Genomic DNA, 51637 nt, shown 5'->3' with positions numbered 1-51637 from the left:
TAACTCGAGCTTCTTTATATATTAAAGAATCTCGGATTCTTCTAAATCGTTTAATTATCGAGAGTTAAATATTATATTATATTAAGCGTAAATCCCATTAAATCGTTAATTAAGTATTATTTATAGAACGTTAAAGGTCTTCGTAATTAACTTAATACTTTAATTTAAGGCTTATTTAAAAGCCTAGATTATACTATAAATACGCTCTTTAATAGAAAGCGATTCTATATTAGTAGGTAGAGTTATTATATCTTAAATATATCGATACGTTAAGTCGCTATAGGGTAGTCTACTCGCCCGGGTGGTCTACTCGCCTGGGAAGTACGTTACTCTTCTTAATAATCCTTATTATCTTAGCCTTTTCTATATTTATTATAATATATATATATATACTAGTATTATTTATTACCTTAAAATTATAACTTTAAGGTCTATCAGTTATAATACTAACCCTCTAATATTTACTACTTAGAAGCTAGTTACTTAAGTAATAGTAGCTGCTTAATATTTATATTAGTAATTTCATACCTCTAAGACTGAAATATAGTACCTTTTGAAAATGAACTAGATTTTAAAACTATAGCGAGTTTACATACTGCTAACCCTATGCACTTAAAACTTCGCAATAAGAATTGCATTATTTCATCAAGCTATGAACACAGTAAAACTCCAGTTCCCCCTAGATCTCGGAATGAAAAAACCCTTAGTCGGTGGTCGACTGACCCAAAGCCATCGTCTTCCAGTGATCACGTTCCGCCTCCAACTTGCGAATCTTCTCCTCCAGATCCTCGAACCGCTGCATTTTACGCTCCCTAGACTTACGGGCTGCCAGAGTGTTGCGAGCGCGCTTCATCGCTACAACGTCATCCGGATTATCAACAACGATGGGTGGCAGAGGCTTGTCTCGCTTTCTCGCGTTGACGCCAGCCACCGACGAGTGCCGCCCAGTAGCAGGCGAGCCACTCGACTTACGGCGGGGGGACTCGCTTGCCAAGCTGTCCTGAGCCTTGTGCTCAAGCTGCTGTTCGGCCCCCTGTGTCTCGACGCTCGCGTTCTGGTCGGGGAAAAGGGAGAACCACTGGCTGCTAGCCACATCAAATTCTCCTGAGCCCCCAAAGTTTGGCGACACTTCGTAGCCATCAATATATTCTGGCGATTCGAATGGCGAAGGCGACGTCAAGGCGGTGAATGCCGTTGAATTCGGCGCAGACATGTATGGATCCTGAATTAAGAGGTCCTGCGGTGAAACAGTACCAATGTTGTGGGATCCACTTGGCATGTCGAAGACTGAAGGGGCGCTGGGCGACGAGTAGGCCGTGGATGCCCCACCCTCGAACCCTGTAAATTCCTCGAAGTCTACAGGCGTTTGTGAGCTGATGTATGACTGGATCAATCCGCCTTTTGGGCACTCACCCGCGATGTTCATGTTCGCAGAATCAGGTTGCGTAATACCGGAAGTGCTCTCTGCAAATAGCGGGACTGGTGGGCGAACTGGTCGCGATGTGTGACGTGAGCTTCCAGATGTATTTTGATTCGGCCCACGTGTTGATCTGGTTATGTTGACAGAGGAGGGACGATTGGAGGGATTCAAGTTTAAGTATCCGTTTCCAGCAGCAGATGATTGCGATTTCGATTGAATTGATATGTTGGTGAATTCTGACTGGAGGTATTGATGAGACGAGTGGCGGCGATTTGATAAGCGTAAACCTGGCAGGTTGTGCAATGCACGTTTAGGCAGGTTGTTGGGATGTGTAGGCTGGTCGAACAAGACAAAGTCCTGTTGCAGAGAGTGACAGGGTGTTTGATGCGCGGATAATGCCGGCAGGCTGGGGGAACTGGAGGGAAGCCATGGTGTTGGTGAGTCCGTGGTGACTGGAATATCCAGTGTAGAAGTGTTGACGGAGAAGAGAGAACTCTTAGAGCGTGAAGTTGCTGTAAAGTTCAGATCAACCTGTGAAGGTAGAGCTGAAGGGTTTGAAGTTGGAAAGGAGGGCTGTGGAAGACCTGCTGGTGGTGGTGGTTTACCGCATGGTGATGGTGTTTATCCTGATATCTTTTTCTGTGAGTGATGTGATGTGATTGTGCTGAGGCAGGAGAATCATTTTTGGATGGCCGAGTGGGCTGCGGCAGTTTTTGTAATTTTCCCCAGGCAGCAGAGAGACTGTGACAGTGGAGAGGGCGGGCAGGCCTCGTCCGAAGGGCGCAGACTTAAGTGGGTCTTGACTACCCACCCATCGACCAGGGCTGTTAAAGTTTACATTTCCGAGTTGTCGAACAAGTACCTTTGCGCCTTAGATGTTCGGACGAGTACTGTGCTTTTCGATCAAATCTGTATTGCTTGACAGACCCACCCTTCTCCGCAGTATGTGTACGCCAGCCCAAAGCTGTCCAATCTCAGCAGTGCTAGGTGTGACTCACAGTTGCTAGCGCGAAACCAGTCCCCTGTGTACGAAAGTGGATTGGGTATGCTCAAACACTCGACAGAAAGAATGGCTCACCAAAGGCTCTACAGTAGGCTTACTGCCTGGTAGCGAGGCTTGGGACTGGTAAACCAGGGTGCTCCCTCAATCGGTAGGCCTTTTTCCTTCTTTCTTTTGGTCGACCACCTTGGTGCGCTGCACTGCTGGAACTAAGGTCTAAGATTGTGAAGTTAGTCAGCACCACTGTAGTGTCCAAATTTCACCTCAGCACTTCGTATGATCGATAGCCGAAAATACATATCGCTTATTGAATTCAGTGATATAGCGAACTATACATCTGGACACACATATACATGTTACCTATGTTTCGCAGACGTGCCCGCCCTCTATCATGTACTGAGCTGGTAACAGCTTAGATGTATATCAGAGCATTAAGGCAGGCCGTGGTTCTCTTATGAGGCCATATTTGGAGGAATTAGCTATGGTAACGCAACGCTGCGACTATCCGTCTCCGCTGCCTTCTTTCTCGGTTTTTTTTGGCCACGAATACAAACGTTGCGTTTGGCACGGCACTCCTGGCGAGAGGATCTAGGCTGGCAATGCCGCCAAGCTAAGGGAAAGGGCTCTTGACTGGTTTGAAACGTAGCTCCAAGATTTTATGCGACAGATGGCAAAGACTGGCAGAAACTAAAGACTAAGTAGCATGTCAAGTACAAGAGTCTCCGGGGGACAAGTGATCGTCCACGCAACAGATTGGAACGTTTACGGGCCTAATTATGGTCATGGACCGGGATTCATTTCTATGTATTTGCCTGCCGGATCTCATTATCGATGATGTCCTTTTGTCCATCGCGGAAGTCCTTCATTAGTAGTAAAAACTGCGATTGCTTCCACTTGTCACCTTGTTCATGTTGGACAGTCTGTAGTAGCTGCCGTGCTGCTTCCGAGACATCCGACATGATTGGTAAAGCATCGGGTGTTTCAGCAGCCCGGTCGTGGTGGCTGACTTCTTCCATCGAATTCATATTCTGCGTGTCATCCGCTAAATGGAGGCTGGCAACGTCAAGTTCGGGGCCCAAACTGCCAAGGACGGCATTGTTTACCAGTGCATCGCGGTGTGATATTCCGACAAGCAAATCATCCTGACCATTTGCTGATCGCGCCTGATGTGACTGCCTTTGACCTTCTGCACATTCGATATCTTCCAGCTCACGCGCGAGCTTGTCCATCACTGCGTCGACTTGTTCCTCAACCCCAGCACCAAGGTCACCATTCGAAGTGACCCAGTGTCGCATTGCCGTGTCGAACTCGGTATCTCGACCTTTTTCCAAAGGTGTATGTTGGTTGCGATAAACACTCAAGGGCATCATCCCAGACATCGAAACTGGTGTCTGTCGAGCGATAACCGCTTGGTTTGATAGCACAGGAGAGAAGTTTTGCCCATGTTGATGATGTTGAATATGTTGAATCGAAGGAGGTGTTGTCATGCTACTTTGAGAAGGAACAACCATTTCCCGCCTGAAATTGTCAAAGTCCTGCGCCCAATTGGTTGTTTGAGGAGGCTGGGACGAGTGAACAGTTTCTTGAGGTCGAGCTCCGAAAGCATTAGGACGCACTGTAACATGATGTCCGCTATATTCTGCTGTATGCGGCGCTGGAAGTTGTTGATTGGGGTTGCCGAGGTATGTGCTATACGACTGACTTGGGTCCCGCGACATGCCTAGCTGGTTGGATCGGAAGTTCTGTCCCAAACTTGTTAGTTGTGTATGACGAAGCGCACCCAAAGAAGTGACCTACGGAGGGGCTAGGAACAGCGCGACGCGCGCGATCTTGTTGCAGGCTTCGATCACGAGCACCTTGCTCCGCAAGCGCCTTGAGCGGGGTCGACCCGCCGCAGACATTGTCTGCCATCGGATTTGAAAAGAAACGTGAAGTTTGATGATGTAGCCTTTTCAACAAGGTCGTGAATGATACCAATGTCAGGTTGCAAGTCTTGTGTCAACAAGCCTGTGTGACGAATGACGGTGGAATTGCTGAATTTCTGCACGTCGAAAACAAGTCAGCCGTGCATGTGTTGTTTAGGCGACGGCTCGTACAAATGCGTGGTTATTTCTGGTCTATGTTGGGGCCTTGTAAATCGACTATCCTACAGTTGCCGTGACGTCTATCTCGTGATGAGCGTCTGCCTCGGCAAATGGTGACGCCGCTTCGGTGGCTCGGCTTAGGTCCAACTTCAAGAGACACGAAATGTGGGGTCTCTATTTTGGCAGGGGTAGTCCCCGTTGATAAGACTGGAGTAAGACAATTCAATGAATAGAATAGCTGTGTGGCGCTTCCCTTACACCGTAGTGCACAGGCGTTGAAAACAGACGGTAAGGTAGGCTGTAAGGCCTCCCTTGCTGCCAATTTCCTTCGAACATGCTGGCTGCTTTGGATAGCTGTCTATTCGTCAACCAAGTGTTCAAGCTTTCGCATTCCACACCCACCAGTCTTCAACCCGAGGGCTTCTACCATATCAACGTTGTAACTCATATCGGCAGTGTATCAATAACTCCGAGCCCCTAAGTGGCACGCACACGGGACGCCAAGTTCGCGCCTTCCTTAATCATGGTGAATTAGAACTTGAAATAGACCTGTTACCAGCATAAGCAGCAGCTGACAGGGGAGGTCCAGGCTACCAGTCATACCATCGCAAACTCGGGTCACGACGACATGATTGTAAGTTGACGTTGCGGTCTCATACCTGTGAGAGGTTTGGAGGGTTGTTGCACGGCCTAGTTTGCTTGAACTAATCCGGGCTTTGACTTCAAGCATGATGCTGTTCTCGACTACTACGGGCGCCGGCTCGCAACCTGTTCCAGCGATCGTACAATCAAGATCTTTGAGCTCGAGGGCGAAACTCAACGTCTCGTTGAAACGCTTAAGGGGTGTGTTAACATCCCACTTCCACCCATGGCCTAGACAACAGTCGGGAGCTACGTATCTCGTGCTAACAATGGATGCCGCAGACACGAGGGAGCAGTATGGTGCGTCGCATGGGCGCATCCCAAGTACGGCAACATTCTAGCATCGGCAGGATATGATGGCAAGGTGCTCGTATGGAGGGAACAGGCGGGTTGGCAGAAGATATTCGATTTTGCCTTGCACAAGGCGTCGGTGAACATTGTATCCTGGTCACCACACGAGTCGGGCTGCCTGCTGGCATGCGCCTCGTCCGATGGCAATGTCAGTGTTCTCGAGTTCAGAGACAACAATTACGACCATATCACCTTTCAGGCACATGGGCTTGGCGTCAACTCTGTCTCGTGGGCCCCAGCTACGGCACCGGGGAGCATTGTGGGCAGTTCTCCCGGACCCGGGTCGACGGGCGCTCGACGATTTGCCACTGGAGGTTGCGACAACCTCGTCAAGATTTGGTCCTTCGACTCGACATCCCAGGCATACAAGCCGGAGGGCGATGCTCTGCAGGGCCACACGGACTGGGTGCGCGACGTTGCCTGGTCTCCGACTGTGCTCCAAAAGTCATACATTGCATCAGCTTCGCAGGATAAAACAGTCCGTATCTGGACGTCCGACTCCTCTGCCCAAGGCCAGTGGGCCTGTAAAGTTCTCAGCTTCGACTCAGCTGTGTGGCGAGTGAGCTGGTCGCTGAGTGGAAATGTCTTGGCAGTGAGCGGAGGCGATAACAAGGTGACCCTTTGGAAGGAGAATCTGAGGGGCGAGTGGGAATGCGTGAAGAGCATTGAAGAGTAGCTTATGAAACACACAGAAATAGAGCAAGGTATAGCTACACGCTCGATTTGACCTGCATCACTTCGCCAAGGCAGATCGTATTGCGGTGACGAAAGTAATAGGGTTTATTGTATGCCAGTACGTGATCCAGACCTGTGTGGTTCCGGATGACAGCCGCCTTTTCTGCGAACCTGGGGAAGGGGGCGTTTAGGTGGCATGAGAGGCCAGGTCATCTCGCCCTGTTTCTTCATGTATTTCGTAGAGTCATCAAAAATACCCCTACCAACAGGAATGACCAGTCAACGGCCGGTATTACTGCCAACGATGGGCGTGCAGTATGACTGGGGACATCCTCTGTTGTCGATCCCACGGTTCGTTCGAGCACAAATATTTCGCCTGTTGAGTCAGATGTCATGAATAATCTGTCCATTCTGTCCCAGGCCAGACCGACGGGTCGAAAACACTGGCTGGGGCAGTCGTCAAGGTCTGCATTGTACATGACATTATAGACGGCATCCGTGTTATTCGCTAGCTCTTTGGGAGAGCCTTCGTCGAAAGCAATACTAGAAACAGCGTAGCCGACCGCTTTTTCGCGGTTCCCTAATAGGTAGGTTAGCAGGCCATTCAATCATGCCATTTTCTTAGGCCATACAGCTGCCGTGAAACGTGACAAAAGCCTCCGATCCATCTGGCGTGAACACGATGTCGAGAGGTGCCGAGTGTGCCTGGAAGGTCAGTCTTGGTGCCGTGTACTGAGTACTGCAACCTGATGTATCATTTGCGCGGTCGTTGGAGACTTCAAATTGGTCTCCGGTGCTCATGTTACCAAGCCTTGGGAAGCCATCCGTCGACCAGAGGGCTAGACATCTGGGGTAACCGTAGTTGGCCTCTTGTCCATAAGTCGAGCTACTGAGGAAGCCATGAAAATTTAGCTCCTCTCCAGGGTTGTTGGAGTGTATATCAACACCATCACGCTCCAGGTTGTCCACGGAGTTCTCCACCGACCAAATTCCCCCATCGTTAGGATGCTCGACTACGCCAACTGAGTTGCGAAGTCCCCATCCTAATATTTTTCCGTCGCGGGAGAAACTGAAAGCTTCCCCGTCAGCAGCAATGCTAGTGACATTGAAAACACGAAGCTGCGAGTGACCAGATGCCCGACCGAGGGCCATGGAATCCACATTGCCTTCAGATCCCCGCGACACGACGAGCAAGCCTGGGGCCTTGTCGGACATGAGAAGTGTTCGAGAGGTATGTCCAGCATTGTACATGTCCTTAACAACAGTCTTGTTGTTTACGCTAACTTTGCCATTAGCGGCATCGTAGATCCATGCAAATACCTTGTCTGGTGTCGAGGCATATAGTGTTCGTCCATCATTGGACAATGCGATGCCGTGGTTGAGCTGGACAACGGCGGCCACGCGCATGTCAATCGAGCATAGTGCCACAAGGGTTGACTTGACTGACCTCAGGAGACTCCACGATTACGCTCCCGTTCTTTACATATATGCATGTGCCACCCTCGTCCTCGAGTAGTAGCCGTTTGATACCAACGCCAGAGTCAACGACGAGAAGTGCGCCGTTGCTATCGAACAAGATGCTTCGCGGCCTGGACAGCTCGCTGGCCACGAGACCAAAGGACCAGCCATCCGCAACGACGGGCCGACTCCGCGCGGTTGCAAGACCATTGCTGCAGCTCCAGGCGTACACTGCCTGTGACACAAAAGTTTCGACAGCAAGGTAAACAGGCAGCAAAGCGAATCTCATTCTAGCAGAGCGAAATCCTGTGAGCTTATCGGGGGTCAACAAATGTTAAATGTGTGACACTGAAGGACCCAGAGGTGTAAACGGAAAATATAGGGACAATTACTATGTACCTGAGTAATACTTGAAGCGGGTGACTGTAATCGTCATCACAAGATATTGCTCTACCTCGAGGATGCTCTACCAGCCACCAGACCCTAGTCCGAATGCAGAACCCACCTTTGCTGCTTGGTCTTGCCTCATACCAACTCGAGCCTTGGTTCACCAACCATTCGCACACACACCAAGAAAGCACATGGCGGCATGGTCGGTCTCCTATGTGCATGCCAATTACCCTACAGCCGACACTGTGTGCTTAGCCATAGGCCTGTCACGCCGAGAAACATGCCAATTATCAGGACGTGATGATTCAAGAATAGCAATCATGGTGCTCGTAGACGCCGCTTGCGCCTTACCCACACGGCATTGTAGTGCAGCAGGTGCAATACAGCCACGGACATTTGTAGATACATTATCGACGATCGTCTTTCCTCGTCCATACCGAAACCTCCCACCGCCCTCTCTCACCTGTCCAACTGAAAGCTTATCGCTAGCAACAAAAAAACAACTGAGACGGACCACGATTGGCAGCCCCTGTCTATCGTGGTTCAACGAAGGCCAATAACACTCATTTCGAGGGTCCAGACACGCCTGATCCACACCTTGAGCTTTCCCTCGACACCCTCAACATCCTCAAGCTCAACACCTTCCCACCAGCACCTCCTAGCAGGTTTCCGCCAGAAGAGGAGGAGTTTCTGAGCCATACCAACCGCGTTGCTGCCCATCTCACTACCTCTGATATCACTACGCAGGCGTGCCAGAGCAAGGCTGCACACCACCGCCTTGTTGGGCTCTCCCGCCCGGTGACCCCATGAATCATCATGGTTAAACCCGCTGCTCTCCTGTCAGCAAGAACCATGCAACAAGCCGTCGCGTGGTGAACGTACCCAGCTGTCAGCATCTCAATAAGGTGTGCCTCGGTCGTACCCGGCTCATCACTCCGCTTCAGCCCAGAGAAGATACCCCCTTGACTCAGTAACGCCTTGGCAGCGGCTCTTTTGATCTCGATCATCTCAAGTTGCCCGACATCCGGACGAGGAGGAATGACATAGAAGTCGAGGTCTTCTCGCAAGACTATGATTCCAGCCCGCCGAGAAGCGTCGTCTCGGGATCCCAATGGCTCAAGAGGCACGGCGTCGCCATCTTGCGAAGCATTGGGCGACGATTCCATGGGAATTGATTGGGCCACGTTGCGAAAGAAGTCCAGCATGTACTGCAGCGATACAGGATCATACTAAGCCATCATGTCAGCTCTTTACACTCGTGCATACTCAAGTGGCAAGCTTAGACAGGTCGTGCCCCAGTCGGGTAGGCTACACGTACATCAACCTGGACAGCATCTCCATCTGCAAACCCACCCATTTGCCCTTCTGGGAACAGTCCGTTGGGGAACAAGGATAGTAGAACAAACTCTGGCAAAGTCAGAAGCTCATCTCGCGATAATACGAATCTTGTGCCTCTAATTGATTGATCAGTCACGGGTCGATGGCGCGCAACGGGAGAAAAGAAAGCGTACCGGAGATCCATCGTGATAGTCTCGTCCGCACCAACATCTTGAATGGATTAGTAATATTATAGACGGTTACGGCTTATCTGTTCAAAGCTCACCTCCGATAGCGTTGACGGGCGGCCCGCCCTGCTGCACCTGCGTAATAATACTCGATGCACCCCCGGCAGTCGCCATCACGAATGTGAAAGACGAGAGGGGACTGGGTCCCTCCGAGTAAGCGGGTGGCGGTTCGTTTTCGTCGTACTTCGAGCAGACGTCCCGTGGTGTATCAGGTAGATGAAGCGCTCGCTTGGTTGTCTCTGCAGGTGCTTCGTGGGAGAGCCGGTCGATTTGATGGTCTGTCGAATGCAACCCTGTAGACACGTAGGCCGGAGCTGTCGAGAAAACTTCAGCGAGAGATGTTTCTGTAGGATGACTCGAGAAGTCTACAGTGTCCGTCCGTAAGTTGTCGGTTTCACGACAGGCGTAAATGGGCGAAAAAAAGGGCGGCCTGGAGGAGGAGGAAGACGCCACAGGCACCAGATACTGGGGAGGCGGGGAGCTTGTCCGGTTGACTGGTTGCGACTTGAAAGAATCCAGATCTTCGATGGGCTCGATTATGATGCTTGGATGGAGAGGGAGGGGCCGTCCACTCTGTATATCTGGGGCTTCGAGAAACGTTGTCAGGAGGGCTATTAGCAGCCAGATAAACGTTGACTATGTGTAGCGGGATTGCAGAACGACTTCAGCTTGAACGGATGGGAGCACTTCTTGTGTCGAGAGCCGACGACTCCTTTGCGCCGAATCAGCTGCCATAGAGTTAGCTGGTGGTCAAGTTGCGTGTCATTCAGATTTAGGGGTGTGGGTGGTCGCACATATTAGAACGATGTCGACGATCATACAGTTCTGGGGCGTCGAGCCAGCGTTTATGTGTTTCCGACAGGAAAGCCGAGTGGTTGATGGGCGAGGATGGAAGGCGGATTCTCGACGATAGCGGATGGGAGGACACGAGAGAGAGCAGGCGTACTTCGGCACAGTTAGCGTCTTTGTTGCAGGCACTCAGGTGGATGGGCAACAACCGTAATAGACTAGGCGTCCACAAGTGGCCGACATTCACCGCCCAACCCCGGCCGGCGGCTAAATAATACCGCCTAACGTGCCTCCTCATTTAACCCCCCTGTCTACCCCACCAGTCCCTAACTTCTGATGTCCCACCCAGTTTGCTACGAAGACAGACAAACAAAGATGTCAAAGACTAATAAGCTGTCGCAGTGCCGTGAAGCTATTCCAGACACAGAATTGCGACCTCAAGCGTCACGGAGGCGGGAATCGTATCACTCGTAAATTCACATAGACGTATGTAATTTTCTAATATTGCCAAATATTCAAGTCCTGTTTAGTCACGATCACTGTCGTCGCCAAATATGGCTTTGAAAACGTCTTCGTCCGGTTTCTTCTGCGTCGTACCATCGCTGTTCAGGCCTGCCGCTGCCGCGGTCTTGGGTTCCTGAAGTAAAGACCCATAGTTGCCGATAGCTTCAGAAGGTCTCGTTGATAAGAGTCTGTCAATGTCCTCATTGCTCAGTGGTTCCTCTTTGCGATCATCTAGAAAATGCCCTGTGTTTAGAGATGACAGGGTGACAGTAGGTCGAGCCTGGAACGGTTCGAGACTGACAAGACTGGGGTCTCGAAATGGCACGTTGAACCTTTTGCAAAGAAGTCTGGTAGGGAAGAAATCCTGCCCCGATCTTGTCAACTGCCCATAGAGCCCCAACCGAGCTGCTTGTTCTGCACCATCCAGCGGTTGAGATTCGTTGGGTAACGGTGACCGTCTGCTAGATTCGACCGTATTCTTGGGATCGGACGACACATGGTTCAGAGTAGATGTTGTAAATCGTGTTGCCATGATGCCTGTCATGGGTCTGAATAATTGGGCACATCCGTAGAACTCCTGTTGCTCTTGGGCGAACTCTCTCCAGCCCAGCGAGTTAGGCTTCGCTGGATGATCAGAGATCAAGCCCGCAGAATGTGCTAGGTAAGCTCTGTATCGTGACTGTTTTTCTTCGTCATCCGCATATGGGCCCCGAGCACCTTTGCCCCTTTCGATGGCGATGACGGCCGTCTCCTTATCTAACACTGGAAGCCTCTGACGCGTGTTAGAGTCTTCGTGACAGTCCTTGCTGCTTTGAGCCAGTACGGCTTCGCCACCAGCGGGTGGTAGATTTGTCCGACCCGAGGCTGCCACAAGGCGCTCGCGGGCTGCGGTAGACAGGAAATCGAATATCGACTTCCCTGGTAACGGAACCTCCCCTAGAGCAAGCGCACGAGACCGGGGGTCTTGGACAGTTGAGCTCCCTGCACTTGAAAGTACGTTAAGCATGCCAGCTGGAGCCTCACCTGCCTCACTTGACTGGTGCTTAGATGATCTCCATCCTTGGGGAACATTTGGGGGATCAGAGACTGTACCGGAAGAACCAAAGGATTCGGAAGAAACTGTTATGTTACCCAGCACAAACCCTGGGAGTGGTGATGAACCATCTCGGCAAAGTCGGCCATCCCTTTGCTTGAGTATTATCGATTGTGACTTGAATGCTGGCTTAGAGCCAAGGGCCGGGTTTGCCAAGACTGTACCTGACGGCAACTTCTTCTTCTTCCTCTTCTTCGAGCCCGTCAGAGTCCTAATTCGAGAAATCCTAGGTGCCATCTGGTACCCATCGTCATCGTCAGAACCGGTATCGTTGAGGATGCCGAACCCCATGCCACCACCATGGCCTTTTGTGTCCTTAGACCTGCCACCCATCAGGGAGCGGCTTGACTCCTTCATCCCAGAACCGTGGGTGTTGAGCACATCTGCCTCACTTGTTCGGCGAGTAAAGCCAGCGGGCTCTTGCGTGTAGTGAGCGCACATGGCTGAATATCCGAGGCCGTGGTGGTCGATCTTACGGATCACACTCAAGACGGCAACGTCATCAGGCGCAAACAGGTGCGATTCTGGCACGTGCGTACTGATGGCTTCGGTATCGTGCAGTCGTGCTGGGCGACGCACCTTAGGTCCGATGCCTTGGCCTTCCCTCCACCCCATCTTCATCAGCAAGCCGAGGCCTAATGAAGCGTCCCCATGAGATATTAGATCCGACAGTCCTCTGCCAAAAGCTCTTGTATTTTCCCCCACTGCGCCGGCAGTGAACGCTTCGGACAATTGTATTTTCTCGTCTTCTAGGGCTGCTTCACGGTCCTCATCGTCCATGTAGTCCTCCGGTCGTTGTGGCTGGGCTCCAGCAGTATCTTTGTGGCGAGCATTTCGACTCGAGACAAATGTTCCAGGGGTCCACCCTTCCTTAGATCCGACTGTATTGTAGTATCCTGCACTCCAGCCTCCGGTGAATGCGCCGTGCAGTCGCCGTCGGCCTTGCTCATCTCTCACCTCCTGTTTATGAAGAGGAGTATACGAGCCATTGTCGGGTGAATAGTCGTTAGGTGGAGGTAGACGCGTGCCAATTAGAACGAAGAGAGAACCCTCGGCAGGAAGGTCTGCTTCGTATGTCGTGCGAGATCTTTTGTGTGACATGGAGAAAACGGAAGCCCGCTGTGTGTTGGATTCGTTGCAAACGATGAAAATGCCGGGAGTACACAGCTCGGAGACCGATGTGCCTAGTGTTGCGATCGATACGAATCAATGAGGTTGAAGGCTTGGAGGTAACTAGTTTATCGATAAGCATACGGTTGGGGGCTGCTTGATGGTGGTGGATGGGGCTACCTTGAATGGGTCTAGTCAGCACCTCTCTAATGTACATGTACATGTAGGCCTTTAGACCTAGGCACAGGGAAGGCACTCAATGGATACCTGAACTCCGTCAGCAGTACCCGCTGCCTGGGCATGTAACCATCCCGTGACTGTAGTACCCAAGGTGTAAATGTGGTACAGGATCATGGAAAAAGAGATGCTACACCAGCCGTATGACATTTTGGCATCCTTATTACTCTGGACTGGAGTTTCTGGTTCTTGCCAAGCAGGCCAGGGGGTTGGCCCCCATATTACATAAGCCACATATTCGGCATCGCAATTTCCCAACCTGTCTGCCCCCTTTCCCCTCTCTCCCTCTGAAGCCCAGTCTCGAGTGTTGAGCGAGGGAAGTTGTGTTCTTTGTAAATTGCCAGCGTCTGAACGCGGCGCAGTTTCTAAAGACACAACAGGAGCCGGCGAAATCCCTGGAAAAAAAACCACCGCGGCTTCCCTCTCCAATCGAGGTGTTTAATGATATCTTTGGTGTGTCGTTTTAGCGTACAGCAGGCTCCTAGCTGTGCAGCAACCAAGGTGAATGGGTAGGCCTGGCTTATAGATGACATCTTCCAGGTTCATTATTCGAATTTGATCCGACGAGAATCTTAGTTCTGTTTATGCTCCCGTCGTCCTTGTCATAAATCCGCTGCGGAGTAAGTAGCAATAGTATGGACCTGTGCCTTTCCAATCTAAACCTGATGGAAAGACCCCGCTAGATCCATCCACAAAGGGTGGCAGGATGTGGAGGTGTCTTTTTCTTTAGAGGTATTGTATTAGTACCTTGGTGGGGCGCGCTATCTTTGCCAGCCCGTACCCCCAGCCACACGCGCGAGTAAAGCAGGCAGTGGCAGGTAGTGTGTTACGACAACCTGTCTACCCCTTCTCCATTCTGCCTCTGTTGCCCTCTTTCACTGCATGTCTGGTGTCTCCCTCGAGATCTGATTGATATCGCGCTCTCTTGCATTGCCGACGCAATCTCTCCGCCATGACATTTGAATCATCCCACACGACCAACGCGGAACACTTTGCACAGCTGCCCCCTCAAAAGAGTCAACACCAGGCATCGCGCTCGTACTCCACTCGCTCCCGCCAGCCTCCTGTCGTCCCTACTACAAGCGGGCAGCCTTTGCAACGAGCTGCTTCGACTTCGACTTCGATAACCAGCCGCCACCAGCGTCATCCCAGCTCACAATCTCATTCTCGACAACCTTCAGCAACGCGCCCAATTCAAGACGTCCTTGCTCACCATGAGTATGATCGGGAAACAACAAACGTAGCCACATATTCCAAGCGGAGCTCAGCCAGAGACAAGGAAAGAGACAGAGACAGCGAACAGACGCCTTCTGCCCCTCGAGTAGACCACACCCGCCCTCAGCGCCGAAGTAGCACCAAATCCATAACCAACAATCGACGTCAGATTCAGCACGACATGGCTGCCAATAGCACTATCGCTAACTCGGGTGGCCCCACGCCTGTCTCTGACTCCAGAGGGCCTAGTTCCTCAACTACAAAGCAAGGAAGAGGTCGAACGACCATCCCGACATCATCAGGCAAATGGATCCTAGGTAAAACCATCGGGGCCGGTAGCATGGGCAAAGTCAAGTTGGCTCGCAAGGAAGATGGTCCTGAACAGGTGCGTCCGCCGCAACACACTCCGCTATCCCTTCTGTTCACGAGGATCAGACAGATACTAATCATGATGAATATGCAGGTAGCTTGCAAGATCATTCCTCGTGGATCAACGGAAGACGGCCACCACAGCCGTGCAGACAAAGAACGCGCAGACCAATCGAAAGAGATCCGTACAGCCAGAGAAGCGGCCATTGTCACACTACTGAACCACCCACATGTCTGTGGCATGCGTGACGTAGTTCGAACCAACTACCACTGGTACATGCTGTTCGAGTACGTCAACGGTGGCCAGATGCTCGACTATATCATATCCCATGGCAAGCTCAAAGAAAAGCAAGCACGCAAGTTCAGTCGGCAGATCGCCAGTGCCCTCGATTATTGCCATCGGAACAGCATCGTCCACCGTGACCTCAAAATCGAGAACATTTTGATAAGCAAGAATGGTGACATCAAGATTATCGACTTCGGCCTGAGCAACTTATTTGCCCCCAGGGGCCACCTCAAGACATTTTGTGGCAGCCTGTACTTCGCCGCCCCAGAGCTACTCCAGGCTCGGGCCTACACCGGTCCCGAGGTGGATGTCTGGAGTTTCGGTATCGTCCTTTACGTCCTGGTTTGTGGTAAAGTCCCCTTCGACGACCAGAGTATGCCTGCGCTCCATGCAAAGATCAAGAAAGGACTTGTAGATTACCCAAACTGGTTATCTAGCGGTGAGCCTGCGCAATTGCCCTAACTATAACCACACAAGGTTGTGCTGATCCAGACCTTCCCATGCAGATTGTAAGCACCTTTTGTCACGTATGCTTGTGACCGACCCAAAACAGCGTGCGGCTATGCCTGAAGTCATGAGCCATCCCTGGATGCTTAAAGGTTATGGAAGTCCGCCGGATAACTACCTACCTTTGCGGGAACCTCTGACGCTACCTCTAGAGCCTGAGGTCATCACTGCAATGACGGGTTTCAATTTTGGGTCGCCCGACAACATCAAGGCTCAGCTCACCCGGACCATTGAGTCTGAGGAATATCAGCGAGCAGTACGGACATACCAGCGAGAGAAGGATCTTCCCCAGCCTACAAGGGACGTAGAGAAGAGGCGGGGGTTCGGTTTCGATTTCTACAAAAGGCGCAACTCAGGCACGAGTCGGGACACGCTCACTGCCCCAAGCTCTGAGGGCCTTCAGCTAGGCAGTGACCCCCTCAATGCATTTAGCCCACTGATATCGATCTACTACCTGGTACGAGAAAAACAAGAGCGCGATCGTATCGAGCTCCACCCTGGGCAGGTCAGCCAGCCAGCGCAAACACCCCTCCAACAGAAGGAGGGTAAGGACAAAGAATCTGCAAAAGACCCCAGCCCGCCGCAAATAACACCGCCCCAAGCAGCCCACACCAATACGGCTGCATACGAAATGCCTGGTGAGAGAGCGACTGGTGGACGGTCCCGCCCTCGCGCACGAACTCACGGGGAAGACGACGCACCGGAAGCCTTGGCACGCTCGCAACTGTCGCCAGCCATTGCTCAGCCTAGCGAGCATTACTCTGATGGACCGCCCAAGAAGGAGAGCACCGCGGCAGGCATTTTGAGACGGTTCAGCACTCGAAGACGTCGGGAACCAGAGCGGCTGGACAAAGACCGGTCGCATCCTCCTGTTGTTCAAGTCCGCTCGCCTTCAGAGGCGCCATCAGCCCCTCGCAAGAGCTTCAGCATACGAAGGAGTCGGAGGGATCATGATGATCCCAGCGACTCTGGTCTCCGCTCTGATGACAGCCAGCCACAGCACAAAGACCTCCTCAGTCCTCCACCTTCCGCCGGAGGGCATTTCGGCTCCCGACGCAAAGGCTTGGGTAGATCTACTAGCGTCAACTCGGCTGATCTCCGACGCCGTGACTCAAGCCGCGGCTCAAAGGAACCGCCACCTACTAGCGGATCAGACAGATCTGCTACCGACGACAAACCGCGGTCGGAGCAGAGATTTGTCGGGCAATCGCGATCCATATCTCTGAGGGCAAAATCGTTGGGCCATGCTAGGCGCGAGAGCATCCAACAACGGCGTCTTCGAAGGGAAGAGGCCCGTGAAGCAAATGTTCCGGAGGAGACGGATCAGGAGGCTGGGGACCACAGCGGTGTGTCCACTGAGAGGCTGGACAGCTCTGACCTTGCCAAGCCAGTGTTTCTCAAAGGTCTTTTCAGCGTGTCGACAACATCGGGCAAGTCTGTTCCTGAGATCCGTACCGACATCAGAAGGGTCCTGAGGGGACTTGGTGTGGACTATACTGAGATTAAGGGCGGCTTTGCCTGTCGACACACTCCAAGCATTGATCTTAAGAAGGTGCAGGACCCCCCAGGTAGTCCTGCCGCACAGACACCAGGTCATCGAAGGCGATTCAGTTTCGGCGGCATGATCGCGAATGCCGATCGAGAGCGCGATGATTCTCGAGATGCGCCGGCAACACCCAGGACTGCTGGCAGAGCCGGCGATCACAGTTATTCAAACTCTGACGTTTCTGAAGACAGCGTGTCAAGAGAGCTTCCTAGCTCATCTAGACGGGCTCCAGGCGAGACAAGCACACAAGTACAGAGTGATCTCGGAGGTGACATGGTCCTTGAGTTCGAGATCTTCATCGTCAAAGTCCCCCTTCTGTCGCTCCACGGCATACAATTTAAGCGTCTGGTCGGCAATACCTGGCAATACAAGAACATGGCAGACCAGATACTGAGAGAGCTCCGTCTCTAGCCTGTCTCGGGCTTGCTGGCAGGACACGGCTGGTGATGGGGGGAGGGGGCGGGGCGAAGTGGGCGGAAAGGTTAGATGTAGTTTTCGTATGGGACTTGTGAGGACTGGTCAATTCGTTCCCTCGTTTTCTTCCGTGTTATTATCGTCCACCATAGCGCGCGTTTTTGTACCGATGTTGATAGCAGCATAGCAGCATACATAATAAGTCTGGATATTTGAGGTCCCCGACATGACTGCTAGTCTATCGATCATGGAAGGTCTATCCGGATCAACTGGATTTTCGTGCCACCCCTTTTTTTCTCCCGTCCCCCTCTTGTGTGGATTATCGAAGTCGAAACACAAGTATGTAAGTGTGTATAAAACACGTGAATGTATCGAATAGTTAACAATTATGACCCTGGCATTTGGCGGCCGTTTTGCCGTCAGTACGTAAAAGAGCGGAAATTAAGCACAGTAAATATTGAGAAAGAAAAAAAACCCCGGGATGAAATTGTGTTGAGCCCGCAATATACAAGATCTCATACACCGTACTCTTTGTTATTCCTGATCATGATAGCTTTGGGGCGTTCAAGATATTCGCACCTGACTCATCTTCATAGGAAGCAAACATTCTTCGGCCAAAGTCCACCATAATAAGGGTCACTCAAGAGTGGCGCCTGGCGGGCGGCGCCTCCGTCACCCGTAGCGTCTACGTGCGACTCGCCTGATTAGTAAGGTAACGACTGACATTACGCCTGGGCCTGGGAGATTGACGATGGACTTGCAGCCCAACGGGGCTATGCAGTAGTCGATGAGCCTCTACGCCGAATTCTAGCTGATGACCACTATTATTAGATATTCGGTTAATACAATAACAACTGAACCCCCATACTTCAGGCCCTTGATGTTTTCTGGGCCGACCTTGGGGTAGATCACTTTCAGCCAATCAAAGGGTCACGTAAGAGTCAGAGACAATTGCCTAGGCTCTTCGCCTTAGGTTTCCGCCCGCCAACTGCCATCACCGCTCGAACCTCAACCACCAGCCAGCAGCCTCGCCAACGATTCAACCTTGTCTGCCTGCGACGAATGTCGATAGCTCTCGCTGCGACCCGAAGATTACACCAGAGTCCATACTTCTCCCAGAGAACGATAATATCGCCTGAAGCCGCCGACAGCACCCAACGTGACTATTCGAGGTCGCGGCTGCCCACATTCCCGTCAACCAGATTAAGGGTGCTGCTATCATCACATCCCTCGCCAACGACACGTGAGACGCGTAACGCGACATCAGCAACGAGATTCTGACTTATGGTCCAGTGATCTTTCTTCGAGTGCAGGATCAACCAAATTATATACGCGGGTCAACATTACAGCCATCAGCTATCTACGCAAAGCCTTCTAAAAGATTGCCGACATCAGTCTTTGGCCACCCATCACCAGTTAGCAAGACTTACTGTGACAAAAATGATGCCCACGCCCCACGTTTACGGTCACCACCAATTTAACCCACAGGCTGACGCTTCTTGGATGCACCAGCCCCCGGGCCATCACCAACATGCCCAGCAGACCGCTGCCGCCGCAGCGTCAGCAGCGCAACAGCAACACTACAACCGCCTTGCTGGTGCTCACAACAATGTAGCCTCGCTTGCTAGTACACATGGTCAGGATACGGGGCACGAAAACATATCCGAAGACAACCGACGCACAATGGCCTACATTGCTGATCTATTGAATGAAAACACGCGTGAGGCGGCTCTGCTCGAGCTGAGCAAGAAGAGGGAGCAGGTTCCGGAACTGGCCTTGATACTATGGCACTCGTTCGGTAAGTCTTGGAGGTCTTGTCGCCTCGATACATTGAGCAAGCGTCCTGACCTTTACTCGTCACAGGTGTCATGACATCGTTGCTTCAAGAGATCATCTCCGTCTACACCCTCTTGAATCCGTCTCAACTCACTGCAGCCGCATCGAACCGCGTTTGCAATGCTTTGGCTCTCCTCCAATGTGTTGCCTCCCACAATGATACTCGTAATCTTTTCTTGAGCGGTGAGCAATTCTTATCTCGGCAATACCTAGGTGTGAGTATGGCATATACTGATGGATAGACGTACAGCACACATTCCTCTTTTTCTCTATCCTTTCCTTAACACTACATCTAAGTCCAGGCCTTTTGAGTACCTCCGCCTGACCTCGCTCGGTGTAATCGGGGCTCTCGTCAAGAACGATTCCTCCGAGGTCATCAACTTCCTCCTGACGACCGAGATAATCCCTCTCTGTCTTCGTATCATGGAGACAGGCTCGGAGCTAAGCAAAACAGTGGCCATCTTCATTGTTCAGAAGATCCTGTTAGACGACAGTGGGCTAAATTACATTTGCGCTACGTACGAACGCTTCTACGCAGTCGGTACCGTTCTCAGCAACATGGTCGCTCAGCTAGTTGAGCAGCAGACAGCTCGTTTGCTGAAACACGTCGTTAGATGCTTCCTTCGGTACGTTGAATCAAGTTCAAGGCACCTGCCGTTAGAGTGTCTCGCTGACCCAGCGTCGCTAGATTGAGCGACAATGCCCGGGCGCGCGAGGCTTTGCGGCAGTGTCTTCCCGAGCCGCTCCGTGATGCCACATTCTCCAACGTTCTTCGTGACGACGCAGCTACGAAGAGATGTCTAGCCCAGCTACTTATCAATCTCTCCGACAACGTTGTCGAGTCGAACACAGCGAGTCATGTAGGGCTATGATGCAGTCGACTTACTTTAGAATCCATGTACAGTATATAAGGCGTACGGTGGGCACTGTCCACTTCTGCTGAGGGCACTCTAGCTCTACGGTTTACCAACATAGATGTAACTCACCCTCTCAAACGTTGTCAAGCAGGACAAGTTTGCTGGTGAGGGAGAGGATTGAGGCTTAGAAGCGTACTTCTACAACCATTCAGCTTGTTGTTGCCGTATCTTGTTTTGCCTTGGCGAGGAGTATGGCGTGGTAAAAGCATTATACCCACGGTTTTGGCGTTGAGGTGTCGGAGGATAATTACCGTCTGGTTGTTGTCTTGGTTTTCTTTGTATCGAGTGATGGAGAGAATAAAGGGACGGGAAGTGTTAGGCTCGAAGCAGAACGAACGGTGGTTAGGAGACGGGCCATCGTTGTATCACTGCTTTTGTAAATTACACGAATCGAATGTACGAAGACAACGATAACATGTCGCGGTGGCCGACTCATGCAACCTTAGATTTCTGATACGCCTGCAACGGAATACTGCTGGGGATCTGTGAGCGATCATGTCTTTCTAGGCGATGCACACAGCCTTGCCCTGGGGACCTACGATGAGAGAATTAATGGCAGGTTGGGGCTGCGGCCCGGAGGTGTGTCTGTAGCAAGAGTTGACATTGGGGTATCGCTTGTCCTACCCGGGATTGGGTTCTTGTCCAGCTGTTCAGCCTGCATCAGCTCCCTGCCCGAATCCTTCACACCCCCCTTCTTATCCTAGCTATGCCCCAAGACTCACTCGGCAGGGCTCTGCCTCCGCCTTTTCATCACCCAGCCGGCCAGCGCCGCACCAAAAAATGGCGGTGGAAGCAGGCTCCGTGGTCTACCAGTGAGAGTGCAGCGACCCATGCACACTGCCTACAGATGTCTACAGTCGCACAGGCCGCCAATGAGCGACTAGCATACGCGCTTAGATGCAATACCAGGTTCAGCCCTACCGACGGCCCCCATTGACTTATCTCTCCTCCTTTCTCCTCGATCGCATCGCCCCCTGAATTCTTTCGTCAGTCCAGTCCAGAACGCAAAGCACGTCGTGCCAGGGCTTCTTATGAATCAGCTGCACGGCGTCGCCGATCCCTGTCGCTGCGTGTGTTGCTCCATCACCGTGATTGCCTTGAAGTGCATCGAACTAGTACCAAGACTATGTCATATGTTTCCGAGACCCACGATTGAGCAGGCAGCCAAGTCGGCAAGCCAATGACGTGAAGTAGGTCGGCACAACTGATGGACCAGTCCGGCGTCCGTCGGACACATTATGCTCCAGAACCACTTCCCGTGTGTACCAACACTTGTCACGCCGATACGTGCCCTCGCCTCTGTCCGACTATGATTATCAATCGGCAAACACATGGCACTTGATTTTCGAGCAACGCCAATCAGGCCCAGAAACGTTGAAGAGCTGACGCGCTCCTGCCGGCCGGAAAGGTAGCGTGGTTCTCCGAACTGCAAAACCAGCAGCTGCCGGAACAACTTGTCTTCCTCGAGAGTTCGCTAACTGCTCGTTCCAGCTGCAAATCTAGTCAATCCATTTCGCTGTGGCTTGCGACACTTGTTCTAATTGAGGGTGTGGTTGTGCTCCTCTCACCAAGAGGGGACCCCACACATCCCAGTCTATCGGCCGCTAGGTCGTTTGATCGCAACGGCTGCTCGGATGGAAAGGAATCCTTCGCCGTAGCGTGCCTACGGTGCACAGTGCCAATACAGATGAGCTATTCGAGCCCCGAGCCTGTTTGTCAACGATGATGAGTGCGACTGCAACTGCTGCCGGCCCGTGTGCCATTCTCCTCTAGGCATACACACCGAGCACAAAAGCTGACTAGCTGGCTGGTGTAGCAAGGGTGAGGTAGCTTCGAGGTCGGGGTTAGATGGCATTGATCGTCATGGGAAATGGTACAATTGAGATGTACATTAGCACTGTTACATTTGTCCCAGGTTTTGACTTTCACGCCGCAATCAAAGAGCCCGATCTTGCTTGTGGATACGCCTCCCGACACAATACCAGGGCCTGAACTCGAGTGCCTGGGCTGTTGTGACGTCCGGGCACAGAGTCGTAGTGTCTAGACCTGAGATGCTGAACAATCAGCAGCAATGTCATTTTCTTTCCATCGGATCATGTGCCTACTCCGGTAAGGCCCGGAGAATGCAGAGGAGAACTCGTTGATTCGTACTTATGCCTACCACCAGCCCTTCTTGAGGACCATCCGGCTCAAGTTGGGAATGAGGCCCCTCGGTACTCTGGAGCTCATGTTTGCTGTTCATGGGGTGGCTCAGCCGCGTCAGAACCTTAAGGGCAATCACCGCAAGGGTCGAAAACGGAGTCGTCCCGCGAAACTGGTTCACTTGAAAGCGGTTGCTCATGTGCTAGAATCCCGAAGGGGCAGTGTTGCTCTTTGGAGTTAAGCCCAAACGTGCATTTACGGGCGCGAATGACAATTGGGAAACGATCGATCAAGCACGTCTTGTACACTGTATGTATAGTTCTCAATCACACTGTTCACCTACGTGTAGGGCTGAGGTTGCCAAACTGTCTTCACGCCGGAGAGATGAGGTGTGCTGGGTTCCACAGCATACCATCAACTCCTATGTAGGATATTGTGATTTGGTGACTTTTCATCATCCGCGTCTGTGCCAACTGTGGTCGTCGCGAGAGCGATGGCTAAACCCGAGATTAGAACAATCGTGCGGGGCGAAGCCGTGCCCACGACGGACAGTGATTGCCAGACGAGCAAACACTAGTGGCTCTGCTGGCAGGCACGCCCTTGGAGCGACAAGGGGTCGAGCCATGAAACACTTGTTGGCCACTCACTTGGTCTTGTCATCAGTCAGGGTATATTCCTTCCGGCAAACCGTGGGCACCTTGTTGATCACCTTCCATAGGTACCCAGGTACCTATCCAAAGTACTCTTCGGTCTTGGGCAAGGAAGGTAGGGAGCCAGCAAAAGCGCCCGTCCAGCTCGTCGAAAATGAGAGCGGCCGCTTGGCCCGTGCTCCATCGGCTAGAGATCCAATCGACTCGTCCCCAGCGACTTCCTCGTCGCTAATTAAAAATAGGCATGTTACAAAGCACTTGATTAGACATCCCGAAGGAGCAGCCAAACTCCCTGGTTAATTGGTAAGGAGCCAGTGAGAGGAGAGGCGTCAGGCCTGCTTCTCCGCCCTGAGCGACTTGAAGGGCTCGAGGGATCAAGAAGCTTCGCCACTTCTGCGCCTGGCGTGAGCCGTGGCGCGTTTGTTTGAGCACTCCCCCCTTATGTTGCCTCGTGGATTGCTAGACAGAAGGGCGTGGCCCATCACTATTGCATCCGCCGCGCCCGCGCCCGCCGCGCCCGCATCCAAGCTGGTGATTTCTGCTCGCCGAGTCTGGCCTGTCTCTTTCTATGCTAGTCGGCACTGCAGATTCAACAAGCTGATCACAGCTCAACCTGCTCATCACGGCTTGCATGGGCAGCTTACGTACTGCCTGACTGATGACCATGTCCAGTGTTGCCTGCCTGAGGGTGTCTGGTTCTAAGCTCCCCCAGTACCCTTGACTGAGCCACTATGGTTCATCACCCCGCCGGCAGCCTCAACAGGCAGCACCATTGGTGGCCTCGCACTTGAGCTTGACAGTTTTCGTGCGGCAGCCCACCGCACAGACCGACCTACTCCTCTCCTCCAGTCGGCCTACTGGATCCTTACTAGGCATTCCATGTCCGCCATTCATTCAAGGCTCCCAGGCTATAGTCCGCTGTACTGTGGTGTACTTCTGGGAAAAGCCGAGAAAAGGGCCGGCCGGCTGGAGACCTCAAAAATCGGAAGGGTGGGTACGGCACGACCGAGTACAGTAGATGAACTCGAACTGACGGCCGTGCTCATTGGTGATGGCATCAATCAGGCTGGCTGCCTTCTGGGCATTGGCTCGAGTTACGAGGTTCCCAGCACGTAACGTGAACTCGCGCACGACGCCTGGGTATCTCGTCACTTGCCTCAAGAACGATGGAAATGCACGGAGAAAAGGCGAAGGGTATTGCGTCCGGCCACGTGCGGAAATATTGTGCATCGTAGCATTTTCTTCGAAATCAACAAGTCCACCTGTGTCCACCAATTCAGGCGACTGAGACGTCTGAACCCTACCACCCACGACCGCCATCGCTGTGAGTAGCAAAGTCCCCTTTCTCTGGGGAAAAGTGACAAGCGCTCGGGATGTCCAGAGACAGGTGGGACAGATTCTGGCGTGTACTTGGGCCTCCTCCTCAGTATCGAAGTAGCCTCTTTGGGAAGGGTTGCCTGTTACAGCCTAGTCTGACATCGGAATCCGCGTATCGGACGATGAGGAGGCAGGCGCAGCCCAGATATCAACTTGCGGGCGACCTAGCCACAGCTTGGGCTAAATTATGGTCCTATCAAACTAAGCGCATAATTAACCCCAAGGCCAACGTCTCCCCTTTACCCCCCATTCCTTGATTGCCAGGCAGCCATATCCCAGGCTTGCAGGGTCTCTGAAGCCTACTCGCGAATACTACGTTATGACTGGCCAGCCCTACGAGGGATCGCTGTCTCAACGAAGAAAGCATCAGCACAGCCATGCCCCCATTTTTACCGACCTCAAGATCGACGAGGTTTATGTCCCTGCTCCGTCCTTCGAGCCACTCGTCGCCGCTTTACTCGTACTCTGCCCACCAGAGGTTCGTGTTGGCCAGCAGTGAAGTGAGCATGAGCTGTGGCTCGAGCCAAGATTAGCGGCCAACTCTTGAGTGCTGCTGCTTTGGCTTGCACCTGTCGGCATGCTTTCGCGGTGACAGCCCATCATTGTGCATACCGTCATTCCTGCCCTCCTTCCACCTCCTGAGGTGTCTACCTTACTTCCATCACCACAAGAGAGGGTGGGTGGGGGAGGCATGCTGTTGGGAGGTTGCTGCGGTGCCGACCACTCCGTAAATTTGGCACTCTGTCCCCGATGACTGGGGAAGGAAGGGCTGCAGAACTGACCCAACATGGGGTGTGCTGGCGTCAATGCCTAGGCCTTTTCGATGCTGTGGTATCCAGTTGCCTCTCTTTCCCACACCCCCTTGTCACACCCACAAGACCCCTCCCGACCCGTCAACATGCTACCCATCTCTTCGTAGGGCAGAGCGGAGGAGTCGAGACGAGGTACGCGACGGTATCACAAACACACCCCCTCCCCACCTCCGATCCTTCACGCCCCTCCGCGAGGCATGGCATGACAGGGCCCAGGTACTTTGCCCATGTGCAATGCCAGGCTCCCAAGCAGGCCAACTTGCCTTTCTCGGCGCGCAGCGATGGCTTATTGCTGCTCCTGGTGCTTCTTGTCGCCCTTGTGCCTCATACGTTTGTGGCACGCGTTTTGTCCTCAGCCATTATTTAACACTTCCGGCCCCCTCCCCCCGCCCATCGTCAGCTTCCTCGCCTTACCTGTCCACAGCCTGACTCAGTCCCATTCTCGGCCCTCTTCGCTAGCCTTGCGCGCCACTTGCAATCGTCGAGTTGCCTCGTCATCTTAACTCATATCGATACATACCCTCCAGCTCTCGAACCGATGTATGCCATGTCGCAATCGCAATATGCCTACGCGGCCTCCCCTCCGCAGCCAAGGCAATATTCTGGCCACGGCACCAGCAGTGCTTTCAGCAGTTCCGCCAACCCTGACGAGGACTGGACGAAGATATCTGACCTTGCCGAGCGTCGACGGATACAGAACCGCATCGCGCAACGCAACTATCGTATGTCTCACTCGCTGTCAACTCGTGTTTCAGCCGTGTCGGATAATATTCGCATCGTGACTAATGTTCCAACCTTGCAGGCAAGAAGCTCAAGAGGCGCCTGGAAGATCTTGAAAGACGTGCTGGGGAGGATGGCAACTCAAGCTCCGAAAAGACAACACAACCTAAAGGCACCACCTCCAAGCGCTCCCAGTCTGCTTCAACCAAATCACACAAGAATGCGCCGGAAAGACAGCTCATCCAGAGGCAATTTACGCCGCCGATGAACCACGAGGACGAACTACTGTTTCCCCCATTCGACGACGTTCGTGAGAGATCCCACACACCCCCTCTCTTCCCGTACTCTTCGTATCCTCCTCCCGATGAACTTATCATGGCGCCATCGTATTCTGTTGGACAGTCTTATCCCCCACCAGTCACCACCGCAGAAATGTACTCGAGCTACATATCGGCATCAGTCCCTGTCACCCTTCCGCCAATGAATCACTTCAACGACGCCGTCAAGCGAGAATCGTACCCAAGCGATGACGGCTATTCATACATAAACTACGGCTACATCCCGGGCATAGAGATGACACCCGCCCACTCCTACGACCAGGCCGATCCCCATGTGAGTTAGATGCAACAGCGATTGTTATGGCACGGTTTTGGAGAGCTGACGAGTCGATGAGCAGACGCCACCTCTCTCACACTCGTTTGACCACTCGGCGAACTGTTCCGAATCTGGCTACGAGTATCCTACAACTCCACTGTCCATGCCCGGCTCACCTGGTATGGTTCACCAGCAGTGAGCCCGTGGGCCAAAATAGGCTGCGACATCATTATGATTTCTCCAGGCCTACCTGGGAAGGCCGGATGGCCTTGGAAGGAGTTCGCGTTGGCAATGGATTTCCACTTTGACTTTTTATTATTCGGCGAATGTTGGAACAGGCGTTATCAGTCGAAGCGCTCGACTTACGGCCACGGATGACGACTCAGGAGAACACGCAATCAATCGCATGAGGCAGTTGGCAGGACTGGCATCTTTCTTAACACAGCAGCTGAAAGGAGACTGAAAGAAAATCCCCAATTCCATACCAATCTTGCGTGCATATCATCACACATTGGTGCTGATGACCCCAGTGTTCGCAGAATGCCAACGTAGCTCTGCTGCAATAGACCTCGAGTTGATTTAGTTGGCGACTACAGTATTATCCAGAACGTCGCACAGCCTAGCACTGTGGGCGATTGCTTATCAGGTTCCATATGTCCCTAGGAAACTTAACGATGACGCCGACACACCAGTGATTGATATCCCGGACACTACAAGCTCGATAATTTTGCCTACAATGACCGACCGACACGTGTTGTTTCTCTTCGGAGGTGATCAGTAAGACCGTCCCATAGCATCAATCCTGACAACAACCTCTTCTGACCGGCATTCTCAATCCCAGATCGTGGAAGTCCAGCGCTTGGACCGCTTCCGACGACCGCGTTCGAGGGGGTCGCAGTCAGTCTTATTTGCGATGCCAAAATGTCGGGCCAGCAGAGTTCCATGGTCATCTCGACATCACGGCGCTCGGGGGCGCTGGGTTCGCATCGCAGCGGACTGTTGGGTCCCTCGACCTGGATTTGACTTGTTATGAAGGGCTCAGCATTAGCATCAGTCACAGTGACGGCAAGAAATACACTTTGACGCTGAAGGACGAGATATTGCCGCGGCGACCCGATGGACGCGAGCAGAGTACAGTTAGTTGGGAGTTTGATTTTGTGCATCCTGACTCTGGGGAGCTGTTTATCAAATGGGCCGATTTCAAGCCGACATATCGAGGGAAGCCGAAACCTGACACGGCCCCGCTGGATCTCGCCCATGTACAGAGAATCAGTTTTATGATGCGAAGGTTTGACGACCCACCCTTTCACGAGTTGATTTCTCTATTGTTGACGCGATCAAATAGCTTCTTCGGTGAGCAGCAGGGAGACTTTGAACTGGCTATCAACCACGTTGCGGCATTCAACACGCGGTCCTCGTCCGGGTCGTTGTCCCTTTCGTCGTCGACAGCATCAGTGGAAGTGCCCGACTTGGACAAGGTTCAAGACAAAGGCAAACATACACAGGACGGTCACCGCGAGGCTTCTTGGAAAAAGTGGTTGTGCGGTTGGGCTAGATGAAGGATCGGAGAACGGGAGGCGTTTGCCAGGGGGGCAGCCGATCCTGTGCTGGCAAAGACATCTAGACCCACGTGTGGCTTTCGTTTATCCCATCCCTCGAGCACATGCCTGGATCATGCAGTCAAGTTACGAGATACGAGCCAAGACCTTAAGCAAATCGCCAGTCACCCCCATAGCTGTTACCTCGCCTCCCGCTCCAGCACCTTGGATGATGAGTGGGTTGCCACCATACCTCTCAGTGTAGAAGCTGATGATGTTGTCACTGCCCTTTAGTGCCGCAATGGGATGCGTGGCATCGAATTGTTCCAAGCCGACCTTGACCTGCTTAGAGGCGACATCAATGCTGCCGACAAACCTCACAACCTTACCCTCCTTCTCAGCAGAAAGCTTAGTCTGTTCCATCTCAGAGTCAAAGCCAGGAAGTTTTTCCATGAACTCATCGCCGCTGGTGCAGCTTTCGAGCTCCTTAGGGATCAGGCTCTGGACGGGAAACGACGTAGGGGACTCCACGGGTAGTCCAGCCAATCTGGCCAGGATGGTCAACTTGCGAGCGACATCCAAACCATTCAGATCGTCGCGCGGATCGGGCTCGGTGTAGCCAAGTTCTTTAGCCTTCTTCACCTCAGCGGACCATTTGCCCCCGGCGCCCGAGGTTGGAGCAAAGCTGTTGAAGAGGAAAGACATGGTGCCGCTAAAAACACCTTCAATCTTGGTGACGCGATCCCCCGTCTCCACCAGCTCTTTCAGAGTGGAAATAACGGGAAGTCCAGCTCCAACAGACGACTCGTGGAAGATGTGGGCGCCACCCTTGGCGGCAGAGGAGAAAATACTCTCCCACAGCGTGTAAGAGCCTGAAAAGGCTTTCTTGTTCGGCGTGACGATGTTGATGCCACGGCTTAAGAAGCCAGGGTAGGCACTGGCAATGTCTTCGGAGCTCGTGTTGTCTACAAGGACGACTTTGGCGGGAGCCGAGGCCAGATACTCTGTCAATTGTGCGACAGAGGGCGCGGCCTGGGTGGAAGCGGCCAGGCCATCGAGAGCCTTCTCGGCGTCGATCGGTGCGTAATCGCTGCTGTAGAGAGACTTCTTGCTGGTAGAGATGAAGCACAGGCTCAGCTTAGGCGAGGGCCTGCGAGCAGCCAGTGTTGTAAGCTGGGAGAGAAAGCTTTTGCCAACACCGCCGGCGCCTTGACAAAGCCAAAGTTCGTTAGCGATCCAAGCAGCCTCGAGAGTAGTACTGCAAACATCATTGCATGGAGTCCGGGTATTTACCGATTATGGCTATTAAAACTTGCTGGTTGGCAGCTGACATTTCTTGTGAAGGTGCAACGGCGCAATGTGATATGGTGTCCGTCCTGTGTTTGTTCGAGAGCGACGTAGCGCAATCGGAGCAGGATGAGTCCAAATTATGTAGGAGATGGAATGGAGGGGTTTATCAGTGACGAGTGCGGGGCAGCGCCCCACTCTATCTCTTTACAGAGACCCGACTTGCTGTCGATTCGAGACGAATGTCACGGATCAGATGTCAGCTTGAAAGAGCGCCTTTTCATGCGTCTTGGTGGATAATTAACAATACTTCGATTGCGAGGCGCGGCCAGGTCTGCACCTGCTTGGTCAGATCCATTCTTCATGTTACGCCTTTGGCAACCGAAGGACGAGGGGCACTGACCCCGGTTTCGGTCATAGCTCCGAGCTCCGTGCAAAACACCAGCTACCATGCATGTACACTTTAAGTCATGTCGTCATATATTTAAGAGAGCCCCCTGTGACCGTCACGCGAATGATCAGTCAGTTCAGAACCTCGCGAGAGCATCATCATTCACCAGACATATTCACCCACAGAGTGTCTTCACGCAATGCCTCTATTTCAATTCCTTCTGCGAATGTCAAACTTCCGCAACCCCCTTTTGCGAACTTTAGTGCCTTCGATATCGACAGCCTTCGCTATTCAGGCAGCGTTCGCCGTTCCTTCCATCATCTGTCAAAGTGAGCGCTTCTACGACTTTTCTGGGTCGTTGACGTTCCTCTCCGTGACAGCTCTCAGCCTTTACCTCCCTTCGGTGCGCGTCAACAATGTGTCCTCGGCTCAACCGGGCCTCCCAAGCATACTGGCCCCATTCACCTCCCCTGGGGGCCTTGGGGCGTTGAACTGGCGCCAAGTCGTGCTTTCGGGTGCCGTGGTCTTCTGGGCCTTGAGATGTATGTATTTCCGCTCAACATACAAAACCCCCAAGAGAGAGCAAGAACTGACAAATCTAGTGGGGTCCTACCTCTTCCAGCGCGTCTTGTCTGACGGCCAGGATTCGCGTTTCGACGAAATCAAACGCAGTCCTGCCAAGTTCGCCGTGGCATTCACAGCACAGGCGACCTGGGTTTCGCTCTGTCTCCTCCCCGTCATCACATTGAACGCTGTTCCGGCTGCTGCATTCGCCTCCATCCCGGCCGTCCAAGCCACGGACGTGCTCGGACTTCTTGTATACGCTGGCGGTTTCGCCTACGAGATTATCGCAGACAGGCAGAAGAGCAAGTGGGCGGCGGAGAAGAAGGCCAAGGTTCACGATGAGGAGTTCCTCACCCGTGGGTTGTGGAGTCGCAGGTAAGCCACTCTCCTGCGGAAAGAATTGGCAAAAGCCGCCTAGGCTACAGCCAAATGTTAACACATGCACTGTAGTCAGTTCCCCAATTACTTCGGAGAAATCTCGCTGTGGACAGGCATTGCAACCGCAGCTTTCGGTGTCCTCGCAGCGCGACCGATTCGGGCGGGGCTGGGTCTACCCCTAGGCATTGCTGGGTCCGCGCTCGCCATGGGCATGTCCTATGTTAGCCCGGCATTCGTCAGCTTCTTACTGCTGAAGATATCCGGCGTGCCCCTGAGCGAGAAGAAATACAACGAGCGTTATGGTCACAGGAAGGACTACCAAGCGTGGAAGGAGAATACGCCAAAGCTGATACCCAAGCTATTCTGAAGCTGCATGCCGCCGCTGCAGGCAAATGCAGGTAAATGGCAGGCAGCAAGCGTAGGAATTCATATCATTCTATCCGAGTGAAACACCATGTCATTTCCGTTGTCCCCTTGATTCGCTACCCTTAGCTGTGGAATGCCTTGATCTTCTCAACCTCATCATAACTACCCATGAAGATACCCGCCCTGTCGTGAATGTGCTCCGGAACGAGCTCCAGCAGACGGGTCATGTTGCTGTCGACGGCTTGGCCACCGGCTACGCACAGTCTAATCAGCATACGCTCGTCAACAGTGTAGCCCGGGGAGAGTAGACATACCATTCTCAAAAATCAGCGCCATGGGTGCGCACTCGTAGAGGATACGGAGCTTGCCTTTGGGGCTCTTCTTGTCGGCGGGGTAAGCAAAGACACCGCCATACAGCAGGGTACGGTACGCGTCAGCGACCATGCTGCCGATGTACCTGGCGCTGTAGGGCTTGCCATTGTCCTGCAGCTCCTTGAGCGAGTTGAAGTAGTTCTTCGTCTTGTCCTCCCAGTAGAGCGAGTTGCCCTCGTTGACGGAGTAGATCGCACGGGACTTGGGCAGGCGCATGTCGGGGTGGGTCAAGATGAACTCGCCGACACCGTTGTCGAGGGTGAACCCGTTGACGCTGCCTCCCTTCATGGTGATGACCAGTTGGGCTGAGGCGCCGTACATAGTGAAACCGGCGGCCAGCAGCTCGGTGCCGGGCTTGAGGATGTCCTCCTTGGTTCCGGAGGAGCCATCGGGCAGCTTGTGGATGGCAAAGATGGTGCCGACAGACACACCAGCATCTAGGTTGGAGCTGCCGTCAATGGGATCACAGGCCACGGCGTAGCGGGCACCAGTGGCATCTCGGAAAAAGATGACTTCCTCCTCTTCCTCAGACACGAGCAGGGCGCACTTGCCCGAGGACCTCATGGCCTCGATGAAGAGGTCATTGGAGATGACATCCAGCTTCTTTTGATCATCGCCTGTTGTGTTGGAGGATCCAGCCAGGCCGGTCAGGTTGACGAGGGTGGCGCGGCGAATGTAGTAGGCGATGGACTTAAAGGAAAATTGCAGGGCGTGGCACAGAAGACTGGAACGAACGTTAGAAGGTTGCAGAAGATCGTGGCAGACGAATTGGTGCTTACGTGAAATCTCCGGTGGCCTCCTTGTGTTTCGCCTGCTCTTCCGTGAGGAACCGGGTGAGGGTCACGATGTTGGTGTTGATCTTCTCCGTCTCTCCGCCACCAGTGTTGGTCGTGTAAGCCGACATTGTAGATGATTGTATGGCGAAGGGCCGAGGATGATTGACTCTGCGCAATGCGTTGGAATAGAGGCGGTGCAATGCGAATAGCTGCCTGCGAAAGCTGAGCGTGATCTGGGTCACCTGGTGGGGCGAGGGGTTCACGATGCGGCAATGGAGGGGCAATGTGCTGCAGATCCGGAAGCGAAGGGAGAGAGGGGCAGATGACGGAAAAGAGCTGCTTCGGACGAGAAGAAGCAGGCGAGGACCAGTGTCTTTGACGGGATTGAATGTGGAGAGGTGAGACAGTCGGGACGAGACGAAAAGGCAGAAAAGGAGACGGACTGGTCGAAGTATATCTTTCCACCACGAGACCCCAGACGGAAATACAGCACGAGTGACGAGCGGGAACGATTGACGAGACGGAACATCATGCGGCATCAAGTTGTTGCGAGGCGCCGGGCAGACCCGACGAATGCCCCCATGGCCCCGTTGGCTCCAGGGTTCCACGATTCGGCAGACGGCTATCCAAGGCTGGCGCTGCTAGGAAAGTGCCATGACCTCCTTGGTTACTGGTGGACGTGACGTGAGCGCGATGCTGTTCCCACGTCTTTGTCTTGTTCCCGGCCGAGGGGAACCCGAGACTGGAGATGCGGGGCAGAGCGCCGCGAGCAGGCGGGATGAATCGCGAGGATTTCTCGGAAACCTTCGCTATGCGTCGCGCCGAGCGATACGTACATGCCCCTCACCAGCACTGGCCCTGTTCCCCTTGACCCCTCTCTACTCTCTCCCTTCGAGGCTGGACCGTCGTTATATAATCACGATGGTATTCCCATCACGCCTATTGACGAAATTGGCCCCACGAGCTCATGTCTTCATGACGAAGGGAATACATGTGGCTGAAGTGGCTGTACGCAACCCCACACTATCTGTGGTGGTGCCAAACTGGTGTGTTCGGATCTGCTGCCAGCCACGTGATCATGATGCCTTGGAAAGCAGCCTGAGCTTGACACTGTCCAAGCAGCCTGCGTCCAGCCCAGAGACACTGACTCCCCACTTGCGTCCGGCCGGTAATGTGGTGGACCTCGGCATGTGCTGCGACGTGACGAGCTCGCACCCAAACGCCTTACTCGGCCCTTCCTGAACGTGCGTTTGCTGCTAATCCGGCAAGCTGTGTGTGTTTATCTGCCTTGCTTGTGATCGATCGCTGTATTGTCCGAATCAGCCATCCCTCATCCCTCATCCCTCATCCCTCGCCAACGACGTGAATCTTTGCATCGCCATACCCGAAACTCCAGCACCCCTCCATATTTTCCACCGACCCTGGATAATCAGACAGCACGCGCATCATGGTCGCCGACGCTCTCATCTACCACCCCTCTGTGGCGCACTACCTGCGCTTCGTCGCAACCACCGTCGGGCGCGACAAGTTGCTGCGTACCCTTCAATACTTTGCCCGCTTCTATGCCTGGTACCTCCTCCGCACCAACGGCACGGCTGCGCAGACTGCTCCCTGGGATGCCATCAAGAAACAGTTTGGCCTGACCCGCAAGCTGATGCGCGTCGGCAAGAACGTCGAGCACTTCAAGGCCGCCGCCGCCGCTTCCGACGCCAAAACCACGGATCCCATCCTGCGCTACGCCGCCGTCGGCCGCCAGCTCGGCTACGCCGGCTACCTCTCCTTTGACATGGCCACCGTCCTAGATGCCGTCGGCATCCGCAAGTCGCCCCGCGCCAAGACCCTCCAGCGCGAGGCCTATCGCTTCTGGGCCATGGGTATTGCCTGCAGCGTCGTCGCGCAGGTGTACACGCTCTATCGCCTCCAGCAGCGCGAGGCGCGAGTCGATAAGAAGGATGGTGAAGGCGTGGTCGAGGGAAAGAGGATAGCCCTGTATGACAGCCCCAAAACGGCACCACGTCGTGCTCTGCCCTCTCCTCATCAAATAAACGTGCTAACTCTCCGCAGGGAACGAGCTGCTAGCCGACTTCAGCTCCTGTCTGATGTCTGCGACCTGTCCGTGCCGACCTCGGCTCTGGGCTGGGTTGCCGTCGATGATGGCCTGGTCGGCCTTGCTGGAACCGTCAGCAGTCTCATCGGGGTATATACACAGTGGAAGAAGACGGCGTAGCGTAGCTTGGTTACTGGTTCTGATGCGCCACGTCTTTTTGTTCATTTCATGTCTGCGCTGTGTCTGGTCACTCATTCAATGTACTTGAAGCAAGTTGAGTACCGAGTGCAAGTTCAATTTGTTCGGAGGTCATGGTCATTATTGTACAAGAAACATCATTGCAATCCGGCCTCGTCCAGCCCCCTTTTTTGCACCCTCAAACCAGAGACCTACGCCAGTGGCCACGCCACATAAATAGGCATGCCATATCATCGTGATTCGCCAACGTAAGGAATACATGAAATATGAGCTCTGTGGACTGCTGACTTAGCTCGGAGAAGAGATCGGTACAGTGACGCGACAACGGCGCCCACCCCGGGATGGCCCCTCTGAGGGCCGCTGGAAGATGGCTTGTCCTTGCCTCAAACCACGGCTACACTACCAGCCTGAGCGTACTTTTGCGCCGCAACGGAGTTCCTAGCGGCACGGGATCTAGCAGGAACCCGTCAGAAAAGGACCCTGAAAGTAACTCGTGCATGGCGATTATTTACCAGTAGCGGCCGCCACGTTCATACTCGCGGGGAGGGTAAGGATCGCGGGGGTATCCAGGGTCGCGCGGAGGGGGGAAGTCACGAGGAGGTCGCTCATAAGGAGGCCTGCTGTTGGCGTATGGGTCCGGAGGAGGCGGGGGATAGTCCCGGCGATAGGGATCGTCGTAGCGACCGCGCGGGGGAGGAGGGGGATAGTCATCCATGGGGCGCCGGGGTGGCGACCGGTAGCGAGCCCTTTCGTCGTAGTACTCTCTGCGAGGGCTTCTGTCACGGTAGCCGTCGCGATAGGCACGGGGACTGTATCCGCGGGGCGGTCCGCGACGATCGTAGTCGTCCACTGGAGGAGGAGGAGGAGGGCGGCGGCCGTTGGGGGATCGGGAACGACCTCGGTTGTCACGTGGAGGAATGTCGGGCTGGGTCTGTCTTTGCGTAAGTCATATACATGCATTGAGGGGTGCTCTGAAATTTGACTCACGTCGGCAACGCAGTTGACAGGTTTGCCTTTGAACTCTCGACCGTCTAGCTTCTCTACAGCGGTTCTGAGGTCGGCAGCGGTTTCGAATTCAACAAAGCTGACAAAGAGATTAGCAGATGCTGGTGAAGCTGGTTAAAGGGACACATCTTACCCGCGTCCATTGCCATCGCGGCCAGTCTCGGAGTAGACAACGTCAAGGCTGGACTGACGAGCAAAGTCTTTCAGGTCCTATTCCAGAATTCCAAGTAAGTCGGTGTCCAGGACGCTGTTGTCACGTGTCGGTGGGGAAATTGTTGTCCAAGCCAAAAAGAAGCCAGATGCGACGGAAGATAGCCAGTAGTCGACATCCACCGGGGGAGGAACGGGAAGCATCCTTTCGGACTCAAGAGGCTGGTGAGAAATCGAGATGCTAGCCCAGGTAGAGCCGCAGAGCCTCACTGGGGCGCCTGGTAAGGGACGCCAAGTTGAGCCGAGGGGATAAGTCCGGGATGTAGAGCGCAGGCCCAAGAAACGGGAAAGGGGTAGAAGCCCGGGGATCCAGATTATGAGAATGGGAGAGAACAACAGACCTGCCAACTGGTATCCGTGGGTAGTCCCGTAATCTGCATCCGGTGCTGGGTACGGCGTGGTCGGGGTGCAGCCCGCTCGTTGTGCGTGTTGTTGTTGTTGTTGTTGTTGAACCCACCAGGAGCGGCGCCGCCATCGCGGTGCCGGGTGCCACGAGCGAATTGAACGGTCAGACGTTCGCCCATGAAGTCAGATCCGTCTGGTGATATTTGGTTAGCGAGATGGTTCGTTGGTTGGTACAGTTGACGGTCGAGGCTCTAGGCTTACGGAAGGCTGTGTGGTGAGGTTAGCAACGATGTCATACTGTAGAAGAGCCATTTTCATTTTCTTGTCAACATACCAGGAACGACATCACGCGCATCCATGGCGTCCTTGTACTCGATGAAGCCAAATCCATTCATGAGTTTTATCTCAGTAATTTCGCCAGTTCCATGGGTAGCAAAGTGTCCCTCAACTTCAGCTTTGGTAACTAGTCGCAAGCAGCCTGTCAGTCATTGCTGCAGAGTTATTGATGAATCATGACATTCATGATCAAACAATATCTCTGTAGAAAGGAGAGTTTTCTTACCATTACGCGGGAGGTTGCCCAGGTAGAGCCTGGTGGACGAAACCTCGGTCATCTTGTCGTGGAGTGGAGCCGGGATGGAGAGGCTGCGCCTGTCTTTGAAGGGTTTATCGATTCGCTCGACGTGTCCAAGTTCGGAGGAACTGCTGTGATGATGCAGAAATGCAGAAGGATGTGACCGCAATGGGAGGAGTGGGCGATGAGGGACTGTCGGGAGAAACCAAGTGATCAAGGTTGGCGCGCAGGAACCTCGGTGTCAGACAAGAGGTTGGAAGTATGGGGGTATCAAAGGCTGAGGTCCGAGTGGGTTGAGTTGATAAGATTGACGCTGGGCTACGGCTGCAGCTACAGCAGCGCAAGAGTCTCGATGGCAGCGCCGTCGGTGAGGTTGTTAGCCGTGATGACCTGGTGTCGCCAGCTCCTCCGCTGATGGAAAGAGGTGGAATTGGGAGGTGTAGAAGGCGGAGCGGCTAAATCGTGGTCAACTGGATGCAAGCACACTGGAGTAGGTAGCTGCAGAGGAGCTTTCGATGGCTCGCCTAGAGGTCCAGGTGGGGAAGACTTGAGCATAATGTGGCAGGGGGTGTTGTGCACCAAGGAGGGTGGAGAAGGTGTAAACGGTCTCCACGGGCTGACGTTGTGCCGTGCGGCTGTGCAAGCCACCGGCAGGATAGAAGAGTACCTCTAAGTACCTACCTCCAAAGCCTCTCCAGCCCCCTGCCACGCAGGGCACTACCGAGAGCTTGACGGCTGGCTAGAGTAAGAGCTCCTCGACATTGGACGCGCTTTCAATCACGGACGACCTCAGTTTGTCGCTTGGTCCGGTAATTACAGCTCCAATAGCGTATATTAAAGTTGTTGTGGTTGAAAAGCTCGTAGTAGAACGGGTGTTGTCAAGCCAGCAGTCTTCCGTCCTGTGAATAAAGCAATTCGATTGAATTGAAGGCTGCTACCAATGCAGTTGGCATCCAGACGCCTCTGGGTAAAATTCTCAATCTTCTATGCATGCAATGATTCCCATCCTCCAAAGCCTCGGATCACAACCCTGCCTCGCCCAAACACTGTGTCACTCAAACAATATATCTATAAACTCGTCCATCAGAGTGAAGGCAAGATGAGCGCTGTTCTGTCATTAGTTGAGTAGACCGGAAATGGGTGAGGATGCGCATACTTGAGCCTGGAATTATTGAGAGTCGCGAATATCCGTCTGCTTGCAGCCTGGGCGTTCGCCCTCCCTACGACACTGCCGGCAACATCAGGAACGAGTGTTGCCAGCATCAAGCTAGCCTCTGTGCGACTTTTCTTCTTCTCAGATGCAGTTCTGGCCTTTCGCTCTTTTCGTGCCTGTCCGTCGGGCCACATGCTGTCGCGCACCAGTCCGATATAACGGAGTATGGCTTCCTCTTGAACGAGTGACTTGACGTTGTCTCTTACCTTCCTTTCAATCGTGCCTCCCAGGAGCTGCTGCAACACCACAACAACAGCCCGGCCGCGAAGCCAGTTGTTGCCCCTGTTTAGCTCGAATACCTCCAGAAAGATGTCGCAGATTGGTTTGATGAAGGGCTCTAATTCCTTGTTTTCAAAAGCGTTCAGCTCAGCCTCAGCCTCGGCCGCGCTGATGCCGTTCTCGGCTACACCCAAGGGCATGGTGTTGAGCTGGCTGGTGGCCGCCGCGATGAGGTTCTGCCCAGCCACCGATAGCTGGTCAAGGACCGGGATGTTACCCAAAATATCTTCCATGCCGTCCGTTACCGAGTCATATAGACGGGTGATCATATCCCTCTGATACTCTCGGTCGACGAGGTCCTGACCCTCGGCAATTGTGCTTTGCGATAAGAATGCGCGCAAATCCCGGCTACGGCATACCTCTGGCAACTGAAGAAGTTCACGTAGATAGACTTCCAGAGCAGCTCGCCGCTTACGAAGGAACTCGCTTTGGAACTTCATCATGACCCGTCGCCGAGGGAAATCGAGGTTTCTGACAGATGGTACGCTTGAACGAAGCTTCTGGTGAAGCTCGTGGAACTCGCTGTACCGTCTTGTCACCATCCACGTAGCTGCCGGCATCTTCTCGCCAGCGTTTCTCTGCACTTCGATCACGTACAAGGCGAATTCCCTGCCGTCATCTTCTCGTCCCACTTGGATAGACTTTATCCTGACTGTAGACCGCCCGTATAAGCTGTTGTCGCTTTCTTGCACCACGTACTGCTGCCTCTGGAGTTCCTTGCGCCGCATTTCTCGTTGCAAGCTCGCTTTAGACTTTCTTAAAATGCGAAGCTCGGCTGTGTTGTTTGTCAGTTCTGCTTTTCGAGTAAGAGAATCAACGATGGCATCCTGGGCGGCTAGACGCTCAATGTCATTAGATAATGCTGCGATGGCTTCTGCTAAGCCCAGGTCGCCAGGAGCAGCCTCGTGTACTTCATCATCTTCATCCGCTCGTGATTCGTCGGCCAGATCATCTTGCTCCTCAGGAATGTACCTGTCCTCGTCACCAAATAGATCATCGTCCACGAAGACGCCAATGCGCGACGCAGCGCTGACGAGGCCCAGTGACGACAGACTTGGTCTTTCGCCATCTTTTGCGGCTGCCATAGTTTTCACAGCATCCACCGAGCCCCGTGTCGAATCGTTATCGCCTGAAAAGAGACTAGCTGGCCGCATCTCCTCCGGTCCGAATAGAGAAGCTCTGAATTCCTCGGCCGTTTTGGGTCGATCACCGTCCTCCATGATATTATTTAGTGCTTCTTCCATAGCTTGCACCACAGTTGTGTCTGGCACAAGTTGGTCGATGTCTTGATCTAAGCTCTGCACAGAGTCTATCATGCCGTCGACATCGAGTTCCTCGTCGTCGAATAGCCGATTGGAGGGCTCCTCGTCTAGGGATTGCCGTGAATTTGCAAGATGATCAATGCCAGTGCCACTGCTCTCTATGGACCTCAAGTCTGTCACAGAGCCGCCACGCTTGGGCTGCAGATGCGCGAGTCGAGGAGTTGGTCGTGTGGCAGACTTGGGCTTGTTTTGATACGATTGCGAAGCTCTATGTGTCGGCGGGTGTGCTGGCCCGGCTACTGAGGGTTCGTGAGATGATGGCGTGTGGGAAGGATGTGAAATAGGGAGTTGCAGTGCTGAAGCCTCCTGCGAGGCTAGACATTTGTAGAACAGATCTGATTTCTTGAAACTTTGGAAATACCGTCCCTGCATATTTTCCAATACAGCGGACTGCGCCCCGAGTATGGCTCGTCTAGCCTTGTAATACTGTTCCGGCGTAGCAGCTTTGCCGGCACTCAAGAAAGCTCGCACCTCACTCCTGGCAGCTTGCGATATGTTCAGTTGAGGATTGGTCATGTATGCCTGCTCAATCTGAGCGAGGTCAAGTCGATCAGAGTCGCTCCACATGGGAAGCTGCGACGGCATCTGCTCATCGTTGGCTTCCTCTTCCTCTAACGGGTTCCGGAAGCCGTCGACAACGAGCCAGAACTGCACCAGGGGCAATACATGGTGCCTGTCCATGAATTCCATGAAGTACGATAACCCGGACGAGTCGCGCAAGAGATCAACGAGCGTTGCATTCTCCAACTTGGATGTTCTCGGTGCCGGGATATTCATCGATGCAGCAGGCGCTGCAGCTTTGTGGTCTCCGCCGACGGCAAGGAGCTGTACCTTTTGATCAAGCAGGCGTTTTCCCATGTCCAGACGGCGAAGATAGACCTGGTCTTGGTTCTCCTGTGACGAGTCCCGCTTGTAAAGGCTGGCAATTTCACTTCGAAGGCGCCGAGCGTCGGAGAGGTTATTGACTTTCCGGATTGCGCGGATAAACTTTTCGAACTTGCGTTCGCTATCACCAGGGACAAGGCGGGGTATGATCGCAGCTTTGCCCGGCTTAGGTGCTGGGGAGGCATGTTGGTCCAGAGCTGCCCTCAATTTTCGCACAGTTGAGCGGTCCTGGAGCATCGACCTCCCGTAGTTCTCCATGATTTGATTCCACGTATCAGGTTCCGCAAGTAATTGTAGCACTGGGAAGAGGATGGCACAGGCCACAATTTCGCGGATTATGATGGACACGGCGCGGCTGGCGAGTAGATTCGGTGGCAACAAACTGGGAAGAATGCGGGCAACAGTCTTCCGCAAGTAGTCTTGCTGCACAAGCTTCGTATCGGGAAAAGACAGAGAGGCTGCGGGATGTAGCTTGCCCTCTCTATACTTGGACGCTATGGCAAGATCCAGCTCTTCAGACTCCGTAACAGAGCGGTTGAGTTTCTTCCCTCGAACCGAGTGTTCCGCATCGCAGAAATCTTTGAAGTGTATTGTCAATACGGGAACAAGCCTGCTGGTGACTATTTCGGCGAGGTCGAGCTCCAACAGCCGGTTTCGAAGATTGCCGAGAGCGATACGGACGGCCTTATCAACTTCGTTTGGGAAGGTGGGGTTCTTGCTTATGTGGGAGTACCAAGAAGAAACGAAGTCGCGCATAATAAGTCCAAGGAGGTCGTCAAGGGCGCTGGAGACGTTCGGCAGGCTGGCGTATAGTGACGTCTTTGAATACGATTGTCGAACTTGTAGGCTGGCGCAATCGGTTGCCCATGCCGTCGGTCCATGGAAGATGGCGCCATTCGGGCGGGGAGACCGGTGATTAAGAGCGATTCGTGAGCCCCTGGAAGTAAGGAGAATGACCAAAAGGATGGCGAACAAGGTCGAAGCAATGCCGCTGAAATAGGCGTAACCTGACCATCGTAGCGCGGGAGCCCAGCTAACGACGTATCCCCAACCGACAAAGCATGCGAAGCCGGCGAGGATTAGGTCTCTTTTTGAGAGAGCCATAATCCAGCAATCCAAATAGTGAAGATTGTCATGGCATGACTTGCAGTCATAATCATGCTGTCGCTAGAATTCGTATCTGATGTCGCATAGGAGTCGTAGAGGGGGGGCTTTGGGAATCCCGGGACACTTGGGCGAGCTGTCGCACAACAAGCGCCCCTGATTGGCAGGCGGTGAGGCTGACCCATGATGCAGATAAGGCGCATCCCTGTCAACGACTCGAGGACTACACCATGCAATTTAATGCTGCATTCAACGTAAGACTAGTTGAACAGACAGATGTGACTTGGTCAGACTGCCGTGCTTGTGTACGTTTCTTTTGAGCCGAGACTCGAATGATTTACTTCGTATTGCTCTATCGTACAGCCGAAGAAAGCATCTTATCCCTGCCAGGGACACTATGGCTCGCCAAGACTGGAACTCAGACGCATGTTGTTCCCTTTAAAGCAGCCATAGACTGTGAGCAAGCCATGTGACTAGGCATGCCCGTTGTGGCAGATTCAAGTCAGAAACACTACTAGGCCTCGAGCGAGGGGGAATCGGATCAGTGTCCTACTCCTCGCGAGGTGCCTGTTCCTAGTACACATAGTTGGCCCGACGCGTAAAGAAGCCCGCCCAGGCGCGGTGCAACCTGCTTGACTTGCTTGCAAATCATCAAGCATCGGGTTGTGGCAAGTCCATGATCGGATTCATCAGATTTAAACCTGTTCATGGAGGTTTTGTTGACGTTCCATCACCAAGAGGGGTCTTCCAGCCTACGGAATATAGCCACAAATTTGTGGCCGCTGTTCCGCTCAACCTTCTTGCCTTCCTCCGTCTCGGACTTCATGACCTTGACGCACTCATCCGAAGCTTCAGCCTCGGCTGTCAATCTAATAAATGACGGGTGAGCTTCCAAATGCTCGACCATCCATCGGTGTAAAGCTTCAACATCCGTGATCGTGTAAACTATACCGCCTGGACGAAGTGCATACGCGTATTCCGAGTTCAACGTTGGCGATACGATTCTGGCCTTATGTTTCCGGGTCTTGAAATGCGGATCGGGGAAGCAGATGAAGATTTTAGATAATTGGCCTTTGGCGAAGAAGTTGGGAAGAAATTTCATGGTGTTGGCCCTGAGACAGGCGATATTTTGGTATAAAGCTGTGTCGACGTTCTGGGCTCGCAGGGCTCGTATGCGCTCCTGTACAAATTCGGATACTTGGGCTCGTATTTCCAAACCTGTCCCGAGGTAAGGTTAGTACTGACACGGCAGGCTAGGACATTATACTTGTACAGACCAAGGATAAGTTTATTGGGCAACAAAGGTGCAAGTGCTACAAGTAAGCCGCCGAACCCGCACCCAATGTCTACAACCTCGACACTCTGGGTCAGAGGTTTTACTGTGGGAAGTGCTTCGCTCGCAGGGGTTGATAGCGTAGTCTGATCGTCTCTGTTCGCAACAAAGCCTGGGTAGAAGGATGACCAGTCCATGCAGTCTGGCTTTGGAGGGCTACGAAGAACAAAGTCAGCGAGGCGATGCCAATTTAAGAATAGATCTGCAGCGTACTAAGCCAAACGGTGGTCGGAGAAGGGGTTCGCGTGTGCTCTTTGCCGATAGAACTTCTTTCTGGGCATGTCGGTAGCATCTTGATCGCGAGTGTTGCGCCAGCTATCGCGCTGCTCAGCTCGACTTTTCGTTCGGCCCATGGTTTCTTAAGGGAAGGCACTTCGGGCTCCTCTGTGTCTCCGTGAATTCTCAGGTGTTGCGGAGAAGTTCCTCAGGGTGGATAGGAGAATGAGTAATAGAGGTGGCTTAACTGATTGTGAAGCATATGCGAATCCTAATCGTGGGGCAGGCTTGGTGGAGTTTTCGCGTTCAAGGTGAGTGAGTGGAAGGCGGGGCACAGCACACAGACCCCTGTCGGACACCTCCCAGGTATGCCGGTGCGTATGGACCCCTTCCATCTTCCCCACGCGCGTATGAACACCCCAGCGTCTCCTTCCAGCACTGCCACCCGCGTGTGTGGGTGATCACTCAGTGTCATCGAACGAAATGCATGCAACATCAGTTACATCTCATTAACAACATCTTACTGCCTACCATAGCGGATCACTTGCATTCCTCAACTGCGCAAAGTTTCTGTCCCCCAACAGACTGTCACGACCCCTGATGTCATGAAATGCCTGGATGGATTTCTTCAGCATTGATTTTCTCCATGAGCATCAAGTCTAAGGCTCGAGTCCCTTGCAGAGAGGCATGATAGCACCAGGCATTCGGGATCATCTGAATGCCCACGATAGCCACCTAGTCCCCGGGGCCACGTTCATTGCTTCCAAATTCAGTGCACATTCGGTATTTTGCTCCCGAAAACCACTTTCGCTCATCCGTAAGGAAAACCCATCTTTGCAGTTGGCCATATCACAATGGAGAATCGAGACCAGGAGCCAGTCTCTTCGTCCTGGATACAGATGTTTATGGACTCTACGATGATTTTGTCCACCTATCCCACAGTAGTCAGATACATCTCTGGTGCTTGCGTACGTAGCTTTCCTATTCGCCCGCCCGGACATCGGATTTAGCAGCGGTGCTGACTTTCTTCCACAAGATCGCGCTGGGTCTGTTTTTCATACTACCAGCCGTTATATTGGTCCTTCTGGATCTTGTCATCTGGTTCAGTCGCCTTCTCTGTGGCCGGACGCCTGTACTCACCGAAAATGCCGCTCGGCATGGGCCCGGCGCGACTGTCCTCGAGCCGGGCCCTCACAACCGTCAGCAAGACAAGCACGTCGCTCTACAGCAAGTTTCGGACGGAAGCAGGCGTCGGGTCCCTCAACAGCGAGAGCAAGTGAGGGGTTCAACGGAAAGACCACTATAAGTACTTGAGGTTCACGAATACACCGACGAAATCGCCATGCTTGGTGCGGGTTCAATGACCTTGCGATACCTATCCAGAAATTGACAGACCGGCAGAGCATCGTGCAGTATGCGTATAGTTCACATGGGCCGATATTCGAGGATGGCCATTGAAATAAACGTGATGCTTTTGTTGCTGTCTTACTTTATAGAGCAGGAGAACACTCGGGCTGCTGCTGTGCCTACCAGCAATCAAGGGAGCTCTTGTACATCTCTGCGCAAGAGTCAAATGTTACCAGTCCTTATCAGGAAACCTTGAGCTATAAGCCTTGCCCCAACAGTAACAGACTGTTCTTCAATAGCAGAGTTTCGGCAGCGCAGTATTCAAGCGTTTTTGTCCCTGGTCAGGCCTTCATCGACTGGTGAACATGTTGGTGGGCCTTGAGATATGGCATATGGCATAAAGAAAAGATTCGGCACAGGAAGAGACAGTGAAGTAGTGATGTCGCTCATGTTTCCTAGTGATCCATGAAGATCGGTGGGGAAATAACAGACATCAGTCATCCAACAAAGTGCTTGGGGGTGTACAGTACAATGATGGGGTGGATCCAGGAACCCCCTCCTCCCCCCCTTCCCAGCCCTCTATCACCATCCGCATCCTGAACCCTCTGCGCATCCTTATCAGCTTATCTACAATAGCTATCTGAGGTACCTACCCAACGATCAAACCGAAATCCCTTTCTCGCAAACGCATCTCCAACCCATGATCCAGCGTTCCTTCACTACAGCATAGAGCACACTTCTTTCACTACTGTCTACAGCTTTGCCCCAACCATGCCCCAAGACCCGAACCTCTACGGCCAGCCCGCGCCCAAAAGGCGAAAGAACAACGCGGCCTTAACGAGCACCCTAGACTTTACAGCACAACTGACCTCGCTACTCAACGGTTCCGCCACATCTACCACGTCCGCTGCCTCCCGGTCACGGCCAGGGCCCTCGAAGATCACGAATGATGCCGCGGTGTCCAAGTCCAGAGCGTCCCGAGAGGCGAGGCGCGACAATAAGCTGTCCCTCAAGGATGCGCCTGGGCAGGACGAGGCGCAGACGTTGGCCAGCACGCGGCGCAAGATGGAAGAAAAGGCTCGGCTCTACGCCGCCATGAAGCGCGGCGACTATGTCTCCAAGGAGAACGAGGCAGCACCACTCGTCGACTTTGACCGCAAATGGGCCGAGGCGGAAGAACAGCGTGAGCAAGATGACGAGTCTAGCTCGGGGTCCGACAACGATTACGACGGTGGAGGCGACAAAGGAAAATCATCTGAGAATAATACAGATGGCAATGAGCTGGTTGAATATGAGGATGAATTCGGTCGATTGAGGCGCGGTACCAAGGCCGAGATCGACCGACTAGAGCGCCAGCGCCGGCGTGGTGTTCTGGGCGCAGAGGCACTGGAGGGCATGGCGGCTCGCCCTAAGGCCCCGACTCAAATCATTTACGGTGACACGATACAAACGCTCGCCTTCGTGCCCGAAGATGCAGAAAATATGGACGCGCTGGCGCGCAAACGTGACAGGAGTCCGACGCCACCCGAAGCCAAACACTACGATGCAGACAGCGAGATCAGAACGAAAGGAGCAGGCTTCTACAAGTTCAGCCGGGACGAGGAAACACGGATGGCCGAAATGGAAAACCTGGAGAAGGAGAGACAGCAAACGGAAGAGAAGAGACGAGCGCTGGATGACAAGAAGCAGGCTAGGCGGCAGCAAATAGAGGAAAGGAGGAAAGAGCTCGAGGGCAGAAGGGCTAAGAAGATGGCTGACAACTTCCTTGATACTCTAGCCGCAGATTACGGTGGTCGCGAGTCGGACAGTAAAGACGAAACCGAGGCATAAGCCACCAATCTCAACATGATTCAGGGTGCACCAGATCATTCTTGATGCATATTCACGACCTAAACCAATTAAGCTCATGGTCATTTGATCTATCTATGCGTGCGTAGGTGTCGTCCGTAGCCAGAAGGAACCCCGCCGCTGTAATTGATAAAATGCTCTATATGTCCCGGATAGGAGAGACAAGACAAGGACAGATATAGCCATTGCAGACCATGCGGCCTATGTTCATTCCTGTGGCCATCCTCCAAGCCTACTGGTACATAAAATTCGTACCCGGCCTTGCATCACCTCGACGCTTGTGAAAGTAGGCTCGACTCGTAGAATCAGGCTGCTGATGGGGTATAACCCAGGCAAAACAAGAAATGCTAAAACTCCAAGCAACCAGAACGCCAGCTCCCACGTCAGGATACTAATATCTCCTGTCGCCCAATGTTTGATACATTCAACACATGAAATCTACCGTCGCCGTTCGCTGCTCAACCAGTTTCATGTGAACCACCACATGCACCCACACTCGCTCAACTGACTATAAGGCTGACTATTTCTTGGCCTCAGAGAGTTGTCTCTGACCGAACGCTTCGATTCCTCAAAGTGGTACGCGACGAGCCGCTGGTTCTCGACAATGATGACCTCGATTGGATCTCCATCGGCGCCAATCACAGGCACGGAGGTAAAACCGTCATCGCAGATCTCAACCTGTTGACAGACAGCAGCACGGGTGTCGTCATCGGAAATCCGACTTTCTTCAATCTTCATAATTTTAGGGTAAGGCGGCGCCGGCGGTTTCGGCGTTCTCGTAGTGGTTGTCGGAGGCCCATATGGCGCACCGGCCGGTTGCTCGTTAGTAGATGACGTGGGTGCTGTTGATGTTGTAGCGTCGCTCGAAGTAGACGGACTAGGCGAGCCGCTGAAACTGTTGTTCTCAGAAGGATAAATGAAGACCTCGAGCAGAGTTCCGGGCCATGTGCAAATCCATGGCCTGTCCCCGGCATTGGTACCGATGACGCCCTTGCCCTTAAGGTCCTTGGGGGGTTCCAAGCTCCAGTTCCGCTTGACTGTCGTCTTACTTGACATGGACCCAACGTTAGGAAACCTGTCTTCCGCAATGATCACAGTCTTGTTGTAGGCAACTTGAGCAAACCAGGCGGGGCCCAGTTCTGGTGCATCGTTATCCTTGACAAGTCTCATGATTATGGGATCATCAATCGTCGGTGGTTGAGTGCCCCAATTGTACAAGCCAGAAATACTAGAACCATTGGAGAGGGTCAGCTGAAGGGTGTAGTCTGATACAGGTGTGCCATTGGGCAGCTTAGAAACAGCCATGGCGTATATTGTAAACGGAATGTTGCAAGTCCAAGCCTGAGCCTGAGTAGTGTCGTTGAAACATGTGGTAGGAGCCTGACTGGAAACCAGTGGTGGTAAGCTGAAGGTTCCCGTGTCGAGGGGAGGCAGGTCAGCAGGCTTGGTTGGTAAGGGCAACGTGTCCAGTGTTTGCGTCGTGTATGTGATTGGTATGGCGCTCTCGTCTGGTTTCTGGCCCGGCTTATTGGAATCCTCTTTCGCGAAAAGCGTGCCTATGACCGCACCAAGGACAATGCCCCTGTGAGGTGGTTAGTCCACGCTACGTGTTTCGTGCCGATTCAAAGCGAGACTCACATGACAAGGAGAGCGACTGCTACGAGGCAGACAGCCCAGTACGGCACCACGCCCCACATGCGTTTCTTCGCTCTCTTCTGCCAGCGATGGTCATCCTTTTCGTTGAAGGTCTGGGCGGCTGTGTTGATCTCGTGTTGACTGACAGAATCAGATGTGACACTCCGTGTAGAAAGCCTCGATTGTGGTGTGTCAAGATCATCCCTTGATTCGAACTCGGGGTTCCGTGTCGCCAGCCCGATGCCTCCTGCTCCGGGGATGGGCGGACTCAATACTGGTTGCTGAGGTGCCGCATCGGCATCCGTTTCTTGCTCGTTGCTCGCCATGGTTTTCCTCGCATACGCCTCGTCCGGATATCTGCTGTATGGCGGTAGCTCCTCGGTATGCCCGAGGGGGCCAATCATGTCGGCGATCTCCTCGCCGTCGGGCCCAATACGCCTTCGATAGTTGTCTGGCCTCCCAAACCCCACCGGGATGTCCGAGTCATGTGGGGCGTCAACAGGGGCGGTCGTTTGTGTGTAGAGGCCGTAGGGATGCGTGGGACGTTGGGGTCCAGCATATGATCTTTCTGACATGGGCATGGTCGATGAAGTGGCAACGCTGAAGGTGCGTTGCGGATAGGCATGGTGAGCAGATGAGGAGCCCGAGGAGCCATTGATGGTGCTTTCAGAGTACTCGGAGGGAATAGCCGTCGAGCTGCTGGGAGTCCTAGATAGGCGTGCGGCATTGAGATGTCCTAGAGCGCCATCGTGACGTAGAGCCAAGGGGTCGTGAGTTCGAGGAGGCTTTGCAATGCTCGACGGTCGAGCGGACGGCGGGGTGAAAGATGTTTCGGGTGTATGTGTGGAGACAGACGAGGCGGATGAAGCAAGATGAAGAGGCTGATTCGGATCGCGGGCCAGCGAAGTTGAGAGGGGTTGCGTCGACATCGGCAGGGAATCGGAGGGCCTGAAGCCGTCGGCAATCATCATGGCGCTGAGGTCGTAATCATCATCGCCGTCAAGGCGGCTGGAGATGGAAGTCCTGACTGAAGTGGTGGCCGAATCGGCAGGCTCAACACCAGACTGTCTGCGGTGGGAAGAGTCCATTTTTTATCAATGGAAATTCCGCGTCGCAATAGAAAGACAGGAGATATCTCGGGTTCGTAGCGTTGGAGCAAGCTGTGGCAGACGAGGACAGATCAAGGAGACATGAGGTGTCAGGAATTGGACCCCCGCCCCGAGAGGCCGCTGGAAGGCGGCAAAAGCGGCCGGCGGTCGGGAACGAAGAACAGTCTGGTGACCGATGATTCAGAGATGAGCAGTTGACTGCTTTGCAATGATAACGGCGGTGACGCGGAATGGGTGGTTGTGTGGGTGATACGTTGAACGAGAGGGCGTTGGGATTGGAGGCGCGATAATGTGTGGAGGGCGAAAGTCGAGAGTGTCCAAGCCCAGGCGGCGCGGAGGACTCATTAGGAACTGGGACTGAAACTGGAATTGCCAGGTGGGAAGGAAGGGGAAAGGCCGTGCAGGCTTGGGTCATGAGCCGAACGTGTTGGACGGAGGGCAGTTGGCGGGTGGGCAGACACCGGGTCGGCCGTGGTGGACTGGGCTGAGCAGAATGTAGTGCGGATGCTAAGGAGGCCTCATGACCAATGAGCAACAATTACTGTGCGTATATGAACGGGGCGGGGCGTGAGTCGAGGATACCATCCTATGTTTGGCTGGTGTCGCTGGAAAGCGGATATAGACTGAGGCAGTATTGTGCTCCGGAGAATATGATTGGTGGGGTCACAGTGTGCAGAGATGAGCGCCCACCCGTCGAAAACCACCATCCAAACGAAGCTGCGCCAGCGTCATCCCAGCCCCTGGCGGGAGGCCCTTTGTTGTGGAGTACCCCCTAAACACTCGGACTTGAGCAGCCCACTCACAGGATAGCGCGTGGAGTGTGTTTTTCTGGCTGGAAGGACCACTGTTTGGGCCCGCGTAAGATGGTTTGGCCCTGACTCAGTTGCCGCTTGCCATTGCGCGACGAAATCCAGTTGAATGCAAGGATGCATGCAAACTCTGGACGTCCTCGGGTACCAAGTATATGTAAGTTCTGTGTGCAACAGAGGTCGACACGCCAAGCAGCTGACAGCCTTTGCGTTCGAACGGTGTGTGTCTCTCTGATGAGAAGTATATTGTCTGTCTTGTGGTGCCATGGGAAACCGAGCTACCCCCTCCCTCCTCGAGAGGTAGGTAGGTACCTTATCTACCTCTGTAGTCAGCACAGTGAACGTCTGATCATGGCCGCTGGTCGAGCCCATCCACTGATTGTGGCTAGCTAGGTACATGTAGCTAGGGGTCAAGGTATCTGTAGGCATTCAAGGGTCCTTTAACCTTACGTCCAGCTCCCTCCTGCGCCAATCAATCAGCAGCGCGCAACGGCTCATCAAAAAGGCTTTATCCTCGTCCTCATCTGATCGTTTGGCCATGTCGGCATGGCTGTCTAGATCTTGCTTCGCCCTCAATTACCTACGGCACCTAACCCCAAGAATGAGCCATTGCCTCTCATATTCGATCACAATCCTCCTCTATGGACGGGCGTCAGCATCATATCGTGTCGGCCGGTCAGCTGGCAGCATGACAAAACAAAACAAGGCAACCAACGTGAAGGGGCCCGACTCGCCCCTCCCTTCTGCTGCTCACATTACCCAGCAGCTCAGCAGTCGACATGCAGGTTGCTGCAGACAACCACACCCACCCACAACTTGGCCCTTTTGGCCCTTCGTTCACCTGCGTCTTCACGTTCACTTCTAGATCCATTGGTCCACAGCCAGTCTAATCTTCGCTCACCGAAACAGCCTCATCTTCCATCGTCGTCCGCGAACCTCACCGCGCCTGACTGGAACATTCGAGGCCATGTCTCGCGCCCCTCCGACCCGACCCCCGTATCTTCCGGGCGGCACTTGCACTTCTTGTTCACCAGTCGCTCAGCCTCATTCCTTGTTCCATACCCCCCAGGCTCATCATCAATCATATTTGTTTCTACCCGCCCCTCCCAAAAGTCCCTCGTCGTCTCACACGGCCTCATCTGTACGAGCATACATGTCAGCGACCTATCGACGACCCCGCATCGTCTCGAAGTAGGGTGCGCCCCGTGCCCCGGCTTGCCAGCCGGGGAGTCTCCAGCGTGTCACAGTCTCCGACCGTGTCGTCTCAAGCGTGCATGGCCTGCTTGAAACCTGCCCCTGGTGGCAGGTAGATACGGAACGCACAGTGTACTGGTACCTCGAACACGCGAAAGCCTGGCCTGTTATCTTGGACAGGTACTGGTGCCGTCTGCCCTCGACTCGGCCATCTTGTGCCCCCCCCCGACATGACTAGCACAGGAAGTAAGTGTAAGTGTGTGATGGGCGAAACAGGGCGAACTGTGGCTTTCCGTTGTACCACCTTGCCAGCGCGCACCAGTGCACAGCAGCCTTGTTCGTGATCGTCCCCGTGTCGTCACTGGTAGAGTCTCAGAGCGTCACCCTCCTTCCCACCCCTCCTCATTCGAGCCTTGCCTACCTAGTTTCTGCCTCTGCGGCCAATTGATCTTCAAAAAAACAAAATTGGCATTGGATTCCTTGGTAGGCACGTTGGCTCTCGCTGCCTACGTCTTGCATATGCATCCTTCGTCTCAAGCCACATTTTTGTCTGCTGTGTCCGATGCTATGTTACCCTCCTCAGCCTGAT

The 51637-nt window shown here is 53.4% G+C and overlaps 17 protein-coding genes across 17 annotated transcripts; 9 read left to right on the top strand and 8 right to left on the bottom strand.

The window, feature by feature from the left end:
* Nucleotides 1–703: 703 nt before the first annotated feature.
* D7B24_002882 (uncharacterized protein) lies at nucleotides 704–1426 on the bottom strand (the record flags this gene model as incomplete). Its single annotated transcript, XM_028637079.1, has 2 exons — nucleotides 704–1356; nucleotides 1414–1426. 2 exons carry the CDS (start codon nucleotides 1424–1426, stop codon nucleotides 704–706), a joined length of 666 nt encoding a protein of 221 aa, XP_028490964.1.
* Nucleotides 1427–4614: 3188 nt separating this feature from the next.
* On the top strand, nucleotides 4615–6173 carry SEC13 (GTPase-activating protein S13; the record flags this gene model as incomplete). Its single annotated transcript, XM_028637078.1, has 5 exons — nucleotides 4615–4716; nucleotides 4777–4797; nucleotides 5052–5138; nucleotides 5232–5347; nucleotides 5429–6173. The coding sequence occupies 5 exons, from the start codon at nucleotides 4615–4617 to the stop codon at nucleotides 6171–6173; spliced, it is 1071 nt and encodes a 356-aa protein (XP_028490963.1).
* A 620-nt stretch (nucleotides 6174–6793) lies between these two features.
* Nucleotides 6794–7579, bottom strand: D7B24_002880 (uncharacterized protein; the record flags this gene model as incomplete). Its single annotated transcript, XM_028637077.1, has 1 exon — nucleotides 6794–7579. The coding sequence occupies one exon, from the start codon at nucleotides 7577–7579 to the stop codon at nucleotides 6794–6796; it is 786 nt and encodes a 261-aa protein (XP_028490962.1).
* Nucleotides 7580–8563: 984 nt separating this feature from the next.
* D7B24_002879 (uncharacterized protein) lies at nucleotides 8564–9699 on the bottom strand (the record flags this gene model as incomplete). Its single annotated transcript, XM_028637076.1, has 5 exons — nucleotides 8564–8849; nucleotides 8903–9249; nucleotides 9339–9474; nucleotides 9532–9568; nucleotides 9624–9699. 5 exons carry the CDS (start codon nucleotides 9697–9699, stop codon nucleotides 8564–8566), a joined length of 882 nt encoding a protein of 293 aa, XP_028490961.1.
* Nucleotides 9700–14873: 5174 nt separating this feature from the next.
* Nucleotides 14874–17652, top strand: D7B24_002878 (uncharacterized protein; the record flags this gene model as incomplete). The annotated part of the gene is made up of 4 exons (XM_028637075.1): nucleotides 14874–14918; nucleotides 14997–15530; nucleotides 15742–15787; nucleotides 15848–17652. The coding sequence occupies 4 exons, from the start codon at nucleotides 14874–14876 to the stop codon at nucleotides 17650–17652; spliced, it is 2430 nt and encodes an 809-aa protein (XP_028490960.1).
* Nucleotides 17653–19095: 1443 nt separating this feature from the next.
* On the top strand, nucleotides 19096–20363 carry RCD1 (Cell differentiation protein rcd1; the record flags this gene model as incomplete). Its single annotated transcript, XM_028637074.1, has 4 exons — nucleotides 19096–19453; nucleotides 19519–19674; nucleotides 19742–20117; nucleotides 20180–20363. 4 exons carry the CDS (start codon nucleotides 19096–19098, stop codon nucleotides 20361–20363), a joined length of 1074 nt encoding a protein of 357 aa, XP_028490959.1.
* Nucleotides 20364–25927: 5564 nt separating this feature from the next.
* On the top strand, nucleotides 25928–26902 carry D7B24_002876 (uncharacterized protein; the record flags this gene model as incomplete). The annotated part of the gene is made up of 3 exons (XM_028637073.1): nucleotides 25928–26111; nucleotides 26192–26721; nucleotides 26786–26902. 3 exons carry the CDS (start codon nucleotides 25928–25930, stop codon nucleotides 26900–26902), a joined length of 831 nt encoding a protein of 276 aa, XP_028490958.1.
* Nucleotides 26903–27439: 537 nt separating this feature from the next.
* D7B24_002875 (uncharacterized protein) lies at nucleotides 27440–28262 on the top strand (the record flags this gene model as incomplete). Its single annotated transcript, XM_028637072.1, has 3 exons — nucleotides 27440–27480; nucleotides 27545–27991; nucleotides 28049–28262. 3 exons carry the CDS (start codon nucleotides 27440–27442, stop codon nucleotides 28260–28262), a joined length of 702 nt encoding a protein of 233 aa, XP_028490957.1.
* Nucleotides 28263–28388: 126 nt separating this feature from the next.
* D7B24_002874 (uncharacterized protein) lies at nucleotides 28389–29574 on the bottom strand (the record flags this gene model as incomplete). Its single annotated transcript, XM_028637071.1, has 2 exons — nucleotides 28389–29449; nucleotides 29535–29574. The coding sequence occupies 2 exons, from the start codon at nucleotides 29572–29574 to the stop codon at nucleotides 28389–28391; spliced, it is 1101 nt and encodes a 366-aa protein (XP_028490956.1).
* Nucleotides 29575–30118: 544 nt separating this feature from the next.
* D7B24_002873 (uncharacterized protein) lies at nucleotides 30119–31228 on the top strand (the record flags this gene model as incomplete). The annotated part of the gene is made up of 3 exons (XM_028637070.1): nucleotides 30119–30461; nucleotides 30522–30858; nucleotides 30934–31228. The coding sequence occupies 3 exons, from the start codon at nucleotides 30119–30121 to the stop codon at nucleotides 31226–31228; spliced, it is 975 nt and encodes a 324-aa protein (XP_028490955.1).
* Nucleotides 31229–31349: 121 nt separating this feature from the next.
* FBP1 (Fructose-1,6-bisphosphatase) lies at nucleotides 31350–32503 on the bottom strand (the record flags this gene model as incomplete). Its single annotated transcript, XM_028637069.1, has 3 exons — nucleotides 31350–31480; nucleotides 31542–32323; nucleotides 32379–32503. 3 exons carry the CDS (start codon nucleotides 32501–32503, stop codon nucleotides 31350–31352), a joined length of 1038 nt encoding a protein of 345 aa, XP_028490954.1.
* A 1319-nt stretch (nucleotides 32504–33822) lies between these two features.
* On the top strand, nucleotides 33823–34602 carry PEX11 (Peroxisomal membrane protein PMP27; the record flags this gene model as incomplete). The annotated part of the gene is made up of 2 exons (XM_028637068.1): nucleotides 33823–34364; nucleotides 34440–34602. The coding sequence occupies 2 exons, from the start codon at nucleotides 33823–33825 to the stop codon at nucleotides 34600–34602; spliced, it is 705 nt and encodes a 234-aa protein (XP_028490953.1).
* Nucleotides 34603–35128: 526 nt separating this feature from the next.
* On the bottom strand, nucleotides 35129–36794 carry D7B24_002870 (uncharacterized protein; the record flags this gene model as incomplete). Its single annotated transcript, XM_028637067.1, has 7 exons — nucleotides 35129–35551; nucleotides 35608–35704; nucleotides 35759–35835; nucleotides 36177–36373; nucleotides 36442–36447; nucleotides 36515–36643; nucleotides 36743–36794. 7 exons carry the CDS (start codon nucleotides 36792–36794, stop codon nucleotides 35129–35131), a joined length of 981 nt encoding a protein of 326 aa, XP_028490952.1.
* A 1011-nt stretch (nucleotides 36795–37805) lies between these two features.
* Nucleotides 37806–43243, bottom strand: D7B24_002869 (uncharacterized protein; the record flags this gene model as incomplete). Its single annotated transcript, XM_028637066.1, has 5 exons — nucleotides 37806–37860; nucleotides 37911–41460; nucleotides 42314–42775; nucleotides 42835–43046; nucleotides 43104–43243. 5 exons carry the CDS (start codon nucleotides 43241–43243, stop codon nucleotides 37806–37808), a joined length of 4419 nt encoding a protein of 1472 aa, XP_028490951.1.
* A 717-nt stretch (nucleotides 43244–43960) lies between these two features.
* On the top strand, nucleotides 43961–44412 carry D7B24_002868 (uncharacterized protein; the record flags this gene model as incomplete). The annotated part of the gene is made up of 2 exons (XM_028637065.1): nucleotides 43961–44074; nucleotides 44143–44412. 2 exons carry the CDS (start codon nucleotides 43961–43963, stop codon nucleotides 44410–44412), a joined length of 384 nt encoding a protein of 127 aa, XP_028490950.1.
* An 812-nt stretch (nucleotides 44413–45224) lies between these two features.
* Nucleotides 45225–46283, top strand: D7B24_002867 (uncharacterized protein; the record flags this gene model as incomplete). The annotated part of the gene is made up of 1 exon (XM_028637064.1): nucleotides 45225–46283. The coding sequence occupies one exon, from the start codon at nucleotides 45225–45227 to the stop codon at nucleotides 46281–46283; it is 1059 nt and encodes a 352-aa protein (XP_028490949.1).
* A 486-nt stretch (nucleotides 46284–46769) lies between these two features.
* Nucleotides 46770–49024, bottom strand: D7B24_002866 (uncharacterized protein; the record flags this gene model as incomplete). The annotated part of the gene is made up of 2 exons (XM_028637063.1): nucleotides 46770–47883; nucleotides 47940–49024. The coding sequence occupies 2 exons, from the start codon at nucleotides 49022–49024 to the stop codon at nucleotides 46770–46772; spliced, it is 2199 nt and encodes a 732-aa protein (XP_028490948.1).
* Nucleotides 49025–51637: the final 2613 nt, after the last annotated feature.

Source organism: Verticillium nonalfalfae (assembly GCF_003724135.2).
Source record: "Verticillium nonalfalfae strain VnAa140/NRRL 66861 chromosome Unknown scaffold_175, whole genome shotgun sequence".
Lineage (NCBI taxonomy): Eukaryota > Fungi > Ascomycota > Sordariomycetes > Glomerellales > Plectosphaerellaceae > Verticillium > Verticillium nonalfalfae.
The sequence above is the reverse complement of the archived record's forward strand: the minus strand, read 5'-3'. Positions and strand labels throughout refer to the sequence as shown.